The 68335-nt window shown below is 49.9% G+C and overlaps 4 protein-coding genes across 10 annotated transcripts; all 4 read left to right on the forward strand.

Moving 5' to 3' along the window:
* The first annotated feature begins 5247 nt into the window (after positions 1 to 5247).
* Positions 5248 to 14309, forward strand: EIF2B5 (eukaryotic translation initiation factor 2B subunit epsilon). The gene is made up of 16 exons (XM_065876407.1): positions 5248 to 5491; positions 6602 to 6726; positions 7564 to 7749; positions 7841 to 8018; positions 8482 to 8562; positions 8838 to 8915; positions 9439 to 9751; positions 10632 to 10777; positions 11005 to 11146; positions 11272 to 11373; positions 11555 to 11662; positions 11799 to 11889; positions 12194 to 12317; positions 13040 to 13165; positions 13598 to 13708; positions 13884 to 14309. Exons 1-16 carry the CDS (start codon positions 5276 to 5278, stop codon positions 13941 to 13943), a joined length of 2187 nt encoding a protein of 728 aa, XP_065732479.1. The 5' UTR covers positions 5248 to 5275; the 3' UTR covers positions 13944 to 14309.
* A 6168-nt stretch (positions 14310 to 20477) lies between these two features.
* DVL3 (dishevelled segment polarity protein 3) lies at positions 20478 to 34474 on the forward strand. 2 transcript variants are annotated; one of them, XM_065875787.1, is made up of 16 exons: positions 20478 to 20638; positions 26042 to 26111; positions 26636 to 26757; positions 26878 to 27012; positions 27237 to 27326; positions 27484 to 27577; positions 27793 to 27862; positions 28498 to 28637; positions 28805 to 28881; positions 28990 to 29057; positions 29213 to 29330; positions 29951 to 30093; positions 30288 to 30455; positions 31424 to 31432; positions 33723 to 33938; positions 34038 to 34474. In XM_065875787.1, exons 1-16 carry the CDS (start codon positions 20478 to 20480, stop codon positions 34472 to 34474), a joined length of 2118 nt encoding a protein of 705 aa, XP_065731859.1. The 2 variants fall into 2 exon arrangements, with proteins under 2 accessions (XP_065731859.1, XP_065731858.1); XM_065875786.1 differs by lacking the exon at positions 31424 to 31432 and having other exon boundaries at positions 26878 to 26987; positions 27191 to 27326; positions 29213 to 29362; positions 29962 to 30093.
* A 3660-nt stretch (positions 34475 to 38134) lies between these two features.
* Positions 38135 to 47173, forward strand: AP2M1 (adaptor related protein complex 2 subunit mu 1). Of its 4 annotated transcripts, none has more exons than XM_065876895.1 (12): positions 38135 to 38302; positions 40216 to 40332; positions 42189 to 42454; positions 43166 to 43248; positions 43646 to 43651; positions 43843 to 43978; positions 44069 to 44210; positions 44719 to 44838; positions 44944 to 45079; positions 45183 to 45280; positions 45794 to 45905; positions 46565 to 47173. In XM_065876895.1, exons 2-12 carry the CDS (start codon positions 40259 to 40261, stop codon positions 46697 to 46699), a joined length of 1308 nt encoding a protein of 435 aa, XP_065732967.1. In that variant the 5' UTR covers positions 38135 to 38302; positions 40216 to 40258; the 3' UTR covers positions 46700 to 47173. The 4 variants fall into 4 exon arrangements, with proteins under 4 accessions (XP_065732967.1, XP_065732968.1, XP_065732969.1 ...); XM_065876894.1 differs by lacking the exon at positions 38135 to 38302 and adding an exon at positions 40797 to 40856 and having other exon boundaries at positions 40259 to 40332; positions 46565 to 46699; XM_065876896.1 differs by lacking the exon at positions 43646 to 43651 and having other exon boundaries at positions 38198 to 38302.
* A 1727-nt stretch (positions 47174 to 48900) lies between these two features.
* On the forward strand, positions 48901 to 57110 carry ABCF3 (ATP binding cassette subfamily F member 3). Of its 3 annotated transcripts, none has more exons than XM_065875959.1 (21): positions 48901 to 49016; positions 49245 to 49392; positions 49533 to 49612; positions 50119 to 50165; positions 50332 to 50429; positions 50531 to 50653; positions 50819 to 51085; positions 51398 to 51478; positions 51567 to 51626; positions 51728 to 51784; positions 51897 to 51919; positions 52030 to 52085; positions 52206 to 52406; positions 52507 to 52583; positions 54845 to 54889; positions 54970 to 55102; positions 55726 to 55814; positions 55919 to 56010; positions 56198 to 56330; positions 56469 to 56556; positions 56646 to 57110. In XM_065875959.1, the coding sequence occupies exons 1-21, from the start codon at positions 48944 to 48946 to the stop codon at positions 56802 to 56804; spliced, it is 2130 nt and encodes a 709-aa protein (XP_065732031.1). In that variant the 5' UTR covers positions 48901 to 48943; the 3' UTR covers positions 56805 to 57110. The 3 variants fall into 3 exon arrangements, with proteins under 3 accessions (XP_065732031.1, XP_065732032.1, XP_065732033.1); XM_065875960.1 differs by having other exon boundaries at positions 48944 to 49016; positions 49245 to 49374; XM_065875961.1 differs by having other exon boundaries at positions 48944 to 49009; positions 49340 to 49392.
* The last annotated feature ends 11225 nt before the right edge of the window (positions 57111 to 68335 follow it).

A 68335-nucleotide genomic window follows, 5' to 3' on the forward strand; every position in this document is an offset into this window, starting at 1 on the left:
TGTCTGCGTCGGGTCTTAGTTGCAGCACATGGGATCTTTGTTGCCGCATGCAGGATGTTTAGTTGCAGCATGCAAACTCTTAGTTGCGGCATGTAGGATCTAGTTCCCTGACCAGGGATCAAACCCAGGCCCCCTGCATTGGGAGTACAGAGTCTTAGCCACGGGATCACCAGGGAAGTCCCAACAAAACTGATTTTAAAAAGGGCAAAGGACTTGAATAGACATTTCTCAAAAGAAAATAGACAAATGGTCAATAAGTGCATGCAAAGATGATCAACATCACTAGTCATTAGAGAAATGCAAATCAAAACCGCAGTGAGATACCACTTCACACCGGTTAGGATGGACATTATAAAATAAAAGTTTTTTCAAAGAAAATAACAAGCATTGGTGAGGATATGGAGAAATTTGAACCCTTGTGCACTGTAAGCCAGAATGTAAAATGGTACAGGTGCTGGAAAACAGTATGGTGGTTTAAGATTAAACTATACAATCCAGCAATTCTACTTCTGGATATATACCCCCAAAGAAGTGAAAGCAGGGACTCAAACAGATATTTATACACTCATGTTCAGAGCAGAATTATTCACAATAGCTAAAACATGGAAGCAACCCAAGTGTCCATTAACAGATGAATGGATGAGTAAAATGTGGTGTATACATACAGTGGAATATGACTCAGCCTTTAAAAGGAAGGAAATTCTGATGTATGCTACAATGTGGATAAAACTTGAGGACATTTCATGCTAAGCATTATTTCACTTAGCATTCTTCCATGCTAAGTGAAGTAAACTAGTCACAAAAGAACAAATATTGTTTGATTCTACTTATATGAGGTACTTAGAGTAGTCAAAATCATGTAGACAGATAGTAGGATGGTGGTTGCCAGGGTTGAGGGGAGAAGAGAATGGGAAATTATTGTTGGATGTATACAGAGCTTCAGTTGTGCAACATGAAAAGTGTTCTGTGGATGGATGGTGGTGATGGTAGCACAACAATGTGAATGTACTTGATAGCACTGAACTGTACACCTAAAAATGGTTAAGATGGTAACTTTTATGTTATGTGTACTTTACCACAATTAAAAAAACAAAACGGGGCTTCCCTGGTGGCGCCAGTGGTTGAGAGTCCACCTGCTGATGCAGGGGACACGGGTTCGTGCCCCGGTCCGGGAAGATCCCACATGCCGCGGAGCATCTGGGCCCATGAACCATGGATGCTGAGCCTGCGCGTCCGGAGCCTGGGCTCTGCAACGGGAGAGGCCACAACAGTGAGAGGCCCGCGTACCGCAAAAAAAAAAAACCATAAGCTTCAGCTTGGAGGAGCCTGAAATTACTTCTACTTATTTGTCTAAAGTTGATGAGATTCTCACTTACTGAGTGGCAACAACCACTCATTCATTCAGCAAATATTTATTGAGCATGTGCCATGTGCCAGGTACTCTTCTAGACCTGGGATACAGTAGTGACTAAAACAGATAGAAAGCCCCAATTTTCACAGAGCTTGCATTCTAGACTGGGTGATATTCAAGATTCATTTTGAAACCTTAATGGCAATATATTAATTTACAAAAAGAACCAGAACTGACGGTTGACCAAATGGTCTTTTAACATATGAAAACATGTTCAACCTCACTCAAACTAAGAGAAATACAGGGCTTCCCTGGTGGTGCAGTGGTTAAGAATCCACCTGCCAATGCAGGAGACATGGGTTCGAGCCCTGGTCCAGGAAGATCCCACATGCCATGGAGCAACTAAGCCCATGTGCCACAACTACTGAGCCTATGCTCTACAGCCGGCGAACCACAACCACTGAAGCCCGCATGCCTGGAGCCCGTGCTCTGCAACAAGAGAAGCCAACGCAATGAGAGAAGCAATTGCAACAAAGAGTGGCCCCTGCTCTCTACAACTAGAGAAAGCCCGCGTGCAACAACAAAGTCCCAGCGCAGCCAAAAATAAATTAATTAATTAATCTTTTTAAAAAAAGAGAAAAGAATCAAAATAAAATAAAATTATTTTTTTTTAAAAAGGGAAATACAAATTAAAACTACACTTCGTTCCTCTATAGATTGACAGAAAGTCCAAACTGTTGACAACACACTCTGTTTGTGAAGCTGTAGGGGAACAGGCCCTCTCATACACTGCCAGTGTCAGGGCAAAATGGCACATTTTCCATGGATAGCCATTAAGTAATATAACACCATGAGCAATTAAGTCTCAGCAGGTTTCCCAGTGAGTTCAACAGCATATCCCCTGCCATGGGAATTGAATTCAATTTGAACCAGTCACTCTCCTTTAAGAACAAATTCTAAGAAATAAATGCAAATGTATAAAGATATCAATAGGAAGATGCTAGTTGCAGCATTATTTGTAATAGCAAAAACTGCAAAAAAATCTGAATGCTTACCAGTTGAGAAACGGTTGGATAAATAATGGTATATGCATAGTACAGAATGTTATGGAATCATTGAAAATAGCTAGGTTTGTCTACATTCCACCATATATTAAATAAAAATTAAGTTGCAGACAAAAATGCATCATCATAATATTAGCTAATACTTAAGTTGTACTGACAATGTGTCAACAGTGTTCTAAGGGCTTTTCAACCTTATGACGTAAGTACTGTTATTATCCCATTTCAAACATGAAGAAGTCCAGGCATAGAGCGATTGTGTAAACTGCCCAAGAATAAACAGCTAGTAAATGACTAGAAGCTGGAATGGAACCCAGCTCTGAGGATTATATGCTAGGGTACCACAGTTTGCTTACCTATTCATACACTTGGGTTGCTTCCATGTTTTAACTATCATGAATAATGTTGCTATGAGCACAGATGTATAAATATCTGTTTGAGTCCCCGCTTTCACTTTTTGGGGGTATATATCTAGATGTAGAATTGCTGGATCACATAGTAATTCTGTGTTTCATTTTTCAAAGAACCACCATACCGTTTCCCACAGTGCCTGTACCATTTTACATTCCCACCAACAGTGCACAAGGATTCCAATTTCTCCACATCCTCACTAATGCCTCTTACTTTCTGGTTTTTGGTTTGGGGTTTGGTTTGTTTGTTTTGATAACAGTCATCCTAATGAGCATGAGATGATATTTCACTGCAGTCTTGATTTGCACTTACCTAATCATTAGTCATGTTAAGCACCTTTCATGTGCTTGTTGGCCATCTGTATACCTTCTTTCAAGAAATGTCCATTCAAGTCCTTTGCCCATTTTTGTTTCGTTGTCGTTACGTTTTGAAGCAAAAAATAAAAAAAATAACAACAGGTCGAGAAAGAGTCTCCTTAAGACCCATCCATTAAAACCTTATGCATCCAGCTACCTGTCTACAGAATTACAAGGCCTGGATTTACCACTCACATTTTCAGAGGTGTCAGGAGTCATTTAAAATGTTCTACAATTGGACCTATTTCCCATACCCTCAACCCACCCCCACGCAACCCCCTCGTGTGTGTACTCGCACAAATTACTAGTCCTGTTTGTTTACTCACCCATCTTTTCTCTTTCTTCCTGTGAATTTGTAGGACAGTGGAACACCTTCTTCTACAATGTACACTCATTTTAATTGAAAACTTTTACTGAGTTGCCTGCTGCCTTTCCTTCTCCAGGCTAAATTGTCCAAAATTCTGAAGAAACAGTTTTCGCTCAGCACTCTCATTAACTGGTAGAGGGAAGAAATGACAGACTCCTCGGACCCACGAGGAGGGCACCTGAGTAACGCGGGCCAAGCCACAGCCGCCAGACGGAAACAAACCTCAGCCCTTGGAACTCCGAATCCAGACATGCAACGCGGCCGTGGGTGGTAACGACGCTTGCAGAAACTTTGAGGAATCGATGGTGGAACTCCGACAGTTCTCGTGCTGGAAGAGCACGGTGCCTTGCTGGCAAGTTCCTTGTCCACCTAAGGACACCCAAGCTGCCTCACCTCGCTTCCACCACGTCCCCAAGGTCCCGCACTTCCGTAGGCCTGGCTTACCCGCAGCAGCCCACTGTCTCTTTCCCCATCTGGTGCCGCGCCTCTCAAGACCCGGGCCTTGCGGCTTACATCCTCCAGGCCTACTCAACTTTAGAGTGTTCGTGGTTCCACCTTTATTTCCAATTTGATTAAGGCACAGAGTAGAGCTTCAATAAATCCTGACAGGCTGAATTAATGAATAAATGAAGACATCATAAAATAATAAATTTTTATCCACACATGGCAGAAAGATTGTGGAGCTATGACATCATATGGATCGGGTTCCAACACCAGTTCTTCCACTTACTAGCTGGGTGAACTTCACCCCACTGAGACTTGAAGAAATGTTTGTTGGGGCTTCCCTGGTGGCACAGTCGTTAAGAATCCGCCTGCCAATGCAGGGGACACAGGTTCGAGCCCTGGCCCCGGAAGATCCGACATGCCGCGGAACAGCTGGGCCTGTGCGCCACAACTACTGAGCCTGCGCTCTAGGCCCCACCAGCCACAACTACTGAGCTCACGTGCCACAACTACTGGAGCCCGTGTGCCTAGAGCCCGTGCTCCGCAACAAAAGAAGCCCCCGCTCTCCACAACTACAGAAAGCCGGCGCGCAGTAACGAAGACCCACAGCAGCCAAAAATACATAAATAAAATAAATTTTTTTAAAAAAAGAAATGTTTGTTGAACGAATGGATAAAATGTTCTCTCAGAGACGTGTGACGAACTAAGTGCGATAATGCTTGTATCATTCCCCGCCACGATCAGCGCTTAATAGAGTTACCACTCTCCCTTCTATTCCACGTTCTGTATTTATGTAGACTGTGAGTGCCCTGAGGGGAGGAATGTCTGACTCGGTTCTGAGCTCCCCAGGGTGCCGGGTCACATTAGGTGATGAGAATGAAGACGGAGGACCACAATTTTTAACATGCTTGGAGCGGAGAAGATTACACATCCAGAAAGGATCTGGCCGCTTCGCAGAGACCACGTGTCTCATTATCCACCAAGAATCTCAGCTTGCTCACGAACAAATGACAGCCGATAATACTTGCAGATGGAGTCTGCAGTCCACAGGACCCCAACCCCGGGCGCCTCAACATGCGGCCACCAGCGCCGCAGGGCCCCAGGCCGTGCTTCTTGCTGCTCAGCCTTCAGGCAGGGCTAGGGGAGACGCGTGCGCATTCCTTTCTCCTCAGCTCCTCCCGGCCTCCCTTCGCTAGTGCTTCGCATTTCGAGTGCTGGATCTTTTTGTCCCCTACTGCGTGCCGTGTCAGTTTCCGAGCGGAAGTGGTGACTGTGAGAGAAGAAGATGGCGGCCTCTGTGGTGGCGCCGCCTGGTGTGGTGGTCGGTCGGCCCAACAAGCGCAGCGGCAGCGGGCCGGCAGGCGGTGGCAGCGGCGGCGGCGGTAGCGGCGGTGGAGCAGCCAGAGGGGCGGAGGAGGAACAGCCGCCGCCCCTACAAGCAGTTCTGGTGGCCGACAGCTTCAACCGCCGCTTCTTCCCCATCTCCAAGGACCAGCCTCGGGTGAGCGCCGCGCGCGAAAGCTGCCAGAGGGTCCGGAGGTGGCGGAGCTAGACCAAGTTATCTTTTCGGCTGCCTAGTGAGGCGCGCTCTGGAAGGACTTGTGTCCACTGTCTTTCCCAGAAATCGGGTTTATCTGGTTAGGAGGAAGGCGGAGAGACCGTCTAAAGCCCTGACGACTGCCTGACCAAGTGAGTGGCAGGCAGATTTGGGCACTCGTAATGCTGTCCACCTCAGGTTTGGGAGGCCTGCAGGGGCTAATGAAGAAGCAGTGCTTGTGAGAAGCCTTCACACGGGGATTCAGTGCCTCAAGAGGAGGCTGCGCCGCACTTACGTAGAGGAAAGAAAAATCCTTAGGTGAAAGGGACTGTCACCTCCTTTTGCCTCCAAAAGGGGGGTCGTGTGCCTAAAAAAAGAGCAGGCTGGTCTGATTCCATAGTAACAGCTGTTTTGGATCTCTTATAGTGTGCTTTTTTTCTTTTCAGGTTTTAGTGACAGCTAGTGCTATCTGTCAAAAGGAGAACAGAACAGGTTCAGTGGCTGGTTGCCCGCGTCCCCAGTATTGTCTAGACACTGGGGAACTGGACTGAGCTAGTCCTAGGGATTGCTGGGTCATTCAGCAGTCCCCAGTTCAAAGAAAAGGACTTGCATTCAGTTCAGGAAAAACCTCTTTGACTCACCACTCCCTCTAAATAGTCTAATGGCTGTTTATTTTGTACAGTTGATTTGGATGGCTAGCCCCTGACTCTTAGAAAGGGATCAAGGAAGGAAATTTTATGGGGAAAAAAGCATTAGTGGTACTTAAGCTTCTGGAGATGTAATTGATTTCTATATTATCCTTTGTCAGGGATAGTTTGCTGTTCTATACTCTGCGTCTGATGCTAAGCAAGTAGATTCCATGCCTACTATATCCCAATTGCAACCCATTAGACTCTGATGTTTAGAGTATGCCATGAACATCAAAGGCAGCAGCCTGATTAGTTTTAAATAGGAAAGATAAAGTAAAAACTAGTGTTTGAAAATACTGATAGAGGAGTGAAAATTGTGGTTGAAATGGGGAAAAGAATGATACTCAGAGGACCCTCATGACTTTTTTTCATCTCCTATCCTCAGGTCCTCTTGCCCCTGGCCAATGTGGCGCTAATTGACTACACTCTGGAATTTCTGACTGCCACAGGTGTACAGGAAACCTTTGTCTTTTGTTGCTGGAAGGCTGCCCAAATCAAGGAACATTTATTGTAAGGCTCTGCAACTTTTCTTTCCATGTTTCACCATTTTTTCCCAGTTTCCTTAGGATGGATATAACTAAATAAGAGGAGATTATGAGGGAGAAAAATTTGTCTGTTTGGATCCCATCATAAGGTCTAAGGGCATTCTCTTCACTTAGGAGGTGAGCAGCTGAAGCCATGACAAAGATTAAAGAATAGCATTTGGATTTTTTCTGAATCTCACAAAGTTTGTACCCAATGGGTTTTGCTTTTTATTTAGTGGCTCCAATATGCAAGTTACAAGAGTAATATCTTTGTTTTTCCACTGAGCTTCTAAATATTGAGCTCTTCCTCATTTTTGTATTCCTGGTGCCTAGCTTAGTACCACGCACATAGTAAACACTTAACAAATGTTTAGCGAAGTGTTTTTGAAAAAGAGTGAATCTCAGGATTTATGGAAGCTTAGGAAATAAAGACTAGGATGTTAGCATGGTCTCCATCAAACAGCTCCTAAATTTGGTATGAGGTTTAGAAGGAGAAAAGTGGCATGAAATGTGTGTTCCCAGGATACTTTGTATAACCTAAGTCTCAGCGGGATTTTTAGTTCAAATCCATGTTTAGGGACAGGGGTCAGGGTATGGAGAGGAAATAGCCATGTTTCTCTAACCCTTAAAACAAGACTAGTGACAGACTATGCTGAAACCATTAATTATAGTTCATAAACCTCTTTGAATTCAAGGATGCTGACAGGAACCCAGAAAAAGCCATAGCAAAGGAGTGTGAATGTTGAGTGGGGAGAAAAAATAGGGAAGCTCTGCATGATGTTTATGCTTGGTTTACTCATCCCCCTCACCTCCCTTCCTTTAGGAAATCCAAGTGGTGCCGCCCTACATCCCTCAACGTGGTTCGAATAATTACATCAGAGCTATATAGATCACTGGGGGATATTCTCCGTGATGTTGATGCTAAGGCCTTGGTGCGCTCTGACTTCCTTCTAGTGTATGGGGATGTCATCTCAAACATCAATATTACCAGAGCCCTGGAAGAACACAGGTCAGGATGGGAAAACGGTAGAGATGAGGTTTGGGACCAGCAGAGCCCTAAGACTGCTTTTTTGCAACTCTCTCCCTCCTATCGTTTACAGGTTAAGGCGGAAGCTGGAAAAAAATGTGTCTGTGATGACGATGATCTTCAAGGAGTCATCCCCCAGCCACCCAACTCGTTGCCATGAGGACAATGTGGTAGTGGCTGTGGATAGTGCCACAAACCGGGTGCTCCATTTCCAGAAGACCCAAGGCCTCCAACGTTTTTCTTTTCCTCTGGTGTGTGGGTATCTGGGGTCCTTGAGGTGGGAAAGTGACAGGCTTCAGCAGGAGAGATGAGTTAAAGTCCTTGTAGGGACTTCCCTGGTGGCACAGTGGTTAAGAATCCACCTGCCAATGCAGGGGACACGGGTTTGAGCGCTGGTCCAGGAAGATCCCACATGTCATGGAGCAACTAAGCCCATGCACCACAACTACTGAGCCTGCACTCTAGAGCCCGTGAGCCACAACTACTGAGCCCACCCGCTGCAACTACTGAAGCCCGCACGCCTAGAGCCCGTGCTCCACAACAAGAGAAGCCACCACAATGAGAAGCCCGCGCACCGCAACAAAGAGTAGCCCCTGCTTGCCACAAGAGAAAGCCCGCACGCAGCAATGAAGACCCAACTCAGCCAAAAAGAAAATAGATAAATTTATTTAAAAAAAATAATAATAATAAAGTCCTTGTAACTTCTTCCCACAGAGCTTGTTCCAGGGCAGTGGAGATGGAGTGGAGATTCGCTATGATTTACTTGATTGTCATATCAGCATCTGCTCTCCTCAGGTGAGCTCCTCAGGGCCAAGGCTGCACATCTAAAGAGTAGAACTCTGAGGGTTTAGTATCACTCCCTTAAAAGGCCAGGGTATATTTCTTCTCCTTCGTTCTCTTATCTACAGCAAATAGGTGCTATCATCTTGACCCCAGTATCTTATTGGCAGACTTTTTTGGGATTCTGGCCCATATCCTGCTGTCATAGTGTCTGATAGGTCTCTGGGGGGCTTGTGTTTGCTTCCAGAGAATAGTGCTTAACCTTGGCCCCCTCTGACTTCCCCACACAGGTGGCTCAACTCTTTACAGACAACTTCGACTACCAAACTCGAGATGACTTTGTGCGAGGCCTGTTAGTAAATGAGGAGGTAAGAAAAGGCTCCCAATGCCTCGTTAGAAGAAGGCTATGATTTTATCTCAATGCTGATAAATTTGGTCCCCCTTTTTTTTCTCTCTCCATTTGCTTTTTTATTCTGCCCATTTTTAGGGCACAGTAGACCCTACTGACACACAAAAGCAAAAGATTCATTTGTGGTTTTTGGCAGATCCCCAATACCATCTGACCACCAGTGACATGCTAAAAACATCTCAAGATCAACAGATTAATTGCTAAAAACATGAACATCCACCATTACACATAATGTGAAAGTTTGTTTTCCCTTGGGCAGGGTTGGGGGGGTTTTGGTCCCCTTCTATGTTTTATTAAACCTTAGGAGAAAGGAAAAGAGCTGGAGAGGAGAGGGAAGCAGTATACAGAGAAAAGTCTCAGGCCACTTGGCTGTGACATTGAGAGGCAGTAGGAAACTTAAGAAAGTTAGAATAGAATTATACCTGGGATGTTCTTTCTCTCTTGCTTGCTTGGGTGACCTCTCTTTTTTTCTCCTCATTCAGATCTTAGGAAACCAGATCCACATGCATGTAACAACTAAGGAATATGGTGCCCGGGTCTCCAACCTACACATGTATGCTGCTATCTGCGCTGATGTCATCCGCCGATGGGTCTACCCTCTCACCCCAGAGGCGAACTTCACTGACAGCACAACCCAAAGCTGCACTCACTCCCGACACAACATCTACCGAGGGCCTGAGGTCAGCCTGGGTCATGGCAGCATACTGGAGGAAAATGTGCTCCTGGGCTCTGGCACTGTCATTGGCAGCAATTGCTCCATCACCAACAGTGTCATTGGCCCCGGCTGTCACATTGGTGAGTACAGGTGGGGAGGTCAAGCTGGCCATCCTAGGAGCAGGAACCTGGGGGAACCCACGTCTCCAGAAAACGATACAGAGGGATAGTCCCAGAGAATAAGGAACTAGAGTGGCTGCCTTAATAAAGGAAGAAATAGGGATGTAAAAACAGTGATACTTTAATTTGTGGCCTGTGAGCCTGTTATTGGGTGACTCTTCACATTTCAGGGTACCCTATATTCACATTCAGGACCAACTGGATAATTAACATGCAATAATAACATCTGTTTAGTGCATTGCAGTTTACAAAGGGCTTCTGCATACATTATTAAAAACCTTGTGAGTTAGGTATTATTTATAGATAAGTTTATAGATAAACAAAAAAGCTGTAAGGTTGTCTCACCCAAGGTCATAGCTAATAAGAGGCAGTGCTGGGACTTGAATCTGAGTGTTCTGATTTTAAGTCCAGTGTCCTTTCTACTCTTAGTAACTTGCTTTGGTTATAAGAAAGTGATGCTTGTAATGGAACCACCCCTTTAAAAGAACAACAATAAGATTCTAATTCTAAAATGTACAAGAAGAGGTGGAATAATTTGGTTCTACTTTTAGGCATGGATTTAATTCTAATAAGGTTCTTGAGCTCAAGGAGTCCCCAGAAATCTTAAGGGTTCTCAGGTTCTTAAGTCCAGTATATAGTCTGTAATTGTTGTAAACCTCGTGGAGGGTAGTCAGGCGTCTCTGGCCCAAGCTTAGGGAGAGGGTATTCCTGGTGAATTGGGGATGGAGTAGCAGAGCTGGGTGGGAGCTGTGCTGATGTCAGTCAGCCCCATTCTCCACACACGGCCCTGGTCTGGAATTAGGGCCCTGGGTGACCAGGAATCCTTCCTGTCCTGAGCCAGGTGATAACGTGGTGCTGGACGAGGCCTTCCTATGGCAGGGCGTCCGAGTGGCTGCTGGAGCACAGATCCGTCAGTCTGTGCTCTGTGACAGTGCTGAGGTCAAGGAAAAAGTTATCCTGAAGCCACGCTGTGTCCTCACTTCCCAGGTAAGACCTGTTCCACACTGCACATAGGCCCCAAGTTGAGTGGTGGTTATGCTGAGCCAGAAAGGGGCCTAAGTCCACCCAGTCCACCCTGAATTGAGAGTCCCAATCCAGTGGTTTCATTTACCTTCTACTTGGCTTGGTAAATAAAAGTCACTCTGATTTTCAGGATGTACTTTTCCCCAACACACTAATCAGTCTGTGCCACCCACTCCTTTTTTCTCCTCCAGGTGGTGGTAGGCCCAGATATCACGCTGCCTGAGGGCTCGGTGATCTCTTTGCATCCTCCCGATGCCGAAGATGATGAGGATGATGGTCAGTTCAGTGATGATTCTGGGGCTGACAAAGAAAAGGAGAAGGTGAAGCTGAAAGGTGTGAGGCTCAGCAGGTGTGGGGCATCTATCTGTGTGTCTCTCTGCCCCATAGAAAAACCAAGGTTCCCCCTAAGGGGTTGGTGCTTCTACTGGGCCTTTGCTAAAGATCCGTGCCTTTTCCAGGTTACAATCCAGCAGAAGTCGGAGTTGCAGGCCAGGGCTACCTCTGGAAAACAGCAGACATGAACATGGAGGAAGAGGAGGAACTACGGCAGAATCTGTGGGGTGAGCTAAGCCTTATTCCTGCCACCCACCCTCTAAATCAGATTATTTTGAGGGAAATTGAACTCTTCAGAATCAGACTACTTGTTCATTACTTTATTTATGCAGACTGAGCAGATATATTGCTCTCTGTCAATGGCTCTTTCAGTATTTTTCTCTTTTCTCACCCTTTATGGATTCTCAGGACTCAAAATCAACATGGAAGAAGAGAGCGAAACTGAAAGTGAGCGAAGTATGGATTCTGAAGAGCTAGATAGCCGGGCAGGCTCCCCACAGATGGATGACATCAAAGGTAAGTGGCCAGGGGAGCAGTGTCTGGGACAAAAGAGGAAAGCCTCCAGTTTGTTTGGGCATAAAGTCAGAACTGGATGACTTAAAGCATCCTGGAGTGATATTGGCCCATGAACTTACTCTTGCTTTGATTTTAGTGTTCCAGAATGAAGTCCTGGGAACTCTACAGCGGGGCAAGGAGGAGAACATTTCTTGTGACAATCTAGTCCTAGAGATCAACTCTCTGAAGTAAGAGCAGCTCCTCCTTATTCTCATCTCCTCGGGGTAATCCCAGGCAGGTGTAGGTTCTCTCCTACTTCTTCTCCAAATAGGAACCTGTTCCCTCGACATCCCAACTGGACAAGGCCGGTAGCATTTGGAGCAAGGAGAACATTATATTTTTGCCTCAGCATAGACTTCCTCCTTCCAAAACCCTCTCTTTCCATGTTGTTCCATCTGACTTTCTCTCCCCCAGTGTCCTGCCAAAGTCATAGTCCTACAGTATGCTGAAAGGGCCAGTGAAGGCCCTGGTGTCACCCCAGTCTCCCCACAGGTACGCCTACAACATAAGCCTGAAGGAGGTGATGCAGGTGCTGAGCCACGTGGTCCTGGAGTTCCCCCTGCAACACGCGGATTCCCCACTCGACCCAAACCGCTACTGTGCCCTGCTGATTCCCGTAAGCAAAGATTGGGGCTGGGTACAAGGGGTTGGGTGGAGACAGCTATACATCCTTACTGGGCTTGACTTTAAAGGAAGTCAGGAGTAGAGGGTCTTGTGAGATATATGTTACTTGTGGTTCCTTTCTCCTTGCCTCTGGACACAGATTAGGTTCTAGAGCAGGTTTGGCTGGTGCAGGGGAGTCAAGTTAGGTTCAATACTGAGTGGCCTTTGAGATTGCAGTATTCAGACAGTACTAGACCCCAAAGGTATACCCAGAATAGACCTGGACTGTCATATTGTCTGACTGAAAATGATTTGACCCAGAATGAGGTGAACCTTTAGGCTGGAAACAGGTATTCTGAGGGAGCCTGCATCATCTGACCCCCTTCACCTTCCCTAGGAAATTTCTTTTTCCCCAGTCCTGACTGCCAGCACTCCCAAGTCCCTCTGACATAATTCCACAGGACCTGTATCATCTCCCTCTTGTCTTTTTTTTTTTTTTTTTTTTTTTTAATTTTTAAATTTTTGACCTTGCCATGTGACTTGCAGGATCTCAGTTCCCCAGCCAGGGATTGAACCTGGGCCATGGCAGTGAAAGTGCCGAAATCTAACCACTAGACTACCAGGGAACTCCCCATCTTGTCTTGAAAGACCCATGTTATCAATATTGATTTTCTTTGCTGTCCAGGTGTACGTGCATGCTCAGGAATATATTGCAACTTCTCCTTTCTTCCACAGTTGCTCAAGACCTGGAGCCCTGTTTTTAGGAACTACATGAAGCGTGCAGCTGATCATTTGGAAGCACTGGCAGCCATTGAGGACTTCTTCCTGGAGCATGAAGCCCTTAGTACTTCCATGGCCAAGGTGAATACCACGTCAAGCCCCACAGTCCTGCTTTTACTTTGAAACAGGCCTTGGTGACCTCCGTGGAGACACAAAATAGACTGACATGAATCCGTATGGAGTTTGGTTAACAGCTTCATCCACCCCTAGTGTTGTGCTTATTGCTGGGATAGTACAGCTTGGAGCCAAACTAGTAAGGCAACCATTTGCAGGTTACCCTGGGAATGTGCAAAGCACTACCCAGCAATAGTTCCAGAAGTCAAACCTGTCCCAGTATCAGAGTGAAGAGCTCATTCTTACCTGTTTTGGAGGAGGCTGCTCCGTGTGTAGAAGGAGGCTGAGGGCCTGGTAGAGAGGCACTAGATCTTGCCTCCTCTTCCTCTGTTATCCATTATGTCTCGCTGAACCCTGCAAGGCCCTTGAGATCTCATCTCCTCTGCTGGCCTTCTGCAGGTACTGATGGCTTTCTACCAGCTGGAGATCCTGGCTGAGGAAACAATCCTGAGCTGGTTCAGCCAAAGGGATACAACTGACAAGGGCCGGCAGTTGCGCAAGAACCAGCAGGTAAGTCAGGCTGCCTTCCTGTCACTGCAGTGGTTGCCTGGCTCCCTGGCTCCTGGCCTTAGACTCCAGGTGGTTGGTCCCTGGGACTCTGGTTGTTAGAGCTGTTTATCTGCTAAGGAGAAAAGGAGGGTTATGTGCCCCTCCCTCAGTAGCTCTCCGCTCTGCTTCCTTACAGCTGCAGAGGTTCATCCAGTGGCTAAAAGAGGCAGAAGAGGAGTCATCTGAAGATGACTGAAGTCGCACTACCTGCTCCTGTGGGTGTGGTTGATTGCCCTCCTGGTTTCTGGGCCAGGGCAAGTGAGAGGCTAGTTGCAGAAGGATGAGTGACCACCATCTGAGCTGAGACTTAAAGGAGCAGAGGCTGGAGCTACAGTATTCTTCCCACCGCCAGCAGCCATGTGCCTCCCATCCTGACTGGGGAGTTGAGATGAGGGAAGTTGGGCTGGATAACAACTCTGCCTAAGGAGGAGCTAGGCAGGCCCTGCAGTTAGAGGAAGGCCAGAAGAACAGCTTTGTGCTCTGGTTTCCCCTCAGGGAACAGCAGAGAGCAGTTGGCCCTCTCTGTTGCTTGTATTTGTTAATATTAAAAAACAGAGAGAGGGGTATATTTGGTTTCTCTCCAACTCTGACTGATCAGCAGTTGAAGTAGGTCAACAAAGAGTTCTCAACCTCTGATGTGGTAGCCTTTCTTAACACCTGGTGGAGAGGGAGAAGAGGGGTGTTATGGCCACTAGGTGGGACTGTGGTGCCTCGCTAGTTGACCATTGCCATGGCCGTGGTGGTAGAGGGTCTAGATTCTTTTCCAGACTTTGTGGGCCAATTTGTGGTCCTGGAGTGGTGTGCCTGAACCTAGTTCTGTAGAGAGTCCTAGTCCGAACACTTTTCTGTCAGAGGGTGATGATGCCAAGCATATGTGAAGTCCATTAACCACTGCCAGTCTGTCACATGCTCGGTCCATTTGATCCAGTACTACTGTCAGAGAAGCTGGGCTACTTTTCATCTTATAGATAAGGGAATTTGCTCAAGGTCTCATGACTCTTGAGGGGTAAAGCTAAGGACTTGAGCCTCATAATCCAGAATTCTTTTTCCTTCAGCATATTCAATGTCTCAGTGAAGGGAAATTGCCCCCAGAGGCAAATACAACCCCAAGCCAGCAATGGATATCCTAAGAACAGAGGAAGAACCTGTGAAATGGGCTGTCCCCTAATATTGAGAGAGTATCTACTGCATGACAGACATTTGTTTTTTATATACATTTATTTATTTATTTATTTTTGGCTGCATCGGGTCTTAGTTGCGGCATGCAGGATCTTTCATTGCGGCGTGCGGGCTTCTCTCTAGTTGTGGCATGTGGGTTTCTTCTCTTTCTAGTTGTGGTGCGGGCTCCACAGCACGTGGGCTCTCTACTTGAGGAACACGGGCTCAGTAGTTATGGCACACAGGCTTAGTTGCCCCGAGGCATGTGGGATCTTAGTTCCCTGACCAGGGATCAAACCTGCATCCCCTGCATCGGAAGGCAGATTCTTTACCACTGGACCACCAGGGAAAGTCTCCAGTCATTTTGCTAAATACTTCTCATGTGTTATTTTAGTTAACCTTCACATCAGCCCTATGAAGTAGGTCTTATCCCCATTTTCAGATGAAGAGGCTGAAGTTCATAGAGGTCCTGTAACTAGTAATTGATAGAGCAAGGATTTGTTATTGGACTCTAGAGCTGGAATTTGTCACCTGTATTGTCTCCTTTAACCTCAAACATGAGACAGGCCCTTCTATCTCACCTTTTTGAGCTCTTTGTTGCTTTCCTATAAACCTTACTCTGTTAACACTTAAACTGTAGCAGATGTCTTTGGTAACAAGTGGCCCTCCTGGACATCACAGGTAAAATGGTTGCCTTTTCTTCATTTCAGTTGGGTGGAGAGGAGTAAGATGAGGAAGGGGATACTGAACTGTACTAAGGGGTATTAAGGGGCATTACTCAGTATTTCTAAAGAGGGAAAAACAGGCTGGCCAGGGTTTGACTTAATTTACTTTTCTTATTCAGTAAATTTCAGTTTCTTCTTTGTCAAATACAGGACCTAGTGACTAGAGAGCATATGAAGGTTATGGCATGGACCTAATAGGGGCAGTTAAATACAAGCAACTGTAGGGTACCTCTGATTTATACCTGATGGGTGGCAGAGATCAGAAGTGGCCTATAGAACTTTTTAGGAGGTATTTATTTATTTATTTATTCCTTCTAGTTGCAGTGATTAGGGAAGGCTTACAGGATTGTGACACTTGAGTGGCCTAAAAAATAGAAAGGATAGAGGGAACATTATGAGCAAAGCAAAGGGTTTCAATTTAAATATGGCAGATTAAACACATGGGCTTTGGGGACTTCTCTGGCGGTCCAGTGGTTAAGACACCGTGCTTCCACTGCAGGGGGCATGAGTTTGATCCCTGGTCCTGGTCGGGGAACTAAGATCCCTTGTGCTGTGGAGCGGCCAAAAAAAAAAAAAGAAAAAACTCATGAGCTTTTTACTCCAAAACCACTTTCAAATGGTAACAAAGGAATTCTTCAAAAAAGGCACGTGACTCAATGATAAGGAAAACAGAAGGTGACAACAATGAATGAGAGACATCAACATTTTGGGGAAAAAAATAAATGGAAGGGTGAAAGTTGACCTAGCAGAGCAGAATGAGATGGGCTCTACCTGCTGAGGTGGTTATTAACAAGAAGCAAACCAGTGTGCCCTTCTGAACCCAGAGAAGACTCAGCAGAGGGGTTAAGGATTGGGTCCTGAGAACTGGGGGTGGACTGGAGAAGAATCAGACAAAGATCTGTATGAGAAAAAGCTCCCCCAGGTCCCCACTTTATCTGATCCAACCAAGTGATTACCCCTACTTCTCCTCTGCAGGAAATGGGAGATTTAGTCTGGAGAAATGGTGGGGAGGAATTTTCAGAGAAATGTCTGTGAAGGTTTCCTAAACCCAAAGGTCATGAGTTTCTACACTGACAAGAGCCCATGAGTGCCCAGCATAATGAACAAAGTAACACCACGAAATTTCAGAACCTCAAGGAAAATAAATCTTTAGAACCTCTGGATTCGGTAGGAGAGGTGGTGGGGATGGGATTGAGGGGCTAGATTGAAAATGAGGGATTAAATGAAAGTATATGAGTGGTAGGGCTCTGAATGTCAGCACACACTGGCTTATACCTCCAGGCCAAAACTAACTAAACAATTGCAGACCAAAGGCCTACAAATACTTAGAATTTTGTTTCAAAACAAAAAAAAGCCATCTTCTTCTGCTCACCGTACACTGAACACTGAAGCCTGTTAGCCTGCATACATGGACAGAACTTCCAAACAGATTTTTAGTATCTCACTCTTACATATGAATAGACTGTTAAAGGCCACCAAACATTTGAAGAAACTTCCAACCTATGAAAGGCGGAGACCAAAACAACCAGAAAATTGAAACCAAGGAAACTGACAAAGTAGGGAGCTTTTCGAAAACTTTAGGGGAGGAAATGGCTATAATTCTCAAAACTCAGGGAAAATATTGTGTCTATGAATAAAGTGCTATGAAAAGAATTGGAGAACAAAAGAGCTCTTAGAAATTAAAAAACTATATGAATTTTCTTTTCCTACTGAGAACTGGAGGACTACAGAACCAAATAGGGAAATTATATGTCCATCCTTATATACTTATTGAATTTTTAATTGTGAATATTTTACCTATACAGTTGGATAGGGGAAAGTTTGGAAGTAATGTTAAAATCTTACAAAAAGGTGAAATCATTTGAAAATAAAATGAAATGGATGATGAAGGAGAAAAAGATAAAAGGATCAATCCAGAAGGTACAACATCTAACAGGAGTTGCAGAAAAAGGAAAAATGGTAGTGATGTTATTATATAATTCAAGAAAATATTGTTGAATTTCTAGATGGGTAGGGCTCGCCCAATACCTTAGCACAGTGAATGAGCACCAAGGCCACATCAAGAAATTTGAGAACCTCAGGGATAAATAGAACTTCCTAAAGACTTACAAAGAGTTAAAAACAAGTGCCTAGGAAAGAGATCAAACTGATCACTAAATAGCAACACTGGAAGCTAGAAGACAATGGAGTGATGCTTTCAGAATTCTGAAGGAGAATTACTTTCAACTCAGAATCATACTTTCATCTTTTCAAGTTTCTCCCCAAATTTAAAAATTTTTTTCAAAACAAAACTTTTTATTGAAGTATAGTGGATTTACAATGCTGTGTTAGTTTCAGGTGTACAGCAAAGTGATTCAGTTTTATATCAATATATACTTTTTTCAGATTCTTTTCCATTATAGTTACCCCCCACCACAAGTTTTTATTTCCCATGCTTTCAAGGGGAACTACCAAAGGATGTGCTTTACTAAACAAAGGAGTAAAGTATCCAAGAAACTGGGATCCAACACAGATGAGAGGTAAAGGGAGTTCTGAGAATGATGCAGAGAAGTCCCAGGATGACAGCTGTTCACAGGCTGAGACAGCCAGCAGTGCAGACCAGAGCAATGGAATGGAAGCCCCCAGAAAAGAAAACGGATTATCTAATACATTGGGCTGAATGAATAAAATATGAATTGAGAACCTATTAGAGTATGTGGAAAGATTTAATGATAGGTACACTATAGAAAAAAAAAATGAAAAAGCAAGGCAGTGATTAATGCTGGGACTTCCTGGTGGCGCAGTTGTTAAGAATCCACCTGCCAGTGCAGGGACACGGGTTTGAGCCCTGGTCCAGGAAGATCCCACATGCCGCAGAGCAACTAAGCGTGTGCGCCGCAACTACTGAGCCTGCGCTCTAGAGCCCACGAGTCACAACTACTGAAGCCCACGCGCCTAGAGCCCGTGCTCTGCAAGGAGAAGCCACCGCAGTGAGAAGCCCACACACTGCAACGAAGAGTAGCCCCAACTCGCAGCAACTAGGGAAAGACCGCACGCGGCAACGAAGACCCAATGGAGCCAAAAATTAATTTTTTTAAAAAATGATTATGCCAGGAGGAAAAGTTGTAAAGGAAGCATTTATTCATAGTTAAATGTCAATACTATATTATAAGTAATATAAGTACTGTATTATCTTAACCAAAAAATGTGATCTTATCATTTTAAGAGGTTAGGGGGAGGTGGAAGAAAGGTAAATCCATCAATCAAAATTGGAAATCAATAAGTAATGTCTAGAATGCATATATCAAGAAATAATATGAGCTAAAAAAAGGTACACTGGGGTGGGGGTGGGGAGGGAAATGAGACAGGACTGCTGTAAGGTTTCTTAATATTTGTCTATGCACACATATTACTTTGATGAAATTTTAAAGTAGAGGGAAAGGTATGAAATAAAAATATACAAGGTGTGTGCAGGGGCTGGCAAGTAGGTTGAATTGCTTAAGTCAAAACTAGTCAGGATATAATGAAAAAAAGGCTGTAAAGGTAGGTAGAGGTTAGATTATGGAGAGCTTTGAATATCATGCTAAGGATATTTGGAAGGCATTGCGGAATGTGGAGAGGTTTCTGAGTTGAAGAGGTGTCTGAAAGAGGTCCTTCATCTTGAAATGCTAATTTGGCAACAGTATACAAAATGGAGTGGGAGAAGCCCGTATTTGTTACTGTGGCCTAAAAGGACCTATGTGGTCTGGTCCCAGTCTACCTTTACAGCCTCATCTACCACTATCATTGTAGTCACAATGGCCTTCTTTTTGTTCCTCAAATTTGGCAAGTTTATTCTTGCCTTGGGCCTTTATACTTCGCTGTGCCCTCTGCCTAGAATGCTCTTCCCCCAGACCAGACCTTCTTATAGCTGCTTCCTCATTAGTTCTAGGTCTTAACTCAAATGGAAGAGGCCTTCTCTGACCACCCATATTACTCTTTCCCCTGTTATAGTTCTGGCTTGAGACTTCATGTCCCAGTCTCACACGCATCTTCATTCCTGTACTCATTCTGCATTCAACCCATTTATTAAACCACTGCTTTACACCTCGGTACTGAAGTTATAAGAAGGAATCAACTTGATCTTGTTCTGACCTTAAGGAGTTGTTTGGTAGACTCAGTGATAGCAGCTGTGCTTCTCAACAGACCCTAAAAGGCCATGTCGAGGTCCCTTTTCTCCAGCGATACATGGTCAAAACCGCGCCCCCTGTCCCTTCTCAGAAAGCAAAGCGACCCCTACATTACATCCCTCCCCAGCTGTAGAGAAGCAGCCGATCCCCCTTGGGTCCAGAGCCAGGGCCTTGAAGAGTCCGGGAACGTGGGCTGGAGAGATCTGCCCTTCCATCCTTGGGAGCGTAGGCGACCGCCGCCACGCTCCCCTCTGGGCCTGGGACCAGCGCGCAGGAGCTGAGCACCGCAGGGTGGCTGGGCGGGGTGTCTGCGGGGTACGGCCGAGGGCCAGGCCATCTGCCGCGCGGCCAGCGCGGCTCGGCTGCAGCCGGGGGTGGGCCCGCGCCGGGGCGGAGCCGCGCCTGGGTCGGGGGCGGGGAGTGGACCGGGCTGCAGCCAAGAGCCGGGAGGGCCGCGGCCACCGGAAGAGTCGCCGTCGCCAGCAGAGCCGGGAGAGTGGGGAGCGGAAGCGGTGGCCGCGACGGCGGCAGGCGGCGCTGGGACCCGGGAGCGGCCGGAGAACAAGGGAGCTGGCGCCGCGGCCGGCCGCGGAGCTGGGCTGAGCCGCTGGGCCGCGCCGACCGCCGCCGCCGCCGGAGAGGCCCGGCCCCGCCGCCCGAGCAGGCAGCGCGCGGGCCGCCGGGCCCGAGGCCGGAGCCATGGGCGAGACCAAGATCATCTACCACCTGGACGGGCAGGAGACGCCGTACCTGGTGAAGCTGCCCCTGCCCGCCGAGCGCGTCACCTTGGCGGACTTTAAGGGCGTTCTGCAGCGACCCAGCTATAAGTTCTTCTTCAAGTCTATGGACGACGATTTCGGGTGAGGATGGCCCCGCCTCGCCTCCGGGGGACCCCGGCCCCTCCGGCTTCTAGGGGCCCACTCGGCCAGTTCGGACTCCCCTTGCTACACTGGCTTCTACCCCTACTCTGGATTCTAGGGGCGACTCGGCCATTTGGTCCCCACTGGCTTTTTCAGAGGCTGGAGTTCCAGCCCCTCTAGGGACTCTCCTTTCCCCTCTTGTGGGGAACCTTGGTCCCCTCGTTTAAGGGGACGTCCAACTCCCTAAGAGCAGTCAGTTCCAGCGCAGTCAAGCCCCCTCACCTCCTCAGAGACCAGCGGCCCACACAGACACACCTTCCCCCCCTCCACCCGTTCCAGAGCACAGTTCCCAACCCTCCTCCTGCCAACAGAGCCACCTTTCTAGCAGAGACTTCGGGTGTTCGGCACTCGGCCTTCGCCTTCTCCATCTTTTCAGCTCCACAACTCAGAGCCATATTTGGAATATGGAGCATCTAAGGGCTCTGCTGTGGGACTTTGCACTGGCTGGGGGGTGCTCAGGCTGTAAGCTAAGGCCTGCAGCTCTGATGTTTACTTAGCTGTCTCCCCTGTCCCTTGTGGGCTGTTGGGGATGTTGTCAGGGAGCAGAGCACCTCACCCCTGAGGAGGATTCCCCACTAGCCCAGGTGCAGAGTCCCTCACAGAACTGGGGCCTCTTAATGGGAGGGCCAGGAAGGGTCTCTTGGTGTTCCTCCTCCCTTCCCTGGAGGGGTCTTATCCACCCAGCTGCAGGGCTTTGGACGGGCGGAGTTTTGGAAGCAGTGACTTCCCCTTTAAGAGGGGATGGAATGTTGGAGCCGGAAGGTTCTGTAGCAGCTGGCCTGGGAGGGGGAGCCTGGTGGATCCCCTCACCGCCCCCCCCCAACTCCCAGGGGACTGGGGGAGGGGGAGGCCCCCCACACTAGCCTGCCCCTCACTAACTGGGCACTGGGCCTGGAGGCCTGCGGGGAAGGCCTTCCCGGGCCCTCCCGGCCTAAAGGCCGCCTCTCCAGCCTAGCCTGAGGCCTACGCTGCTCTTTAGAGCAGAGGCCCAGAGCTGAGTGAGGGGAGAAATTCTTCTCCCCCGTGTTCATCAGCCTGGCTTCTCTCCAAGGACCCCGGCGCTCCTGGCTCTGGGACGCTAGCAGCTTTTCTGTCTTCTGCATGTTTTGCTGTCACATTTCCCCTTGGAACTCAGGGTTTGTTGAGCCCAAGAGCTCATATGTGTGAAAGTGCTTTGTACAGTGGGAAGTGCTATGCGGCTTCTATTCTTGTTTCTGTTGTTGTTCCTGCCTTGGGGTTGGGTACTCCTAGTGTAGTAATGATTGTCTGGCTTCAGTCCAGAGACAGAGACCCCTGATTGGAAGATGCTGAAGAGGGATCCATCTGCAAGGGGTGGGAGTGAGGTGGGCAGATGCCTTGGTCTGATAAAGGAAGAATGGAGTTAGAAGAGACCAAGATACTGCCTCAGCGTATGGGATAGGGGAAAATCAGCTGCATTTCAGTACGCTGGGGCCACCCTGGGGTCAGGTGCCTTGAGGGACTGGGTTAGACCTGTGTCTCCACCGCCCACTCATCCCAGAGTCTACTGGGCCTAGCCCCCACCTCCTAAACCTAGATCTCTGTGGGCTGCCTCCCACTCTCCCCAGGCTGCTGTCAAGCCAGGCCTAACCCCCATTATATCCGCTCACTGTTGACTTAATATTGTTCTTTAAATCCACTGTCAGCCCACTCACGCTTTCTTAGTTTGACCTAGTCAATAATATGAAACCACAGGTCTGACATTCTATTTATATTTCTTTCTAAAATATGTTAAAAATAAATGTTTAACTCTCGAATTAAACATTCATTCAGATACACCTGAAGCCATCTTGCATTCATCAGTGGTACTGGAACTTGAACCATCTTTTGCAAAATATTAGAGTAGGCCATTTTAGCGGGGTTGCGAACTATGGTAAAAATGAAGTGGAGGAGATTGATTTTGTTTTTATTTCTAGAAGGATTAACGATCAGGATACCTGGTAGGGCTGTCTTGTCACAGAGGACGAACAACTGAGGAATATATATTTATATATGTATTTCATTTATTTATCAAACTCTTTTTATGGTGCTTACAGTGTGCAGACACTGATCTAAATGACTTTCAAATCTTTAGTCATTCAATGCTCTTTACAGTCCTGTGGAATAGGTAGTAATATCTCCAGTTTATAGATGAGGAAACTAGAGCACAGAAAACTTAAGTAACTTACTTAGCCAAGGTCACACAGCTAATAAGTGGCAGAGCTTATTAGGAACCTGGTTCCAAAGTCTAAGGCATTAATCACACAATTGTAGGTATTATCATCATCATTTAACAGGTGCATCCTCTCTGAGGGAGATGCTGAGCCTTGGCAAACTGTATAGGTGATAGGGCTGCCCCTTATCCCAGCCCCATGAGACGGAGGTCTGGCAGGGGCCAGCAACCTCTGCTGACAGATGGGAAAGTGGGTCAGAGGAGGAAGGCTGCCATCTCCTCCAGCTTTCCAGGCTCTCCCTCTGGGGTTCTGGTGTGTAAGACTTGAGGATTCCCAACTCCCATCTGGTCTCCAGAAGTATTTGTCAAGCTCAGGGTAGGTCCAGCCCTCTTAAATTATTTGGGATATAGAAGAAGAATTAAACATTTTCAGCACTGAGGGGATAGTGGGTGGAAGAACAAGGTACCACCATTTGAGGGGCCTTGAGCCATGGGAGGAATAACATGGGAAGTCAGGCCACTAACTGTTTTGCTCCCCGCTCCATGTCACACACTAGCCTGTCTCTGGGCCTTCTACCTGGAGTACTTCTTTTCCCTTGTCTTCTCCAGGTCCAAATTCTCCTTTCCTCTGGGTTGCACTTTTAAAGCTATGGCACTTATTTCTATTTATCCTTATACCTACCCAGCTCCTAGCCAGGACCTAACACTAAATAATACTCAGTAGATGTCTGTCCAGTGAACACATCTGCTGCTCTTACAGCTCTGATCACTTCCCACTTGCAATATACTCATGTGAACTATGCATTGGACAGTAACCTCCAAGGACAAGACAGGCTCCAGGTCTAATGCTTCTTGAGATCCATGCAATGGCAAGCACAAAACTTAAAGCCCACTGGGCTCTTGGCAAAGGCTTTTTAATTGAATGAACAAGGAGTGATAAGCAGATTTATTTGGCCCCTGCCCTTCGAAACTTACACCTAGTTAGAAAGAGGGTATGGATCCCGCAAAACATTGACAAAGTTAGTAACTAGTTTTTAGTGTATGCCTGGACCATGCCAGGCACTTACAAATCTCACTTACCAGGATGAGACAAAGGCTTGGAAAAGTCAAGAAATCTCTCTAAGATAGGAGGGCTGATAAGTAGCAGAATTGGAATTTGAACCCAGATTTGTCCGACTCCACTTGGGGTGTGTGTGTGTATGTGAGTGCATAAATGCTGCAGAACCCTGAGCCATTCAGCTCCACAGAGGGAAGGGGAGGCCTGTCTGAGGTCCCCCAAGGCTCCCGAAGGTCAGCTGATCATTGTGAGTCAGCAGAGCCTTGGTGACCTGTCGGTGACCCCCAGAAAGAGAGGAAACATCTGTAGTGCTGAGCTGTGTGGTGGGGCCTCAGCAGCAGTTTCCCACCACAGGGCTGCTGAGACCCTCTCCAAAGCAGATCACAGTCCCTGCCACGTGACCCACATACCTCCTTTTAATTTGACCCCCAGTTCCCATGGGGGCTGCGAGCTTGGGGTGCCCTGTGGTCAGACTGGCTGGTGGGTCTGAGCTATCTCTGTGTCCCTGTTTTCTAGCTTGTTCTGTCTCCAGGCTTTCTGCCATGGTGGGCCTGAGCAGGATGATTTGAGCTGCTTTCCTGGGGTTGCTGTGGGGTTGGAAACAGTGGAGGAGCCAAAGCTGAAGGGGAGGGAGGAGGGCAGACTCAGCCTTCGAACTTGGCTGTGAGTCCAAGAATGTGAGCATCACAAGAAGCCAAGCACGTCCCAAGCTCTGGGCAGGAGCTGCTTTAAGAAAAAGGGAGGACTGGGCTTCCCAGCCTCCTTCCTTGCTGTCTTCCCTCTCTGCTCATAACTCCAGGCATGTGTCTTCCTCTTGCCCCTGATCACAGCTTTCTAGCTCTGTGCTCCTGGGGTATTTGATCAGTCTGGGGGTGCAGGCCTCAAGCTTTTCTATCTCCTTTCCTGGCCCCATATTGTAGTTGTGGTCTGACTTCTTGCCTCACTGCATGCCCCAGGCCAAACTACATGCCTGAGACTACATCCTACCCTTCCCCCATCCGCCACCCCATGTCCCACATCACTGTCTCCCACACCGTCACCCTCCACACAGACCCACATCACCTCTCTCACTGTACGGGAAAGAATGTGAAATACCATGGAAAGAATATGGGGTTTGGAGTCAGACGAGCTTGGGGTGGAATTCCAGCTCTGATATCTAGCTCTGTGACCTTGAACAAGTTACTGATTGTTTCTCAGTTTCCTTATTCATAAAATCAGGATCATATGGTCTATACAATGAGGCTGATGTGAAGATTATACATTCTAACTATAGGGAGATAAGATGGTATAATAGGTAAGAATAAAGGCTTTGGAATCAGGCTGACCAGGATTCAAATTCCATCTCTTCACTTATTAATCGTGTGACTGTAGGTAAATTTCTGAACCTACTGAGCCTTGGTTTCCCCATCTGTATCTATTTTATAACATTACTATGAATGTTAAACGAAGTGATACAAGTAAAGTACTTAGCTTTGTGCTTGGCCTATAATATTGGGTTGGCCAAAAAGTTCCTTGGGGTTTTTCCATAAGATGTTACAGAAAAATCCGAACGCACTTTTTGGCCAACCCAATACATGCTCAATATATGAGAGCAGTTGTTACTAATGTCATAGTGGCAGTAGAGGATGTTTGGTAAATGCCTTCTCCCCTTCTCTTTCCTAATTTCCTTAAATTCCTCATCCACATCTCCCAGAAGAATATTAGGATTCCCAAATGAGAAGGGAAGAACAGTGATACGGGTGTGCTTTTTCCTAGTTTAGGGTCAGAGGGAAAGATAAAGTCCAGCCCAGGAGAGCCATTGTTAGGATGGGTACAGCTCTCGAGATTCTAGGGGGCGACTGCACTCACTGGGGACAGTGATTTGTCGTGTAATTTGCAATCACCTGATGACCAAGAGGATGCCCCAGGAAGGCAGATGGCCTGGGCATGGCTGGTGTCTTCCTGGTGGTGACAAAGAGCTGTCCCTGGTCAGCCCATCCCTGCTCCCATTTGAACAGGCTTATGCTGGTGGTTTGATTCCCAGTTTAGGGTAGAGGAGCCCCTGAGAGTTGGGGTTGTGAGGATGCCTCCGATTCCACCTCAGAAAGCTCGCTCTGACACCCACCTTTCCCTGCAGAGTGGTGAAGGAGGAGATCTCGGACGACAATGCCAAGCTGCCCTGCTTCAATGGCCGGGTGGTGTCCTGGGTAAGGAGCCCCCCTCAGCCCTCTCCACCTGCATTCCTGCAGTGGGCTGGATGGAGGAAAGGCATTGCTGAGACTGTGGTTTTATGCTTCAGTATCTGAATATTCCTTGAGTTTTCTAACTGAACTGACTCTCACCCCAGATTCTATAGCTTTGGTGAAAAGTGAGGGAGTGGTGAGAAGGGGGAAAAGAGAGACAGAAATACACGTTGGAGACAAAAACGTCTCCTATGTCCTCTGAGGTACTTTGCCTCAGGTTCCCTTCTGTCACTTGCTGACCTCTACCTTGGACCTCTGACTCTTGTTCTCTGCCCCCATCCCACTTCACCAACCCATGCCTCCCAGCCTCCTCATCAACCCAGCAGTGGGTCCATTCCTCATCTCAGCTGACCTAACACAGTCCTGTTTCTTCTCCCTGCATGTCCCTTGCTTCATTCTCCCCAAGTCTCATGCCCTGCCAGAAGCCAACTATCCCCTTTTCCCTGGGGCCCCTGCGCCCTACTATCCATGCATTTTCTCCCCATCAGCTGGTGTCGGCTGAGGGCTCACACCCAGAGCCAGCTCCCTTCTGTGCTGACAACCCATCGGAACTGCCACCGCCCATGGAGCGCACAGGAGGCATTGGGGACTCCCGGCCCCCATCCTTCCAGTGAGTGTGACCTGAGGGTGGGGAGGGCCCATGGGGGAGGTCTGCGTCAACTCAGCTCAGGGCTGGGGGAGGGAGCCCCCAGCCTGCCCCCTCCCCCACCAAGTCCTCTCTTCCCTGCAGCCCTCATGCTGGTGGGGGCAGCCAGGAGAACCTGGACAATGACACAGAGACTGACTCCTTGGTGTCTGCCCAGCGAGAGCGGCCACGACGGAGGGATGGCCCAGAGCACAGTGCGTCTTCCCTGAACAGACACCTTCCCCACCCCCCCCCGCCCCCCACCCCCACCCCCGCCCCGCAGCTTCCACTCAGCTACCCACCTCTCTGCCCTACTTCCTGAGTTCTGGGTACGCCTGGCCCCAGTGCAGCCCCTGCTCCTTCCTCGCTCCTCTTTCTCTCCTGCATCTGTGAATCCAGCTGCCTCCATCTCCTGCAGCAACCCGGCTAAATGGAACTGCAAAGGGGGAGCGGCGGCGAGAGCCAGGGGGGTATGACAGCTCATCCACCCTTATGAGCAGCGAGTTGGAAACCACCAGCTTCTTTGATTCAGATGAGGATGACTCCACCAGCAGGTGGGGCTTTGGTTTCATGGGTACTGTGGGACAGGTGACCCCGGAGGAGCCCTGAACCCTGAGGATGCTGGGCCCCTGGGCGGGACCTGGGCCCTGCGGTGCCTCTTATGGGGCAGGGCTGGGCCAGCTCGGTGGGGAATGACTGTGGGCCCCACAGGTTCAGCAGCTCCACAGAGCAGAGCAGCGCTTCACGCCTGATGAGAAGACACAAGCGGCGGCGGCGGAAGCAGAAGGTTTCGCGGATTGAGAGGGTATGGAGCTGAGATGTTAGGGTGGGTGGGAGCAGACCAAGCCCTCCTGCCCAGGCAGGGCCAGAGTCTGTGCTTCCTCAGACCCCTCCCCTTGGGTCAGGGTTTAGAACCTGAGAGGGGAGGTGGTGCTGAGGGCTCACCTTGAGGCGGAGCCAGGTGGGAGCAGTGAGTTCCTGCCAGCATTGCCTGCTACTCAGGGCCTCTGTCTGTTCCAGTCCTCATCCTTCAGCAGCATCACGGACTCCACCATGTCACTCAACATCATCACGGTCACTCTCAACATGGGTGAGTCTGGTGAAACAACTCTCGTGAGCACCTGCTACATGCCAGACGCTGGGCAGACTCGAGGAGTTCAGAGAGGCACAGGCTACGTTCCCTGCCCTCAAGAAGTTCTCTTTCATAAGCATAAATTGGTACATACACTGATCACTTCAGTAGCTCATGATCAGGGCTATGACAGAGATAAGCACAGAGAGCTATGGACGCAGAGAATGGCATCCGGGAAGACTTCCTAGAGGAAGTGATTTCTGATTCCTCCCCGCTTCCCATTTTTCAGGCACTGCATTCTTGCTCTCTGATTTCTACCCTAGGTGCTCTTCTTTAGGAGATAGCTGGATGTAGGGAAAAGAGCCCCAACTTTGGAATTTAAATCTGAGTTTGAATCCTGACTCTGCCACTTCATGGCTTAGAAAAGTCACTTAAATTCTCTGAACCTCAGTTGTCTGCTCTGTAAAACAGGACTGAGTCCCTACCTCATAGCCAACGAGGATCAAGTGAAAGCATGCTTGAGCATGTGGAATACAGTGCCTGACTCAGGTCCAATAAGTTAGTTCTTGTCCCTTTCTACCCTTTTCTAATATGGGGCTTGGAAGTTGGGTAGGAACTTGGTTCCTCTCTCAAGGTCTTGTTACTCCCTGTAGAAAAGTATAACTTCTTGGGTATCTCCATTGTGGGCCAAAGCAACGAGCGTGGTGACGGAGGCATCTACATTGGCTCTATCATGAAGGGGGGGGCCGTGGCTGCTGATGGACGCATCGAGCCAGGAGATATGCTGTTACAGGTACCATTGCCCACCGTGGGTGGTGGTATGGATAGGGATGGGGAGATGTCCATGCCGTCTGTACCCTGCTTCTTGGTAAGGGGAAGACCCCCTGGCCCACCAAACTCAGCTTCCCTACCCACCTCCCCAGCACAGCTGCTTATCCCACTCCTGGTCCTCTTTCCCAGGTAAACGAGATCAACTTTGAGAACATGAGTAATGACGACGCGGTCCGGGTACTGCGGGAGATCGTGCACAAACCAGGGTATGGATGGCACTGGGGAGGAGGGGGCAGGTATTTCTGGCTATCAGGCAAGGGGCTTGGTTTGGCCTCCGCACATCCTGCCCTTACTAGGGACACCCTTGCTTTCAGGCCCATCACCTTGACTGTAGCCAAGTGCTGGGACCCAAGTCCACGTGGGTGCTTCACACTGCCCAGGAGTAAGTGGATGGGGCAGTTGGCCCTAAAGCTGGTGCTTGACCTATGTGAGCCCTATCTCTCCTTCCTTCCGTGTTACCCTGAACCCTCATACCTACCCTGTTGGGCCAAGCAGTAGGCAGGGCAGGCAGCCCCTGACTCCTCATCCTCCCCGCAGGCGAGCCCATCCGGCCCATTGACCCCGCGGCCTGGGTCTCCCACACTGCAGCCATGACCGGCACCTTCCCTGCCTACGGCATGAGCCCCTCCCTGAGCACCATCACCTCCACCAGCTCCTCCATCACCAGCTCCATCCCTGACACAGAGCGTGAGTGTCCAACCCTGACCCCTGGGCCCAGCAGACAGGGCCAGCTGGGAGGGACTGCCGAAGGCCCACCTGGATCCTCTTGCTTGAGCGTCAGAGGGGGCTGGAGAGGAGGAGACTCGGTTCATTCCAGCTACCTTACTCTGCAGTTTTCCTCAGTGGATGCTGACCCTCACCAAACAGAGTTTGCTTCTGAACCTGTACTGAGCACTCAGTAAGCCTCAGTTTCCTCTCGTGAAATGGGACTAATGATATGCACTTTACCAGGTTCCTGGGGGTTTAATGAGAGGATACAAGTAAAGCATCAGTCACAGTGTGGCATAAAGTAAGCACTCAGTAACTGACTGCCTTTTTATTATCATAGCACGCATTATACACTGGGCTAAGCCCCTTCATTTACACTATTTAATTCTCTCTTTAAATATCCTGTGAAATAGATACTAAAGTCCCTATTTTTATGGAAGAGGAAACTGAGTGTCCAACAAATCGGTGATTTGCTCGACATTGGTCCATGCTATTAGGTGGTAGAGCTGGAATGCAAACTTCTGTGTACCTAGCTCCATAGCCCCTTTCTGCCTCACCATTCTGCCTCCTACCCCCAGGCCTAGACGACTTCCACCTGTCCATCCACAGTGACATGGCCGCCATCGTAAAAGCCATGGCCTCCCCTGAATCCGGGCTGGAGGTCCGTGACAGGATGTGGCTCAAGATTACCATCCCCAATGCTTTCATCGGTGAGAGGGCCCCATGGTGGGATGAAGGACAGGGTGGAGAGCAGTGGGGCAGGGCAGGCCGGGGGGCGGGGCGGCCAAGAACTCCCTTGGGCCACTCCTTTGAGCTGGAATCAGCACTAGCCTCATGGCTTCTGCGAGGCCAGAAGAGCCCAGGTCAGGTGGGCCTCCCAGTCAAGTGGCAGCCTTGCCCTCAGGCTCGGATGTGGTGGACTGGCTGTACCACAACGTGGAAGGCTTCACTGACCGGCGAGAGGCCCGCAAATACGCCAGCAACCTGCTGAAGGCCGGCTTCATCCGCCACACTGTCAACAAGATCACCTTCTCTGAGCAGTGCTACTACATCTTCGGCGACCTCTGTGGCAGTACGTGCCTCCCCCACCTCCTTGCCCTGTCTCCTGCTTGGAAGTGGAGAGTTGCCCGGGGATGTGGCAGCAGACTCTAGGGAACCCAGATGAGGGGGTAGCAGAGCTGGGGGAATCTCGAGACCGGACAGTTCTGTCGTAGAGGCAGAGCCCAGTCCAGCCTCTTTACCTGCCCTACATCCCCCTCTGGGGGCTGGCATTTTCTAAGTGCCTGCTCTGTGCCCGGCACCGTGCTGATTGTTTCTAAAGCATCATCTCACTCTCCCTTCAAGCCTCACAACCTCCCCACAACCCTTGGGGAGACGGATTACTATCCCTGTTTTCAGATGAGGAAACTGAGACTTACAGAAGTTAAGCAGTCCCTCCCACGTTTCACAGCTAGAAGCAGAGGAGCTAGGCCTTGGATCTAGGTCTTTCTGGCTCCAGATCCTTTGTTCTTCCCACCATCAGGGTTGTCCTAGGTGTGTGGTGCTGCAGAAACATTGTCCCAGCAAAAGACCAAACAGAGTTCCTAGCCTTGGCCCCTGCTCACCCTCACAGCACCAAGCAGCTTCCACTAAGGCAGGACGTCCTGGAGCTGGCCTGAGGCCTCAAGTCCACAGCCTCCTCAGACCTCTCAGGGTGGGGCTGTGCCTCTCAGTGAAGCTGGAAAAGCTGTCAGGGCCAGGCTGTAGAGGACTCTGTAAGCTGTACCAAGGAATTTGGACTTGATCCTGAGAAAGTACAAAGCCAATGAGGGTTATTAAGCAGGAGAAGTATGTAGGGAACCCCCATTCTCCGGAGCCTGTGGACAGCTCTCAGGAAGAGGAGTCCTCAAAACAGGGCAGCAGAGCTCAGGATTGGGAGCTGAAGCACGGCCCCAGCAGCCACCCCTGTCTGAGGGAGGCTTCTCTCAGCCCAGTGGTGCTGGCTGGAGTCCAAAAGCTAGCCCTTAAAATGCTTCAGATTAGGTTCTAGGGGCTAGAAAGGTTGTTCTTGTGGAGCATAAGTCCCTGGTGTAGGCTGGGTGGGGTCCCTGTCCCTCAGCAGCTCTGGCATGGCCCCATGGAGTAGTAATAGATGCATAAGGTTTTGGAGTTAGTTTTTGTTTTTGTTTTTTTTTGCGGTACGCGGGCCTCTCACTGTTGTGGCCTCTCCCGTTGCGGAGCACAGGCTCCGGACGCGCAGGCTCAGCGGCCATGGCTCACGGGCCCAGCTGCTCCGCAGCCTGTGGGATCTTCCCGGACCGGGGCACGAACCTGTGTCCCCTGCATCGGCAAGCGGACTCTCAACCACTGCACCACCAGGGAAGCCCTGGAGTTAGTTTTGAGTTCAGATTTTAGCTCCACCCTCACTGTGTGAACATGAGTAAGTGACACAGCCTCTCAGTGCCTTGATTTCTTGATCTGTAAGATGGAGATAACAGTAAAACTTATAGGTCTGTTTTGAGAATGATATAAGATAATGTATGTAATGCTTTTAGCACTATGCTTGGCCCACAGTAATTGCTCTAAAAAAGTTGTCCATTTATCATATATTTAATTCTAAGATGAACATTTTTTTCACATTTCAGTATCTCTGAAATTGGGGTGCATCTTATAATCAATGGCTTCTTAGACTCAGTCAAATACGGCTATTATTATCATCATTAGTAGAAGTGAGCCCTGGCCCCAAACCTTCATGGGTACATAAAGCTTCTCAGGATAGCTGTGGCTTTTGCTCAGAGAGACATTGTTCCATCCCAGGGGCATTCTGGGTCTCCTACCCATGGACCAAGTCCAGCAGAAGCCGAGCTCAGGGAGATGCTGACAGGACAGGTCTTTTCCTTCTCACTGGTGAGGTCTCCTCAGTTGGGAGTACAGCAGGTTCAAAGGGAATAGCTGGGGACCTGGGTAACCCCCGGAGCACACAGTCACTCCCCATGGGATGACAGCCTGGCAGCTGAAGTGGTCACCGAGGCACGCCCCTGCTTCCCACCGCCACCACCTCTCATGCTAGCTGCCGGCCTTGACTGATGGTTTGGCTGGTAGATTCCATAGGCTGCCTCAGCCCCCTCTCCTGACCTCTTCTCCCCTGTAAGGTTGGCTCAGCTCCCTTAAGGGCTTGCAACAAAGGGCTCAGTCTGTATCCAGCAGCTGGCTCCTGGGCAATTGCAGCTCTCTCAGAGCTCTGGGACCTGGTACGGGTGGTCCCAGAGAACCAGGGACCTGTTCACCCCAGGGACCTGTGAACAAGGGGTGTCCCAGGCAGGCAGGTCTAGTGGCCCCTTATACTCCCTTCCAGATGGTTCCAGCATTGGTGGGAGCAGCCTTGCCTGTGCACAGTTTACTGGGGAGTCAGAGTCATGAAAGAAGTGATGTTAGTGCAGTGACTCAAGTGCTGTGAAGAACTAGGCCTGGCTGGGAATGGGGTGGAGAGCACAGAGGAGGCATCTAAGTTGTTCTGTTTCTGGACCCTTCCACCCCACTCCCACCCTTCCCAGAAGCACCAGAAAATTGATCTGGGCCAAGGGCCTTCTGTGTGGGGAGGCTCTGAAAGGCCCTGTGTTCATTCTGGCTTTTAATGGGTGTTTTTTTAGTCCTAAGTGAGTAAGGAGGGCAAAATTTCACCTAAATTTCCCCAAACTGCCCCCTCCTCCTTACTAATACCCTCATCTGGAAAGGTAAAGAGAAAGTAAGCACCTCTTAGCTTCTGCTCTGGCTGCAGTTTGGGTTGACCTCAGGCTGGTCATTTAACCTCTCTGGACTTCACTTTCCTCATCTGGAAAAAGTGTGACTTAATACCTTCCTCATGGGGTGGTAACGTTTGCGTGAGATGAAGTGCTTGCACTGTACCTGAGGAAGTGCAGGTATGCAGTAGCTGGCGGCTGTCTGGTATTTCGGCCTCCCATATTCCCCACCCTACCCTTCCCGTAAGGGAACAGAGTGGGGAGGGCGATTGCCAAGCAAGAGTTTTGCCCCTTCCTCCAGCCCACGGAGGAAGGAGGAGAAACTGGGATTTGGCACTGAGCACCTGAAGTGGTGACTCAGGGCCTTCCTGGGGACGGTTTTCTCGGGGGCTGGCTCTGCAGGATCTCCCTCCCCACCACCTCTGGAGAGTGACAGAGGGGGTCTGAAGGAGTGAGAGATCTCTGGCCTGTCCCTCCTCCCGTTCTGGTGGGACACTGCCACTGCTGTCACTGTCTTCCCAAACGCACCCACCGGGCCGAGGCTGGGCATCTCTCTGCTGACTGCGGGTGCGAAGGCATGGGATAGACCCAGCTCAGATGCCCTCCCCTCCCCTCCACAGACATGGCCAACCTCTCCCTCCACGATCATGATGGCTCCAGCGGCGCCTCCGACCAGGACACGCTGGCCCCTCTGCCGCACCCAGGGGCTGCCCCTTGGCCCATGGCTTTCCCTTACCAGTACCCGCCGCCCCCACACCCCTACAACCCGCACCCAGGCTTCCCCGAGCTGGGGTACAGCTATGGCGGGGGCAGCGCCAGCAGTCAGCACAGTGAAGGTAAGGCGGCGGGGGTCGTGGAGGGAGCCCCAGGCGAGCCCCAGGCTTCCTCTGCAAGTTCTGAGTGTCCCCCACCCCGTCCCTGCCTGTCCCCTGCAGGCAGCCGGAGCAGTGGCTCCAACCGTAGCGGCAGCGACCGGCGGAAGGAGAAGGACCCGAAGACCGGGGACTCGAAGTCGGGCGGCAGCGGCAGCGAATCGGACCACACGACCCGCAGCAGCCTGCGGGGGGCGCGGGAGCGGGCGCCCAGTGAGCGCTCGGGTCCTGCCGCTAGCGAGCACAGCCACCGCAGCCACCACTCGCTGGCCAGCAGCCTGCGCAGCCATCACACGCACCCGAGCTACGGCCCCCCCGGGGTGCCCCCTCTCTACGGCCCCCCCATGCTGATGATGCCCCCACCGCCTGCGGCCATGGGGCCCCCGGGAGCCCCTCCGGGCCGCGACCTGGCCTCCGTGCCCCCTGAACTGACCGCCAGCAGACAGTCCTTCCGCATGGCCATGGGAAACCCCAGTGAGTTCTTTGTGGATGTGATGTGAGCAGGGCCCCTTCCCCACTTCCATCCCACCCCGCCCCGGGCAGGCCGCGTCCCTTTCTCCGTCCGTCCGTCATTTTTACTTTGGTACCTGAAAGGGAAATAAATGGAACTAAATCCAGGCCCGCTAACCGCTCGCTGGGTGCAGCGAGGGCAGGGTGCACCTGATGGCCACTGCAGCCCCTAACCTGCCACCAGCCCCGGCTTGTTCCTCTGCCCACTAACCGCTGCACAGGACTTCCCGGGATCCTTCGTGTCCCTGGGACCCGAACTGCTGGTGCTGCTCCTTACCACCCGCCATCACCACCACACAGACTTCAGGAGCTGACCCAGCGGTGCCCTTGAGGGCCTGCATACCCCTCATCCCCACTTTCCCTCCCTCAGTTCTTTTTCACCATTCATTCAGCTGCATCATCCCTCTATTAACCCATCCCCTCAAGCATGCGTGCCGATTTCTTGGTTTTTCCCCTTAATACTGATACAAAAAAAAAAAAAAGACTTGCTTCCTCTGCCCCTCCTCCTAACTGCCCTTGCTACTGCCTCAGCCCCGCACCCTAGAGCTGTAGTCACCTCCAGTAACCATCCACACTAACTCCACCTGCGCTCAACCTTAGCAGAAGCCCAGCGGGCCCCCTCAGTTGCCTGAGCTGCTAGTGGATTCCAAGGAGCATCTGTGCTCTATACCCAGCCCCACTGCTGCCCCATGCCTGCCCGGTGTGCTAGTTCCTTCAGACCCTAACCCTACTAACCAGCAGGCTCATCTCACCTCGGGGCCTGAAACATTTCTTTTCTTTCTTTTTTCCTCCCCCAATTTTTCCTGGGCCTGGAGCAGCCAAGAATTTCGGGCTGTTTGACTTTCTGTGAGCCCCCAGCGAGGGGAGGCCCAGCCTCCGAGGAGACCAGGAGCCCTGCTTCAGCAGCCCCTCAGGGCTTCCCAAGGATATTTCAGCCCCAGTACCCACACTTTAACCTGTTGAGTCACTAGGCTTCTGAGGAGCACCCAGCCTCTCGCCCATGTGTGAGAGACTCTCTTTCTTTCCCTCTCTCCCTCTTTCTCACACACACCTCCCCCACCCCCTGCCCCAACACACACGTGCCTATGCAAGTTCACTTAAGCCTCAGGGCTGGTCCCTGACCAGAGGGCTGGACCCTCTCTCCCAGTCCACTCCTAGGTCATGGGGCTGGTCCCCTGATTTCTCTCTCCCTTTCTTCATAGCCCTCAAACCTCCCACACATGTCCCCATAATATTTCTATCTGGTTAAAGCCCATAATCTGGGTCTCTGATTGGGCTCAGCGCAGGACCCCCCCAGGCAACTGACAGGCTGTTCTCACCCTGCCCCGCGCCCCACACACCCTCCTGTGTTTTTACCATCACCATGATAACCCAGAGCAAGGTTAGGCAGGGTGACTTCTGGGACTTCCAGACAGAGTGCCAAGCTTTAGTTTTTACCTTATTCTCCCATTTAAGCAAATCACAACTTTCTCTGTGAGCCTCTTCTATAAATTCTGGCTCACCTAGGCTTCCATATTTTTAGGTCTGGCATGTCAAGCATAAGATGAAGTCCTAAGCTCCAGGTCTTGGAGCAACCCAGGGTAGGGGTATTTTGGCATTCATTCATTTAACAAATATTCCCTGGGATTTGGGGTGCATGAGGGCTGTGTTAGAAGTGTGACTCAGTCTTGCGTTTCTTCTGGGAGCTCTAGGTTTGCTCCCAACCCAGAACATGGTTTCCTCTAGCCACCACTATAGGGCTGCCTCCTGTACTTCTCTTCCTCCTCTGATTCTTCCGTCTCTGACTCTCTTGAGGATTCCTCCACTATTGCTCATGCCTTCAGGGTCCCTGTATTTTATCTCTGTTCCACTTCTCTTTCCTCTGTATTTACTCCCGAAACGGTATCATCATCCTGACATCCTCAACTGCCATTAATATGCTGGTGATTCCCAAATATGTATCTCCAGCCCTAACTTCCCTTTATCTTTAGATCTGTATTTTTATCACCCGCTGGACCTCTCCATGGACGTGTCCACGTGGACTCAACTCATTTCCTTCCCCCCCCCTCCGAAGTGTGTTCCTTCTGAATTCCAATCATGGTTACCTTCATCACACTCTTCATAGGCTCACCAGCTAGAAACATTTATGGGCTTAAATTCCTTCTCATATTTTACTAGTCAGTATATCATATCCATTCCACTCCAACAACAATCTTTCTTGAATTTGGCCCTTCCTCTCCCCTCTGCCTCTACTCTAGTTCACAGGAGCATGGGATTTGGAGTCAGGTTATTCTGGGTTTGAATCCCAGCTCTACTACTTTTTGGTTGCGTGATAAGAGAGTTATTCAGTCTCTCTGAGCCTCAGTTTCCTCATATGTAAAATGATGATAATAATACCTACCTCACAGGGTTGTTGTGAGGATTTAAGTTAGATATTGTACGAAAAGTGCCTAGCACAGTGCCTGGCACACAGTAGAATAGGTGCTCAATAAATGTTAGCTATTGTTATTATTATTATTATTTATTCTAAATTGGTAGGGGTTTAGGATATGTACTGAGGACGAAGCTTTTGGAAAGGTAGAAGTAAACCTTGAGTGCTGATTCAAGAATTAGAAGTGCCTGTATTCAGTCATTTAATGGCTTAAAGCTGTGACCCCGATTTTCAGGAAGTCAGATCATCCTGCCATATTCTGGCTTCTAGCAGGAGGATGCTAGGAACAGTAAGGTTTGCGACTAGGTTTACCGTTTGGTGCCCTTCGTTCCTCTCATGATGGGCTCAGCCCTGCCTAGGGAAGGCAGCAGGGTATCTTTTCCTACAGAAAGAGAAGAGCCAACAGATGTTCTTCAGGTCCTGCAAGAGCCAGGAAGGCCTTTCATGTGCCAGGATTGGCTCTGTCTCTTCTCAGCTTGGATGTGAAGATTAACTGTCCATCAGAGAACGGGTTTCAAATCCCATGTCAAATTAAATTCAACTTGCCAACGGTTTTTTAAGCAATATATATATGCCTGTCACTAGAAGGCGCACAGGTCCTCCTGGCCTTGAGGAGCTCACAGTCACATAGGTGTAGCTGAGGTAGAACAGACATATTTTTGAAAAGCTTTAGCTAGTTAATTCCAAATATTTGCCGCCTCACACCCTGCCCCCTACCTTGGGTCTTGATCCCTGGGAAAAGGCTCATGTCTAGAACAAATATATCATGCAAAAAAGCTTGGGAAAATCAGAGGTGGTGTTATAAAGCAGTAAACTCAGTACAAACTCTTCTACTGCCAAGTCGTGTGTGTGTGTGCGCGCGCGGCGCGTGTGTGTAAAGTGAGGACAACCAGTCCTCGGACTCTGGAGACTGAAAAGGCCTACAGCAATTCAAGGCTTAACAGCCGGGCCTCAACAACCAGCACTAATCCTCTGAGGCTCTCGGAAACACAGAAATCGGAACAGGAGGGATTGCAGAGACTACAATTCCCAGAATGCTCAATGGGGAAAATGAAGTGAGGAGTGTAGCAGCGTATTCTGGATTGTGTATTTCGGGTAGGGCTGAATAAGGCCACTCCTACCCCTCCCCCAAGGCACGCCTACCCCATCCTTCGAAGGTTCTCAAAGGCCGCGGTAGTTGTAGTTTTGCCAAACTTAAGGGGCTTATAATTGTAAGCGAGAAGGCCGAGAGGCCTGACGGGATTTGTAGTCTGCGGCCTCGGCGGATGCGCACGCGCAGCAGAGGCCGGGGCGGTGCCGCGGCACTGCAGTGAAAGCCGAGGCAGCGGGCAGGCGAGCAGGGGGCGGGCGGACATCTTGGGATCCGGAGAGTGGCCAGGCTGGCTGAGCAGGGGCCTGCGGACACCAGGTGAGTTAGGGATCTGGCCGTACGGGGTGAAGGAAGACGCCTGCCTGGCTGCCCAGCTTTGCTCTTCCCTGCACTGCGCTACGCGGAAAGCAGTCCACACCCGGGAGTGGCCTCAGTCTTCAGATCCGGGAGGGAGCTGACGGCGGGGCGGGGGCGCCCCGGGCGCGGTTGCAGGACGGGCGCTGAGCGGCGCCCTCCACCTGACCCGCCCGGAGCTTCCCGTGAGAAGGGGACCCTACTGGAATCCTCCCAGAGCAGGGATGCCCCGCGACGGCCCCCTCCCTAGGATCGTGACAACCCCCTACCCCGCGGCGCCTCCTCCTCTCGGCGCAAGGACAAGCTTCCCACCCTGCGGCACCCCTCCTCGCAGTTGAGTGACAGCCCCCGCACTCCCTGGAACCATCTTTACCCGCGACGTCCTCCTCCCCAGGGCGAAAAGCCCACCACCCCCGCCTGCTTCTACACCTGCACGCCACAGCCACAGCAAGCTACGTCTACCCAGCTTTCCCTTATTCACCACTACTAGTCTCTCCCTGCCGTTTTTTCCTCTTTAAAGCCTTGACTTTTGACATACTGGAAACTCTCTTCTCCAGGTGCCCCCACCATACCTGTTGCCGCTGTGGGCTCACCTGAGTATACTTCCTGGCTGTTGCTGCCAGTCTGTCCCCTAACTAAATATGCCATTCCTTTCCTGGGCCCCACCTCTGCTTCTCTGATGCCCTGAGCTCCCTACCATTTGATACCTGTGAACTTGGTTCTTTGCCCAGGACTCTACCTCCATTTTGCGCTTCCTCTCCCAGTCTCCTTGGGACTGAGGAATGGGATGTGTCCACCACCTTGAGAGACTTCTCACGCAGTCTGGGAGACCTTGACTGCCACAGTAATAGGCTTTATTTTCCAGTTTAGAAAAGTCTGCTAAACTGCCCCCTGTGAAATTAACACCAGGGCTAATCCAGGAAATCTAGAACTAAATTAACCCTTTTTCTCACTGCAGTCTAAATTAGTTTGACCCAAATAATTTGGATAATTCAGGGATTCTGTCCCTCGTTTATAGGCACTCGGGTCAGAAGCGAATTATGCTGTGGGTCTGGAATCACAGAATTTCAACTGGAAGGATCTCTTGATTTTTATGAACCTGCACCCACCCCATTCCCCCACACCCCTGTATTTTCATTGCACTTGGGAGCTGAGAGGGAGCGTCTCTTTTTAAAAGAGAGGTGGTCAAAAATAACTAATAAGCAGCTTGGGTCACTGAAGTGTAGTCTGTCAGAGCTGGGGCCTTTTCTACTCTGCTCTTTTGCCTGTTTATCTGACTGCCTGGGTCCATGTCAGGGCCTAAGACCTTCCTTCTCTCTTCCTCCCCACACCCTGCACACCCTTTCCTGGAATGTTTAGACTTCTGTGAATTAGAGAGCTGGAGGTTCGGGCCCTGGTGCCTTCTCAGAAGGGTAGTGGAGCCTGAGGGACTGGGTGCTCCTAAAGCTTTGCCTGGGGGCCCCAGGCCTGAACCAACTGGAGTAATTCCTACCACCATTCCTGCAGCCACAGGCAGGCCTTCACCGTGACTCACCAGCTAGAGCCTGAGTGAGAGTCTGCACAGGAAGGGGCCTTGCTGAGCTCAGCACTGTGAGATGGGGGAGGGGCTACTCTGGGCTTAGCCCCAGAAAAGGGGCGGGGGGTCAAAATGGCCTTAGAATCCTGGGCCTCAGTCCCTCTCCCTTTTCTCCCTTCCAGTATGGGATAAACAGGAACTGGAGCCTGGCTAAGGGGAGGGGCATGCCTGGGAGGGCTGCAGGGTCACTTGCTGGAGGATCAAGTCAGAAAAAAAGCCCAGCCAGTGACCTATACAGCCCCACAGGGGACATTGGCAGGGGTTCTGAGACCTTCCCTTACCCTGACCCCCCCCTTCCTAGGTCTGTTCTCAGAGCGATGGGCCGCAGAGACTGAGCTGCCGCCATGATTGGAGGCTTATTCATCTATAATCACAAGGGGGAGGTGCTCATCTCCCGAGTCTACCGAGATGATATCGGGTGAGTCCCCTGGCTGAGCCAGCTGTGCCCCCACCCCCACCCACCTCCCCAGCATGCAGGACCAGGTCTCTTTCTCTCAGAGGCTTGATTGGGACCGCCCCCACCCCTTGCTTCATCCTGGAAGCTCAGCTAATACAGCCTGGTTCCCATTAGGTCTGGTGGTGTTGGCCAGGCAGCCAGTTGTTGGCTGCTTGGTGGGACCTGTGAAAAGGCAGGCCCCCCACAGTCTTAGGAACCCCTGCCCTTCCTGCCTCCTGTTTGCTGCAGTGACAGACCTGGTTGCTGGAGCTGAGTGCTTTTGGCCGGGCAGATTGATCCCTCCTTTGAGGAGAAGGGAGATCTGTCTCCAGCGGGTGGAGTCAGTGGTCAGGCTGGTGGTACTAATCCACCTAAGTCTTGCTCTCACAAGCCCTTCTCATGGTGAGAGTCGTCACTGGACTCTTGAAAGCCTTTCCCTTTCTCAGGAGTCAGGCTGCTGACTCAGCTGTTTTCAGTTCCTCTGGGCCATTCCTGGAGGAGAGGTGGTGAGCAAGCCTGAGACACTCTCCGGGTCACTGAGGGATGAGCAGGGAGGCTGTGCTGCCTTTCTGGCCTATCAGAGTAGCCTGGGAACAGCTCCTTGTCCTGTGTGCCTCAGACCTCTATAAGGAGGCACAGCCTCGCTTCTCATTCTGCCCCACCCTGAATGCCACTGCTGTTCCCTGACAGAGGGGACTTACCCCAGCCTCAGCGGCTCTAACGAGATTAGGCTCCTTTGGTTCATGCTGCCCTGTTTTTCTTCCTGGAATTGCTTAGAATAGACAGTCAGAGATGGGCCTGCTGCAGTGGCTCCCGGTTTCTTGGCTAATGGGCTAGCCTGGTCTTTGTGGCTGTTTGTCCGTTGGCTGGTGGTGGGGCATGGGCTAGGGTTGTGGCAGTGCCTGGCTTGCATATACCCACCCACACCCCACTCGCACCCTGGATGGGCCTGGTTAAGCCAAGGCCAGGGCATACACCATCTTGCATGCCTTGCTGTGCTCTCCACCCCTTGCCTGTTGCCCGTCTGCTTCCACCTCACGGTGTGTGCTGCCCATCCCAGTGTGTTGGTGTCTAATCCTCTCTCTCGTTGCTGTCACTCCCCTCTTCTTGCTGGCATCATTTCTCTCATCCCATCTCATTGGCTGCCATAGCAATAGGTAAGCGGCCTGTTAAGCTGCTGCCCAGGCACAGGTGGGTGGGGGATCCTGCCCCCCCCCCACCCCGGTCCCCACATCGTTGTTTTGTTCATCTTTTTTCATCCCTGAACTTGCCCTGGAATTGGATCCTGGACAAGAATGGGGTGGCCCAGCTCCATGGCCCCTCGGCTTTTCCCTCAGTAGATTAGAGCCTTCCCTGAAGTCACGCTGGCTTTGTCTAACTTCTGGAGGAGCCAGCCTTCCCCACTGGTGGGATCACTAGTGGAAAGACTGGAGAAGCAGCAGCGTCTCTATCTCATCTGGGCCTGGAGCTTACTGAGAAGCTGTAGAGGTGGCAGCAGGAAAACTGGGGCCAGGCCTGGAAGTCAGGAACGTACTTCTCTAAACCTGATGGACCTCACTTTATTGTGGTTATATCTGCCGTCCTGTCATTGCCACTTGACTTCCCTGCCTCTCGTGGCCTTCAGATATCAGCCTAGCACTGGCCCTCCCCGCTGCCCCCCCCACCCGTGCCCTAACTGGGAGGAGCCCTAGGGAACCACCCCAACGGTTTAGGCATTGGCTTTAGAGTGCGTGTCAGACTTCAGCAGAGAGCGGGGTGGCTGTTTGTTAGCTGTGGTTGATCCCTGCAGAGTGAGGTTTGCCCATGTACTGAGCAGCCTCTGCACCCTTTTCTCTCAGGAGGAACGCAGTGGACGCCTTTCGGGTCAATGTTATCCATGCCCGGCAGCAGGTGCGCAGCCCCGTCACCAACATTGCTCGCACCAGTTTCTTCCATGTTAAGCGGTCCAACATCTGGCTGGCAGCTGTCACCAAGCAGAATGTCAATGCTGCCATGGTCTTCGAATTCCTCTATAAGATGTGTGACGTAATGGCTGCCTACTTTGGCAAGATCAGCGAAGAGAACATCAAGAACAATTTTGTGCTCATATATGAGCTGCTGGATGGTGAGGCTGGCAGGGCAGTGGGTCTAGGGTGGGGATGCACCTGCTGGGGCCTGGCCTGGAGGTGGGAGCAGGTCTGAGGCTCCAGTGCCCTCTGAACTTCCTTTCCTGACTATCTGGTATTTTGAGCTCTGAGGAGGACAGTCCAAATCCAGAACTAAAGGCTGATCTGAAGTGAATACAAAAATAGGCTAGCGAATGGAGGTAGGGGAAGACCAAAAGGTCTTTTGGTGGCTGGTCCTCCTGCAGTTCAGTTAAGCACATTTCATCCTCTTATCTTTGTGGTTTGGGCCTTACCACACTGACTCTCCTCCCAGCTTTCCATCGCAACAGCTGCCTCAGAGCCTAGACAAGGGTGAGATGATATAGGCCCCTCCGGGCACGTCGTTACCTCTCTTCCTCTGTAGGGTATGATTTAAGTGAACAGAGTCCTTTCATCTTCCCAACATCTCTGTCTTTTCAGGGCTAAGGGCTTCTTGACCTCTCACTCACTGGCCATGCAGCTCTTCTGCTGATTTTTTCTATTTGAAAAAAAAGTGATGTTTTCATTGTTATAAAGCACAAATCCTAGAGTAAATGCTAAAACTTTGCTGCAGATGGTGCCTAAATGTCTTCTGGAGCCACGCTGGCCAGATATATCCAGGCCAAGGGAGGGACTGGATCAAAGGAGCCTTCCGCTTTTTCTAGGAGCTGATGGCTCCCTTCCTTTTGCAGAGATCCTAGATTTTGGCTACCCACAGAACTCAGAGACAGGCGCGCTGAAAACCTTCATCACCCAGCAGGGCATCAAGAGCCAGGTATTCAAATTGTATAGGCTGTAGTCAGGGTGGAGCCCAACCTCCCTTCATCCCCGCTGGCCCCCAAGCGTTGTCTGAGCTCACTCATGAGCCTGCCCCAGACAGGAAGTGCTGGCCTGAGCCTCCTGCCATGACCACAGGCCTCTTTTGCTCTGTGTAGCCCTCTCCCACCCCTGGAGCTTGCCAACTCAGCATCTGCTCAAGCAGTTTCCTTCTACACTGCGGGAAGGGTGGGTGTGGACTGCTCTGGAGGCTTGGTATTCCTCAGGAGGAGAGAGCTTGGGCCCTCTTCTAGGATCCAGGCCTCATAGCCTTCTCCTTCTTTTCTGCCTGCCTCTTCCCATCTGCGCTCCTCTGCTGCTTCCTGTGGGCACCATGTTGGCCCTGTGTTCTCCAGCATCAGGTAAGCTGTTCCCTCAGCTTCCACCCTTGCAGCTTTGCTCAGTTTTCTCCAGGCGCTGCCCCATGGGGGAAGATGGGTCACAGGGTGGGGACTAGAAGGGAGAGGGGATGAGGGTGGAGTGGGGATGGAGACAAGTGGATTGAAGGGGGAGAGGAGTGAGGCCTTGCTGTTTGTCTCTATTCCCCATGTAGACAAAAGAAGAGCAGTCTCAGATCACCAGCCAGGTGACCGGGCAGATTGGCTGGCGGCGGGAGGGCATCAAGTATCGCCGGAACGAGCTCTTCCTGGATGTGCTGGAGAGTGTGAACCTCCTCATGTCCCCACAGGGTGAGGGCCCTCTGGTGATGAAGCGGGATGGGGGCCAGGGCAGGATATTGGTCCTGACTCAGCTGCTCCTGTTTATCTGTCCATCACCAGGGCAGGTGCTGAGCGCCCATGTGTCAGGCCGGGTGGTGATGAAGAGCTACCTGAGTGGCATGCCCGAGTGCAAGTTTGGGATGAATGACAAGATTGTCATTGAGAAGCAGGGCAAAGGCACAGCTGATGAAACAAGCAAGAGGTGCCTGAGGCAGGGGAGCTGGTGGGAGAGGGTGGACCTTGGAGGGCTGAGCAGAGCCTGGTGAATCACAGGTTCCTTCTGGATTTCATTTTTGCAGTAATGCAAACTCCCTTTTCCTAAGGGTGTGCTTGGCTTGGTTGCTCTTGGTATCTGTGTTAAGAGAGATGAGGGGATTGTCCTCATCCTACTCAGAGTAAGCCCTTTTGTTTGATCCCAAGGACCAAGATTCTTCTGTACATACTGATAGCCCCTGCCCAGTGTGCCTGAAACTTTTGGGTTCCAAGCAGCAGAGCTCTCAAAAGATGATGAGTTTGCAAAGCTCCCACTCATCCATAACTCTGGGACAGGGACCCGCAAGTCAGAAAGCTGCATTCTGATAGCTTTCCATAGATTATAGTGCACGCCTATCCAGGCTCTGGCAGCCTTTGGGGGTGGGCTGATCTCCCAGCCCGACTCTCTCGTGCTAGTCTCTTGTACCAATGAGGAGACCTTCTGTCCCTGCTTGCAGCGGGAAGCAATCAATTGCCATTGACGACTGTACCTTCCACCAGTGTGTGCGACTCAGCAAGTTTGACTCGGAGCGCAGCATCAGCTTCATCCCACCAGACGGAGAATTTGAGCTCATGAGGTGCCATTGGGGTGTGAGGAGCAGGGGTTGCTGTTGGCAGAGATGGGGGGAGAGGGAGGAGAACAGGCTCTGCTGTGCCAGCCTGAAGGTCTCACACCCCTAAAGGTATCGCACCACCAAGGACATCATCCTTCCTTTCCGAGTGATCCCGCTAGTTCGGGAAGTGGGACGCACCAAGCTGGAGGTCAAGGTGGTCATTAAGTCCAACTTCAAGCCCTCACTACTGGCTCAGAAGATTGAGGTGAGGATAAGGGACTTGGGGAGGAGGAAGCACTTGTCTCCAGGAATAAAGGGAGCCGATGTCAGGGGTTGACAGAGCTCCCTGACAGGTGTGTCACTTCTAGGTGAGGATCCCAACCCCACTGAACACCAGTGGGGTGCAGGTGATCTGCATGAAGGGGAAGGCCAAGTACAAGGCCAGCGAGAACGCCATCGTGTGGAAGTGAGTCTTTCCTTCATGAGGCCACAGCAGGGCTCAAGATGCCTTGGTGTACCCTCTTGTTAAGTTTCACCTTTCGTCCTGTGAGTGAGTGAGTGAGTGAGTGTGTGGGGGGGAACGGGGGTGACTGCTTCTCTAGGAGCCTTTGCTTGTGTTCTCACCCCTTATACCTCTGTGTAAGTGTGCACATGCCTGCACTGGGGTGCATGCATGCATGCATGCATTTATCAAGATTCTTCAACATTTCCCTATTTGCCCTTGCAATACCTCTGTGAAGTAGAGAGCAAGGGATAGCATGGCCGTGTATCTAAGTAGGAACTGCGTGCAGCCCACAGTGCTAAAGGAATAACAGACCCAAGGTTTCATAGCAAGAGGTTATCAGAGTCCTCACCACATTTCCTTGCCCGAGCACCTCCCACAAGCTCCTGGGTTCTCTTCCCTGCCACCCCGCAACCTCCCCAAAGGGGCAACCCCCCTTGAAGCTCCTCCAGGCTACCAGGGCCCCTGTGTTCCCAGGATCAAGCGCATGGCAGGCATGAAGGAATCGCAGATCAGCGCTGAGATTGAGCTTCTGCCCACCAACGACAAGAAGAAATGGGCTCGACCCCCCATTTCAATGAACTTTGAGGTATGGCAGAGAAGGGGCCTAGAGCCACGGCAGGGTGTGCTTTAGAGATCATTCAGATCAACCTCTGCGCCTACCACCTTGCAGACGAGGAAACAGGCCCAGAGAGAAGTGATTTCCATTCACAGACCCATTCCTTCCCGCCTTAGGCCTCCTACTAGAAATTGCTGTTCACACCGACAAAAATCCTTGACTTCCTTTGGCTTGTCATAAAACAGTTCTTAGGGAAAACTGAAATAGCTTGCATGTCAGGTAAGACACAAAGTTTACAGACAGGAAAATGGGCTGACTGCTCTGTGCACATTAGACGTGTAATTTTTCCACCTCATTGTTTAAGTCCCTAGTATTAAGCAGGATAGTATGTTCTAAGGCAGGTCTTTGGTTGCTGCTACCTGCTCATTAAAGGAATTGATTCAGGTCATCACAGGCAGGGCCTGACTTCAAACCCAAGTGATTGCTAGTTACTCCTGGATATGCTTTCTTCCTTAGTAACCTCTTAGAGGACCCCTCACCACCCCAGCTTCCTTCAGCTTCTTTCAGGGTCCCAATCATTCAGACACCTGTAGTAGAGAGATGAGGTAGGGCAAGGCTATGGAACTTCCCGGAGGAGAGCGGCAGTGAAAGGAAGGTCACATTCCTAACTGGAGCTGTTCCTTGCCCAGGTGCCATTCGCGCCTTCTGGTCTCAAGGTGCGCTACTTGAAGGTGTTTGAACCGAAGCTGAACTACAGCGACCACGACGTCATCAAATGGGTGCGCTACATTGGCCGCAGCGGCATTTATGAGACCCGCTGCTAGCTACCTAGTGGCAGCTAGCCCGCCTCCCCACCCACCCTCTTCCACGAGTCTGGGTGCCCTTGGTCACCACACGTCAGTGTCTCCCTCCTGCTTTGCTGCCTTCCCTTTGCACCAGCCCCTTCGTCTAGGTCTGGACCAACCACGTTGTGAGCGGGACTGTTGGAGCAGTCCCTGGGCTCCCTGGGGCAGGGTGGTTTCTGAGGTTCCTGCTCCTCCATCCATCTGCCTGCCCCAGCCCCGTGCCAGGCTCTGAGTTCTGCGACCAAAGCCAGGTGGGCCCCATCTCCTCCCCTGCCCTGTGGCCACATCTCTCTGGAGTGGGAGGGTCGGCTGCCCCTCACCTCGGAGTTCCCCCAAAGGCCAGTAACAGATCCCCAGCCCTCGATTCCTACTCTGCTTTGGGATAGTGTGAGCTTCATTTTGTACAACGTGTAACTTTGTCCAGTTATAAACCTAATAAACTCTGTAGAATGGTGTTGCTGGCTAAATGTTGAAGTGGAAGGTACATGGGGAGGGGGTCTGGTGGGACTGTCCTCCCCTGTCTTACTTGGCCTGCCAGGAGTAGAATTTTCTATTCCAAACTCTCTTTTGTCTCAATTGTTACGTCCCTCAGGGCCATCTAAGCCCCTGACAGGTGTTAGCCCCAGGTCTCCCATCTCCTCTGAGAAAATAGCCTCAAGGACAAGCAGCCCCACCTGGCCCCGGTTCCCTGAGGGTAGAGATTCTTTCCTTAAAATCATTCTCAGCTTTAGGCAGGTATTTTTCTAATTAGCAGAGATTAAGCAAGGTTTACATTTGGTCTTTCCAGCCCTCCTTAGAAACTGACCTCTTAATTCCATCCTCCTGGCAGTTACTCAGGCTTCACAGGCCTCAGTGGGTGGGTTGTAAAAAGGAAAAATGACTCTTCCCAGGCTTCTTAGAAAATTCTTCCCTCTGTGCCTCCCCCTCTCCATAGAATTGTGTGGTGAGTGAGTCCGTGAGGGGAGTGCTTCATCTGCTGATGTGTTGGAGCAGATAAAGATTTGCCATCACTGGTTTTCCCTCGCTTGGTCTCAACCTTTTTAAACCTAAAACATCTATTAAGAGAAAATATATAATGAACCCTCATGTCGCATCATGGTGGTTTAACTTGTCATCTCCCTAATATCACATCCAATCTGTTCGTGCTTAATCCAAGTGTCCTACAAAAATTTTCACAATTTACATCTGGATCCAAACAAGGTCCATTGTGATTGGTGAATGCTTCTTAAATCTTAAAAATCACAGGTTCTCCCTTAGCTCTTGCAATGTTGAAGAAACCAAATAGTTCTGTAGTTTCCCCGTCAGAATTACTTTCCCTGTGTTTCATATAAAATGGAAATAACAGGATCGATTCCTCACAATGCCAAAAGGATGGATAACGTTGTGACTTTAGGTGACAATTTTAGAGCCCAGTTGGAAGAATATTCACATTAAATGTGAAGCAGTAGCAGCATCAGGGTACGAAGAAGTCTCTTTGCTTTGGGTGTAGGTAGGGAATAAATAGTGCATTTACACAGACCTTGTCGATCTGGTTTTCTTGCCCCGTGGCGGTCAGTGAGGCAGTGCCCCGGGGGTGGTGGGAGGACGTAATTCGCTGAAGTCAGCTGAGCTGTCAAGTGTGAGAGGACTGAGTGCAGGTCGCGGGCGGGCTGGCTACCTGACCAAGACAAGCAGCCCGTAGGGCCAGAGAACCGGAACAAAACGCGCGGCTGCACAGAACGGCGCCAGGGGCTTCTAAAAGCTCAGGGACCAGCGTTGAGTCAGCAAAGCTCTCAGCGAGCTCCAAAATGGACCCGGACAGGTGCGCAGCGGCTGACGCGCCTCAAGTGAGCGTACAGAATCTAGCACGGCCGAAGTGCTTTATCAACCGCCCTCCTTGGGAGGTTCCCAGATAAACCGCGAGCTTCTCTGCACCCCGCCCCCGCCGCCGGCAGGATCTCCACCTCCCAGAAGGCAGCGAGAACCGCACGTGTGGTTAATTTTTTAGTGGAAAGGGTTACGCAAGCGCAGAAAGTGTGGCTCAGCGTAGACTCTGAGCGGCGCTTGCGCACCGTTCCTCCAGCTCCGTTCACCCCGCCCACCGGGTTCTGCGCACTCTGCGCATTTCTTACGTTACCGTTTCGCATGCGCTTTGGAAGGAAGGGCGAGATTTCGGGGACGGGCAGGGGGCGGGCCTTGGCCGAGGTCTCACGGCGACTGCGCGGACGGGATCCCAACTGGAACATGGCGACTTGCGCTGAAATCCTACGGAGCGAGTTCCCCGAAATTGACGGACAGGTCTTCGACTACGTGACGGGTGAGCCGAACCGAATCAACGCGCTGGGGATGCCGAAGTGGTAGTCAGGGGGGGAGTACTAAGGGAGGGCAGTGCTGGGGACCGCTGCTAGGCCTCTCCTCTGCGTGACCTCTTGTCCCGAGGGCCAGTTGGTTCTGGAGCCCGGACTGGGGCCGCGGTACGGGGATTAAAACTGCTTGTATGTCCACCCTACCTGGTATTTTCCTCGTCTTGCCACGCCCGCCCTAGGCGTCTTGCACAGCGGCAGTGCGGACTTCGAGTCTGTGGATGACCTGGTGGAAGCTGTGGGGGAACTGTTGCAAGAGGTGTCCGGGGACAGCAAGGATGACGCGGGCATCAGGGCCGTGTGCCAGCGCATGTACAACACTCTGCGCCTGTACGTGCCAGGGCAGGGATATTCGTGGGGGAGATGGGAGGGCGGACGGTCAGGAGAGGAGACGTGAGGGAGGAAGGTCTGACGGCCACAGAGCTTTCTCCTCCACTTCTAACTCTTTGCTTTCTATCCCTATCCTCAAGGACTGAGCCACAGACCCAGGGAAACAGCCAGGTGCTACTAGACGCCCCCATCCAGTTGTCAAAGATAACAGAGAGCTACGGTGAGAGTGAGGGAAGATTGAACTAGCTGCCCTGTGTCCTTTTCTTGGCCTCCACCCCCTAGCCACCTGCCCCCTGGAGCTCAGGACTCTTGTGGTACCTCTGTTCCACAGAACAAGGTTGTAGGAACTAGTTGATGTCTTTACAGAGGGCAGATGAGCCCATTAATAAAGGGATTAGGATTGGAGAGTTCTCTAAGCTCTTGGATGTGGTAGGAAGCATATGGGCCTTGCAGCTGGACAGTCTTGGGTTCACTCCCCAATTTTGCGACTTACTAACCAACTGCATGATCTTGTAAGAGTTGCCTGTCTGCTCCCAGTCTCTGTATCCTTAATCTGCGACTTGAGTTTTTGTTTTGTTTTTAAGTGTTGGGAGGATGATACCTATCTCCAGAATTTGTAAGGCTTTCCTTTAAATGTATGTGTCTGTGTTTAGTTTGTGTTAGTTACTCAAAATGTTAGTTTCCCTTCCCTTAGGGAGAAGGTGACAGCTTTTCTTATGCTTACAGACTGTGGCACCAAACTTCCAGGCCTGCTAAAGAGGGAACAGTCCTCGGTGAGGAGGGGGAGGAGGAAGAAAAGGAGAGGGCTGTATCTATGGGGGGGAGTGGGAGTTGATTATCTCTAAATATTGGAGTATCTTTCTGGGGGATTTCTGATTGTTTTTTCCTGAGTCTCCAAGCCTACACCCTAGGATGAAATGGTTGTGTTTGGACCCTTAGACAGTGAATGCAAAGAAGCTAGAGAAAGCTGAGGCTCGACTGAAGGCAAAGCAGGAGAAGCGCTCAGAGAAGGACACACTCAAGACCAGCAGCCCTCTGTGAGTTTAGTGAGAAGGGCTGAGAAGAGAGCAGAGCAGTCTCTTTTGGGATGGAAGGGTGCTTGGGAGTGCTAAAAGCCATCCGTTTCTCCCTTTAAAAGAGTTTTGGAAGAGGCATCAGCCAGCCAGGCAGGCAGCAGAAAGGAGAGTCGGTTGGAATCATCTGGCAAGAACAAATCCTACGATGTGCGAATTGAGAACTTTGATGTGTCTTTTGGCGATAGGTGAGGGAGTGGCAGTGGGGGAGTGGGGGTGATATTTTTCTTTTTCCAGTTAAAGGAGAATTAGGAGAGGTGAAATGGGGCTAAAAATAGTTAGGTTTCTGTTGTTAAACTTGCTGTGCAACTACCTCTAGAGTACCCTTTGTCTCCTTCCTACCACCTCTGCAGGGTACTGCTGGCTGGAGCAGATGTGAACCTGGCATGGGGCCGCCGCTATGGGCTGGTGGGTCGGAATGGACTAGGGAAGACGACGCTGCTGAAGATGCTGGCCACCCGGAGCCTGCGGGTTCCAGCCCACATTTCCCTGCTGCACGTGGAACAGGAGGTTGCTGGAGACGACACCCCTGCCCTGCAGAGTGTGCTGGAGAGTGATACGGTGCGAGAAGATCTCCTGCGTCGGGAGCGGGAGCTCAGCGCCCAGATTGCTGCTGGCAGGTGAGGGCTCCTGGCGAGGGATTGACCAGCAGCAGCTGTGCTTCACAGAGTACCTGCCGTGCTGGCACAATCCACAATTCGTGTGCCCGTCCTAGTAGGCAGCAGATCTTAGAACTTGGCGCTGTGGGGCTGTAAATCCCTTGTTCCTGGCACAGTGCCCATTGCCCTCACCGCCATGAGCAAGTCCTTCCTGTGCTCTGTTCCTGTCCAGGCAACAAGGCAGCCAGTGGCCTGCTTTGCAACTGTCCTGGGGTGCAGGATACACTAGTAGACTGCGCCTACTCAGGCTGATTGCCATTCCCCGATTCCTAGGGCCGAGGGCTCAGAAGCTGCACAGCTGGCAGAAATCTATGCCAAGTTGGAGGAGATTGAGGCTGACAAAGCACCTGCCAGGTATTTAAAATTCCCTTCCTTTCTTCAGATTTCATCTTTCCCTTCTGTTACCTGTTCCAACCAGGTTCTTTAATTTCTTCACTCCTAGAGCATCAGTCATTCTTGCTGGGCTTGGCTTTACCCCCAAAATGCAGCAGCAGCCCACGCGGTGAGTGGCCCTTACCATTCTCGGCTCTGAACACTGTTGGCTCTGCCTCTGCCTGTTCTCGTGAACACTCGCCCTTGTGATGCAGCTCTGTCTCTCTTTAGGGAGTTCTCAGGTGGCTGGAGGATGAGACTGGCCCTCGCCCGGGCTCTGTTTGCTAGGTGAGTCTCCTGGGCCTGTGTATGGATACTGTGGAGAATGGGCTTGGCTCTTGGGGGGTGGCAACAAGTCGCTGGCCTAAAACCTCAAGCCTTGTGTTCTTCTTTTCCACAGGCCAGATCTGCTGCTGTTAGATGGTGAGTTTGAAATGGGGCACCCTGACTTTGGGGTGCAAAAGCATGCCATCATCCAAGTTCCCAGTTCTCTAGCCCTTCTATCCCAAACGTGTCCTTCTCCACTTTTCCAGAACCCACAAACATGCTGGATGTAAGGGCCATCCTGTGGCTGGAGAATTACCTGCAGGTGAGTGCCTACAGGTGCCAGAGTAAGTCTGGGAAAGGTCTGCCTCCAAGACCATTGGGGTCTGGGAGCTGACTGCCTTCCCAAACTGGGCCTGCCATCCTGTGACCCCCCCCCCCTCAGACGTGGCCCTCCACAATCCTGGTCGTCTCCCACGACCGCAACTTCCTGAATGCCATAGCCACAGACATCATCCACCTGCACAGCCAGCGGCTGGATGGTTACCGGGGAGACTTTGAGACCTTCATCAAGAGCAAGCAGGAGCGGCTGCTCAGTCAGCAGCGTGAATATGAGGCCCAGCAGCAGTATCGCCAGCATATCCAGGTGTGGGAGCAGGCGGCGCTGGGGACCTGCCCCATCCCGTGGGTATTGGAGTTGTGGGGAGTGAGGGAGCGGAACAGTACCTGAACTCATCCACCTGCAGGTTTTCATTGACCGCTTTCGCTACAACGCCAACAGAGCCTCTCAAGTGCAGAGCAAACTCAAGATGCTGGAGAAGCTGTGAGTACGGTGTCTCTGACCAGGCTTTGACTCATGTCTCTTTATTTTTTCCCTCATTTTGTAGGCCACCCCTTGCCCTCCCATTTTAGATCTCCCCTTTTCTACAAACCAACTTTAATTTCCTCCCCTGCAGGAAGGCAGGATATTCTGTTACTGCTCTTGGAGAGTTAATCTTACCCCCAGGCCTAGGCAACTATCAGTCTACTTTCTGTCTGTATATATTTGCTAATTCTGGACATTTCGTATAAATGGAATTGTACACGTAATCTTTTGTGTCTGGCTTTTTTCGCTTAACATAATGTTTTCGAGGTTCACTGTGTCGGAGCATGGATTAGTGCTTCACTCCTCTTTATGACCAGATAATATTCTGTTGTATGGATAGTCCACATTTTGTTTGTTGACTCATCAGGTGGTAGACATTTGGATTATTTCCCCTTTTTGGTTCTTATGAATAATGCTGCTATGGACATTTGTGTACAAGTTTTTGTGTAGACATGTTTTCTGTTCTCTTGGGTACATACCTAGGAATGGAATTGCTGGGTTACATGGTAATTCTATGTTTAAATTTTTGAGGAACTGCCAAACTGTTTTTATTTTATTTTATTTATTTATTTATTTTTGGCTCTGTTGGGCCTTCGTTGCTGCATGTGGGCTTTCTCTAGTTGTGGCGAGTGGGGGCTACTCTTTGTTGCGGTGCGCAGGCTTCTTATTGCGGTGGCTTCTCGTTGCAGAGCATGGGCTCTAGGTGCACAGGCTGCAGTAGTTGTGGCACGTGGGCTCAGTAGTTGTGACTTGCGGGCTCTAGAGCGCAGGCTCAGTAGTTGGCGCATGGGCTTAGTTGCTCCACAGCATATGGGATCTTCCTGGACCAGGGCTCAAACCTGTGTCGCCTGCATTGGCAGGCAGATTCTTAACCACTGTGCCACCAGGGAAGCCCTCCAAACTGTTTTTAAAAGCAGCTGCACCATTTTACATTCCTACCAGCAATGTATGAGGGTTCCAATTTCTCTGCCTTCTCGCCAACACTTATTATCTGTCTTTCGAATTTTAGCCATCCTAGTGGGTGTGAAGTGATATCTCATTGTGATCTTGATTTGTATTTCCTTAATGACTAATGGTGTTGAGCATTGGAGGGTTTTTTTGTTTGTTTTTAAATTTTATTTATTTAATTTATTTTTGGCTGTGTTGGGTCTTCGTTTCTGTGCGAGGGCTTTCCCTAGTTGGGGCAAGCAGGGGCCACTCTTCATCGCGGTGCACGGGCCTCTCACTATCGTGGCCTCTCTTGTTGCGGAGCACAGGCTCCAGACACGCAGGCTCAGTAGTTGTGGCACATGGGCTCACTTGCTCTGCGGCATGTGGGATCCTCCCAGACCAGGGCTCGAACCCGTGTCCCCTGCGTTGGCAGGCAGATTCTCAACCACTGCACCACTAGGGAAGCCGCGGAGGTTTTTTTAATTGAGGTACAGTTGATATGCAGTATTATATAAGTTTCACTTGTACAGCATAGTGATTCACAATATTTAAAGGTTACATTTCATTTATAGTTATTGTAAAATATCGGCGGTATTCCCTGTGTTGTGTAATATATTCTTGTAACTTATTTATTTTATACATAGTAGTTTGTATCTTTTAATCCTCTACCCCAATCTTGCCTCTCCACCCCTTTCCTCTCCCCACTGGTAACCACTAGTTTGTTCTCTGTATCTGTGAGTCTGTTTCTTTTTTGTTATATTCACTAGCTTTATTTTTTAGATTCCACCTATAAGTGATATCATACAGTATTTTTCTTCTCTGTCTTATTTCACTTAGCATAATATTCTTCAAGTCCATCCATGTTGTTACAGATGGCAAAATTTTATTCTTTTTTTGTGGCTGAGTCGTTTTCCATTGTGTGTGTGTGTGTGTGTGTGTATTCATTCATCTGTGGATGTGCAGACACTTAGGTTGCTTATGTATCTTGGCAGTTGTAAACAATACTGCTGTGAACATTGGGGTGCATGTATCTTTTCGAATTAGTGTTTTCATTTTTTTCGGATACATACCCAGGAGAGCATTGGAGGTTTAATCTTGAAGCAATATTTCTGGATGTGCTGGTGGTAGGGGTTTTGTGACCTTGAAACATACGTCACAGTATATTAACAGGGAGGACAAAAGAACTACCAAAAAAAGAATCCTATTTTTCCGGCATGTATATTACTTGTGTGATAAAAACAGATTTATTTTTTAAAGTTGTAAACCTAGTCTGTCTCCTCTCTCCTCAGACCGGAGCTGAAACCCGTGGACAAGGAGTTGGAGGTAGTGATGAAGTGAGTGCTGGGCCAGAGGGGCAGGTGGGGAAGCTCTTGTTTCTGGCTGCCCTCGTGCTCCTCACCCCCACTCCTTGCAGGTTCCCCGACGGGTTTGAGAAATTCTCACCACCAATTCTGCAGCTAGATGAGGTGGATTTCTACTACGACCCAAAGCATGTCATCTTCAGCTGTCTCTCCGTCTCTGCTGATCTTGAATCCCGCATCTGTGTGGTATGGTTGCTGTTGCGTGAGCTGGGACTGGACTCTCCCACCCCTGTATGTGGTGTGGATTGGCCACATGGGGGAGAAGGTCCCCAGGAGTAGGAGTCAGCGCCTGGGCTGAGGACTTTGCTATACTTGGCCCCTCCTCCCGGGGGAGGACTTTGCTATACTTGTACTGGCCCCTCCTCCAGCCTCACAGGGCCGCTCTGCAGCATAGATGGAGAGCCTGGCATGTGGTATTTTATAAATACTTAGAGCAGTACTTTGTCTTACTGGTCTCAGCTCTGAGTTTCCTCAAACTGTGGAACATAGAGGAGAGAGCATGGGCTTCAGGGTCAGACTTCGATTCCTAACTCTGCCATTTCCTAGCTTGGTTACTAAGCAGTCTCCTCATCCTTAAAATGGAGATAATGTCTAACCCACTTGGTTATTGGGAGAATTAATTCCCTTGCACTTAGTGGGTACTTAGGTATTGGTCCCTTTTACATCTTCCTTCATTTTTTTCTATAGTTCCTTAAGAATATTTTTTTAGTTGTTGGAGTCCCTGGGACTAGCTGAGACCCATTCTCATCTCCTCCACTTCTGTATCCCGCACAAGGATGCTCTTTACATTCTCTTGTTACTTCTTACAGGTTGGGGAGAATGGGGCTGGGAAGTCTACCATGTTGAAGCTCCTTATGGGGGATCTGGCACCTGTTCGGGGCATCAGACATGCTCACAGGTAGGGCCCACATCGCCGCTCTCCAAACCCTCCTGTGCTGTAGCTGCACTCTTTTATGGCCATTGCCCTCCATGCCCTCTCTCCACCTTTCCGTCTGCCTGCAGGAATCTGAAGATTGGCTATTTCAGCCAGCACCACGTGGAGCAGCTGGACCTGAATGTCAGTGCTGTGGAACTGCTGGCACGCAAGTTCCCCGGTGCGTCAGGGATTTGAGTTGGGGAAGGAGGGCCGGGCCTGACGCCTACAGCTAGGCCTACCTGGGGTTGCTGAGCAGCCCCCCGACGCTGGGTGTGAGGACATATGCATTGGGGGTGGAGCTGGGGGGAATGTGAAGGGAGGGAGTTGGGCCGAGAACCCACACGGTGGGGTGGGGCCTGTTCCAGGACGGCCTGAGGAGGAATACCGTCACCAGCTGGGCCGGTATGGCATCTCTGGAGAACTGGCCGTGCGCCCTGTTGCCAGCTTGTCTGGGGGCCAGAAGAGCCGGGTGGCCTTTGCTCAGATGACCATGCCCTGGTGAGGCGTCCTTTTCAAGAGCTTTGCTCTCCCCTTTCCCACTCTTTCCTAATGGAAAATGATTGTCTTGCCTTCGTATCAGAGTTCCTTTTCTCCCAGCCCCCGTAACTTCCCACCTTCCTGGGTTCTGCCTTCCAGCCCCAACTTCTACATTCTGGATGAACCCACAAACCACCTGGATATGGAGACCATTGAGGCTCTGGGCCGCGCTCTCAACAATTTCAGGGTGAGTGTACCTTCACACTGCCCACTCCTTCCCAGGCCTCAGCACCCCTTAGGGGCCCCCTGAGTGCTCCCTGGTCTCCTGTCTTTCAGGGTGGTGTGATTCTGGTGTCCCACGATGAACGCTTCATCCGGCTGGTGTGCCAAGAGCTGTGGGTGTGTGAAGGAGGCGGCGTCACCCGGGTCGAGGGGGGATTTGACCAGTACCGAGCTCTTCTCCAGGAACAGTTCCGCCGTGAGGGCTTCCTCTAGGGCCACCAAGCTGAGGACTGTGCCCAGGACATGGACTGGTCTCTCAGACCCCTGGGCCACCACGTAGGCAACCATCTCCGGCCATGGACTTACCCCAACTTTGGGGACAGCCTTATTCCTAAATCTCTCCTTTTGATTGGAGCGTCCTCTTGCGCAACCCAGGGAGCCCCACCTAAGGGTCTTTAAGGACTGGTCTTCCAAGAGGAAGGGAATGGGGTTGCCCTCTGGGATTTTAGGTTCTCCCCCACTGCCCCAGCTGCGACTGGGCTCTGAGTGGCCACATGTAAATTAAATCTCCCTGCATCTTCCTCGCCTCGCCTCTGCTGCTCCCTGGCGCGGGGCTACACTGTTTGCCCACGGTTGAGGAGTGTAGGCTCTCTGATATGGCATTTTCCTGTGGCATTTGTGTCGGTCATGTGGAGGAGGCCATGGCAGTATCAGTGTTGCCCCTGGGCAGAGATGTCATTGAAGCCGCTGGGCGTCGGCCTTGCAGTGGACCAAGCTAGTGATGAAGGGAGGCATATTACATCACTGCGGTGCTGTTCCCTCTGGCCTGGGCTCAGCCTCAGCTGAAGGGGTCTGGGTTCTGCCGTCTCAGCCCCACTGCTTAAGAGAGTAAACTGATTCTGTAACCTGGCCTCAAGCATGGTTTGCCAACTGCTTTCTCCAGTGGTCTCTGGCCCAGGCTCACCCTTCTTCTCTGATCTGGACCTCTGATCTGAGAGCCTTCTCACAGGCCCCATCACTCTCTTCCAACCTCAGATTTGCAGATGGGCCAGTTGGGGCTAGCTGGTGTAGGGTCTGTGCCTGCCTGTTTGCCAGACTCTCAGCACTTTCACCCCTTACCAGCTTGTGGTCCCTGTCTGAGTTCTCCCAATTCTTTTAGAGTCCCTGGAAGTGCTGCTGAAGGTTCTGTGGCAGAATCTGCTTCTTTGGAGGTGGCTTTGTGTATGAAGAGCACTGGAGTTGAATCTATGATCAAATCCCAACTCTATTACTGGTAGTAGAAGGGGTCACCTATGTTAGCAGGGTAGCCACAGCAAGTTGGCCTTTTTGAACACCTTCTCCTTGGCCCCTACAGAAGCACTCAAATGGATTCCTGTGACCAGTCTATGATTTGGAGGACCATCCTATGAAAAAGTAGTGAATTTTTTCTGAATGACTCCAGAGGTAGGCAAGTTTGGGCTCAAAAGAAGGAAAAACTTTCTTAATAGTTCAGGCTGCCTTCTGATAGTTCCTGGCCTCTGGGACTGTTCAGCCCCACCGCTCTCTAGAGAAGGGCTCTTATGGCCTCTAAGCTGGCTCCCAATTTTATGATTGCATTATGTAAGAGCCTGTATATATGACAACACAGGCCTACTGCAGGCCTTAGAAAGTTGGGGTGAATGAATTGCAGCAGTTGAGAAAGACCCTACAGTAAGTGTGTAAGGTGAAGTTTGGGGGATTAGAGGTGGGGAGTTGGGAGAAGTTGGTTGTCCTGATGGGTAGAAAATGAAGGCAGTGTCAGCCATGTCCACTCCAGAAAACACAGGGCAGAGAGAAGGGAGGAATCTGGCACACAGTGGGTGAAGCTACCCTTTCCACACTATGGAGAGCCTGTCCAACCCCAGCCATTGGGAAGCTGTTTCTTCTACTGGAGGCTTAAAGCCAGTCAGGAGCTGGCCCGGTTAAAAGACCTGTCTGCAGGGTCTTCATTGAAATCCTGTTGTCCCTGCTTCTGCGGGCCTTACCACACTCACCAGCACCTTCTCAGGCAACCTGACTGGTCCCCTGTGGGAGGCAGAGTGCAGGGGTGCAGAAGGGTCATGGGTTCCTCCATACAAGTCTACAAGGCACTTGAAGGTGCCTGTCAGAGAACTGTTTATTTCAATGTGGAATTGCCATCTTGAGATTCGTCGGATGTAGACAACATTTAGGTAAGTTCTCACTGGTTTCCAGGCAAATTTTAGCCGAGTAGAGAAAGGGCTATTTACCCTCACTGGTCATGCCCCAGTCTAGTTCGTCATTTAGAACATAACATTCTACTAAGAGCCACTCCCCAGGCCTGGGCCTGGCTCACCCACAGATGCAAACCAAACAATGTCAACATCAGCGCACCACTGCTCGGCACCAGCCTGGGTGTGCAGCCTGGATGTCAGAGTCTGGGAAATCCCACAGGGTCCACCTGGAGTGATGGACTCCCCTCAACCCCGCCCCCCTCCAGGTGGGCTTCAGTGCACTTTGTGTGTCCCTCACTATAAGCTGCTTGCCATTATTAGGGTTGTAGTTCCCACTTTGCCTTGATATCCTTGAAGGCCAGACCATGGCTTGCTCATCTTTTCATCTTCTGTCCCTGTCGCAGGTTGGGTTTCCTGGGAAGCAGCTTGAAGAGGAGATTGGTATGTTTACTGGGAGGAGGTGCTCCAGATTGAGCAGAGGGAGAAGTTGGGTATTGACGCAAGCCCAGTGAAGGCCTCAATCAACCCCACATTCTGGAGCTGGCAGGGATCTTCTGAGTTGAGGCAGTGGGTCCGGCCTTATTCCACTGAGTTGAACAGTCTCTGGATGCTGGCTGCCACCAGAAGGAGCTGTGAGGACATTGGGAGAGGAAGTTTCCTTCAGCTGAGGCAGTTTCCCCTAAGTGGTGACAGCTGAGGACTTGCTGCCATCAGTCAGTGCTCAGCAGCTAGTGCGGCAAGTCCTTCATTCCCGAAAGCTCATGGCAGCGACCACTATAGCAACCACTACTGTGCCTAGCACATGAAGACGTGCTCAATCAGAATGCTTGAGAAGTGAATATTTGGGGGAAATTACTTGAGAAAAAGTAGGGAATGACATTGGAGAAGGAAAGCACAGAGGCCAGGAGACAAGCAGGCTATGACCGAAACCCAGCCCTAAGGATATGGGGTCAGAGCAGCGGAGGTGGAGGTGCAAAGCTTTGGGACATAAGAGACAGATTAAAGGGGCCAGGTTCTTTTGTTTTTTTTTTGTTTTTTCAAACGTCTCCTTGTTTTCTTTTATGACAATGTTAAGGAAATAATGACAGTTAATAGTTATTGCGCTCTTGTTACGTAGTAGGCACCGTAGTAAGTGCTTTACCTGCACTAAGTCAACCCTCACAACCCTATGAACTGGCACAGTTGTTATCCCCATTTTATAGATGAGGAAATGGAGTTGACATAGTGGGAGGGGTTCAGGACAGTCTGGCTCTAGAGCACAGCTCTGAGTAGCCACACTGCCCTATCACTCAGTTCCTAGCACCATGTGCTAAATAGTGAGAGTTTGTTAATTCAGTCACTTAAAACTCATCAATTGCATGGGGTGGGGGATGGGAGGTGGGGGACTGCGGCGAGCCGCTTCTGACCAGCAGAATGACGAATCACCACACGCTAGATTCTTCTCGCATCACACTTTATTGGAGTACAGCTTGGTTTCGGGCGGATGGAAGGAAGACCCCGTACGCTCGAGCCCATCTGCTTATATAAGGGCTTAAGGACTCGTGTAAGTCCCTGATTCGTCCGTATGGTTATCGCATTTCGCAAGCCGGACTTTGGATAGGCCACTGCTTCAAAACCTGATTAGCATATTAGGTGCATACGCCCTAACGGCATACTTAGTGCATGCGCAATGGCTATCCAGCCGCGCCCTACATCTCCCCCTTTTTTCTTTTCGACCATTGCAGCGGACATTGACCTGTACCAGTGCTCATACCGGGGTATGTACACGGTGTACCGGTAGTTTCCGCTTGCATTCGCAGACACCCTCCTGCGTGCAATGCTCGCAATCGAACTGCAGGGTGCAAGGGCTGTCTTCACGTGGCATGGGCTCCTCATGGAGGTGCAATGGTAACGAGACCTCTCCGTGCAGAGGCAGCCCCTAGGGCCGATCCCCTATAGAGGTGCAATGGCGGCAAGGCCCCTCTGTGCAAGGGCGATCATATGTTTTTTAGGGTGGAGAGCCAGGCTGCGGGGGACTCGCCTTCACTGATGGCCACAAGCGCCTGAGTGAGCATTATCCTATCTCACCGGGTTCGAATGCGAATACGACAGACCAACCAGAGACACAACACTATCCCAAACAAACAGCAGGCTGCAAACAGTCCCACACCCACCCATTCCTTAAAAAAGGAAAATGCTCTAGCTAGCCATGCGGTAAATTCTCCAAGAGTCACTGGATCCACTCTGGTTGCATTCAGCTGCAGGATATTCAACTTCTGCTTAAATATCATCTTCTCCGCCTCGCGGGACCAATTTCCCTTTAGGAATTCTCCAATCTGCTTGCTCTTATTCAGAGCATCCAATCTGTGCTTAGTGGCCTAGCACAAGCCGTATTCATCTCACAGCTAGTGGAATACAATACTGGGAGAATGGTACTTTGAGAATGAACGGGGATGGGGACTGGCCAGGTTCGGCTAATTCCCCAAAACGTCTTGATCTCCGCCTTGAGCAGGGGGAAGCTCATCAACAGTATCCAGCCCAGTGTCACTCCTTGAGCGCTCCACATTGTTCTTGGGATTATCTTCCACGACTCTTGTTAACCTTGTCGGGACCCAAATCGGATCTTGATCCTGAGACCAGACTTCTCTGGGTATGAATGTACACTTTGGCGGTTCCCGAACCGCAGCGCCGGGGGGGGCGCTAGCAATAAAAGCGGAAGTCTGAGCACATGTTAAAGCTTTTGATTTAGCAGAAGCACAAAATGGTGGACGAGCACCCGCAGAGGCACAAAATGGCGGACGAGCACATGGGGAACTGCCATATCGTCCTCTTTCATATTCGGCAGCTGCTTCTTCCAGATCCGCCTCCTCCTTGGGATTCAACTCATCCTGAGACAAATAAAGCGCTTTAAATTCATCTAAAAGTGGATACAATCCTGGCGTTGTATCCGATTTTTCTATTTGTTTTTCTCTCTTTTTCCTAGGATTCTTAGGCCTATCTACCGTAGTCCCTATATTTTCACTTTCTGACGCACTATCTTGATGTATGCTAAGAGCTTTACGGCCCATCTGTACAATATCTTCGCATTTCCCTTCTCTTAAGCACGAATGTATCATTCTCCATAACGGAAACGTGCCTCGAGAGAGCTCCCCCATTTTGTGACGATCAGCCAAGTCCTTCCCCAGTTTTTCCCAAGATGGAACAGTCAGGCTTCCAGACACCGCAAACCATGGGGCGGCACCATCAATATCCTGCAACAGTTTACTAATAGTTTTATGTGAAATCTTAAGTCCTCGATCGTTCAGAAGGGCTTGGATGGGCTCATGGAATCCAACGGTTGGTTCCGCAGATGAACTATTCCCCATAGTTCACTCTCATATATGAGCAACTTGCTAAAGCAGGAAGATCTCTGACCTATCTAATGGCCAGGGGAGACACACTCAGTCGGGCTGATGGCACCGTAGCCACACGCAGACAAAAAGTGCGACAGCTACGAAGAGAACGAAAGCGAAAATAAAAATCTCGGGCTCTATTGCAGCAAAAAACATACCTAACGGCGGTTCACTCCGTGTGTCGAGTTCTGAATCGGTCCTCCATGCGGGGCGCGCAGATTCCCGGGTTTCGGCACCACTCGCGGCGAGCCGCTTCTGACCAGCAGAATGACGAATCACCACACGCTAGATTCTTCTCGCATCACACTTTATTGGAGTACAGCTTGGTTTCGGGCGGATGGAAGGAAGACCCCGTACGCTCGAGCCCGTCTGCTTATATAAGGGCTTAAGGACTCGTGTAAGTCCCTGATTCGTCCGTATGGTTATCGCATTTCGCAAGCCGGACTTTGGATAGGCCACTGCTTCAAAACCTGATTAGCATATTAGGTGCATACGCCCTAGCGGCATACTTAGTGCATGCGCAATGGCTATCCAGCCGCGCCCTACAGGGGACTTGAAGAAGTTTCTCTCGGGAGAACAAGCTGATGAGTAGGTCCTGGCACAGTGGCTGACACACGCTAGGTGCTCCGTGAATAGTTCATTAAATGATTCGATACCTGTGGTATAGTGGAAAAGTCATGCACTGGGATTAGCCAGCTCTACCACTGATGGCATCTTAGGCAAATCAATCTCTCCTGAATAAATTACCATCCATAAAATGGGCATAACGCAGTTTGTGTTGCCCGCTTCTTGGGTAGGAGGAAGGATTAAATAAGACAAGGTCCTGTGTAAACCGAATAAAATTTTTTGTACACTGTAAAGTGCTGTGGATCCAAAGGGTGTCATTTCATGGGAGGAATGATAGGGAGCAGCCTGGAGTCTCCTGTGGAGACACGCAGACTCGCACAAACACACACAAGCACTCCAGGCCACCATCAAGATGATGGCCCCAGGAGGGCCACCCCATAGCCCTCATCTGCTAACCCAAGCATCAGAATGCAGGAATGCAGCGTGAGACTCTGCCTGGCACCCGCTGAGTTAGAAATCACTGCAATTAAAGCCCATTCTAATAACATGTATAGGCCATGCCCTGTTGGTAATTCTAGGTTTCTCTTTATGTTAAATAACTGCATGGTTTGGAAGGGATTTCTGCTGTACTGTATATAGAGAGACCTTTGAAATCCTAAATTAGAATAAATATTTATCAACCCATGCTATAGCATTTTTTTTTTGCTATAGCATTTTTAACATTGAGAAATGCTTCCACAAATGTTCTCTTTCAGTCTTGTCTCCTCAATAATCTCGTGTTACGTGGCCCCTGCTGAGTTATCCTCATTTTATAGAACAGAAGCTTGAAGCAGAAAGATGTTAAGTGTCTTCTGTAAAACTTTTAGAGGAAAACATAGGAAGAACACTCCGACAAATCACAGCAAGATCTTTTTTGACCCACCTCCTAGAGTAATGGAAATAAAAACAAAAATAAATGGCACCTAATGAAACTTAAAAGCTTTTGCACAGCAAAGGAAACTATAAACAAGACGAAAAGACAACCCACAGAATGGGAGAAAATATTTGCAAATGAATCAACAGACAAGGGATTAACCTCCAAATTATATAAACAGCTCAGGCAGCTCAATATTAAAAAAACAAACAACCCAATCAAAACATGGGCAGAAGACCTAAATAGACATTTCTCCAAAGAAGACATACAGATGGCCAAGAGACACATGAAAACCTCAATATCAGTAATTATTAGAGAAATACAAATCAAAACTACAACAACAACAAAAAAAAAACTACAACGAGGTATCACCTCACACTGGTTAGAATGGGCATTGTCAGAAAATCTACGAACAACAAATGCTGGAGAGGGTGTGGAGAAAAGGGAACCCTCTTGCACTGTTGGTGGGAATGTAAATTGATACAACCACTATGGAGAACAGTATGGAGGTTCCTTAAAAAACTAAAACTAGAATTACCATATGACCCAGCAATCCCACTACTGGGCATATACCCAGAGAAAACCATAATTCAAAAAGACACATGCACCCCAATGTTCATTGCAGCACTATTTAGAATAACCAGGTCATGAAAGCAACCTAAATGCCCATCAACAGACGAATAGGTAAAGAAGATGTGGTACATATATATAATGGAATATTAGCCATAAAAAGGAACAAAATTGGGTCATATGTAGAGACGTGGACGGACCTAGAGACTGTTGTACGGAGTGAAGCAAGTCAGAAGGAGAAAAATATCGTATATTAACACATACCTAGAAAACTGGTACAGATGAACTGGTTTGCAAGGCCAAAATAGAGACACAGGACTTCCCTGGTGGTGCAGTGGTTAAGAGTCCGCCTGCCGATGCAGGGGACACAGGTTGCTGCCGATGCGGAGCAACATAAGCCCGTGCACCACATCTACTGAGCCCACGTGCCACAAGTACTGAAGCCCACATGCCTAGAGCCCATGCTCCGCAACAAGAGAAGCCACCGCAGTGAGAAGACTGTGCACTGCAACGAAGAGTAGCCCCCCGCTCCTCACAGCTAGAGAAAGCCCGCGTGCAGCAACAGAGACCCGATGCTGCCAAAAATAAATAAATAAATATTTTTAAAAAAAAAAAAGTAGAGACACGGATGTAGAGAACAAACGTATGGACATCAAGGGGGAAGGGGTGGTGGTGGTGGGATGAATTGGGAGATTCGGATTGACATATATACACTAATATGTATAAAATAGATAACTAATAAGAACCTGCTGTATAGGGCTTCCCTGGTGGCACAGTGGTTAAGAATCCGCCTGTCAATGCAGGGGATGTGGGTTTGAGCCCTGGCCCGGGAAGATCCCACATGCCGCAGAGCAACTAAGCCTGTGTGCCACAACGACTGAGCCTGAGCTCTAGAGCCCACAAGCCACAACTACTGAGCCCGTGTACCACAAGTACAGAAGCATGCGCACCTAGAGCCCATGCTCTGCAACGAGAAGCTGCAACAATGAGAAGCCCGCGCACTGCAACAAAGAGTGGCCCCCGCTCTCTGCAACTAGAGAAAGCCCACGCACAGCAACGAAAACCCAACACAGCCAAAAATAAATAAATAGATTTATGGGAAAAAAATAACCTGCTGTATAAAAAATAAATTAAAAAAAGAATGGAATTTTTAAAAAAGATGTTAAGTGTCTTGCTTAGGTTCAGATACCTCTGTGCATGCAGAGATGGGACAATAACCAAAGTATCTGCGTCCCCAGCCTTCTCACATCTTTCTGGATCGGCTATTCTGAACTTTGTTCCACAGCTATTCATACAATGGGTGACATTCTCATATCACACATGCCAGTGAGTATGCCCAGGGTCATGTGCCCTTCTATCCTTGTAGGGAACTATTTTGAACCCAGAATGAGGGGGACTATGAACCTATTTTAATTTGTTTTAAACTTGTAAATTAGAGAGCCATCTCTGGAATCAGAATTGCATTTGATTCTGGATTCTGTTATCTAATAACGTGTGACCTCAGCAAATTAGCTTCTCAGTGCCTCAGTTTCCTTATCTATAAAATGGGAAGAATAATGGTCCTTACACTGTAGGGTTATGGTGAATATTAAATCAGATAATATAAGCAAAACTCTCATGTGGTTCCTGTAGTTCCATAATTGGTAGCCATTATGACGATGATTAGTATTTGTTGTGACCTTTATTGATTTTTAGTGAGATATCGCTTACAATGCCCTGTGGCTGAAATCCACTGTGTTTAGTCATGGTGCCTCAAGCAACAAGACATGTACCCACACCTTCTATTTTGTGTCCTTGGGCCTAGAAGGACCCTTTCTTGGATTCTTCTCCCACTGCAGAGACCTTTTCTTTTGATTTTTCTACACACACACACACACACACACACATGCCCCTCTAGTTCTTTCTGAATGTTCTATACTCAGTTTGTTCCATCACTCAATACTTTGTTCTAGGTTGGTGACTCTCCATCATTGTAGAAATCTAGGTTTTTCTTTACTGCTAGAGACCTTTAAGCATAGTCATTCTGAACCTTCTCACCACCAAAAGTTTCTTACTGTACCTCCTGCATGAACTCTACAGTCAGAACACACCCAGGTATGGCACACCCAGAAGTTGGGAGCAGAGTTATCTTAGAGTAAAACTAGTAAGAATCAACAAACAATGGTTGAGGGCTTCCCTGGTGGCGCAGTGGTTGAGATTCCGCCTGCCAATGTGGGGGACTCGGGTTCGTGCCCCGGTCCGGGAAGATCCCACATGCCGCGGAGCGGCTGGGCCCGTGAGCCATGGCTGCTGGGCTTGCGTGTCTGGAGCCTGTGCTCCGCAATGGGAGAGGCCACAACAGTGAGAGGCCCGTGTACCGAAGAAAAAAAAAAAAAACAATGGTTGAAATGTAGAAGTCATTCAAGAGTTTGTAAATTGTAGTTTGCTGGTGTATGTGTGTTTCAGGGTCGGGAGGGGACATTTAACAACCATCAGGTTGATGAGTGTATATTATTTAGCCAAAGAAGAACACAAGTGATGTGAAGAGCACATGAAATGTGATCCAAATCGAGAATGCCAGAATCGTGCAATGGACGGACCAAGAATTGGTCAGTGGGTCCCCAGACCTGCTTGAGAGGAAGCAGACTCTATTTTGTGGCTTGTCCCTTTAGCAGGTCTTGCCCTTCAGAAGCACTGGATGCCTTCGTCCGTCAGAGCTTGACACCACAGGCCCCTGAGCTTCATCCACTAACTCCCCCACTCCATTCCACCCTCATCTGATTTCTTTGGCTTGTGACTTGGTTTGTGTGACCTTTCTCATCTAGAGTGGATGTACTAACCAGTAAAAGTGGATTTTTAGGCCCCCTGTTGGCTGTGTTTCTAATGATAATAAACTGACATCTGGTTTATACATCAGTCTCTTCTAAGTTTCAATAGTGGGAGACAAAAACACTTGGCTTGATCCAGCAATGATAATAATTTACTGGGCACTATGTTCCAAGCATTATTCTAATCATTTTATATGAGTTAACTTGTTTCATCCTCACAACAAAATAATGTGGTATGGATTATATACAATGGAATATTACTCAGCCATAAAAAGGAATGAAATTGGATCATTTGTAGAGGTGTGTGTGGATCTAGAGACTGTCATACAGAGTGAAGTAAGTCAGAAAGAGAAAAACGAATATCGTATGTTAACGCATATATGTGGAACCCAGAAAAACGGTACAGATGAACCGGTTTGCAGGGCAGAAATAGAGACACAGATGTAGAGAACAAATGTATGGACACCAAGGGGAGAAAGCGGCGGGAGTGGTGGTGGTAGGATGAATTCGGAGATTGGGATTGACATATATACACTAATATGTATAGAATGGATAACTAATAAGAACCTGCTGTATAAAAAAATAAATAAAATTCAAAAAAAAAAAGCAGATGGACTGTACCAACCATGATGACCACACATTCATCTAACATCCCTTGTGTGTGGGGCAGGTAGGGATATACTGGAAGATTGAGATTGACCTATACACACTACTATATATAATACAAATAACTAATAAGGACCTACTGTATAGCACAGAGAACTCTACTCAATACTCTGTAATGGCCTATGTGGGAAAAGAATCTAAAAAAGAGTGGATATATGTGTATGTATAACTGAATCACTTTGCTGTACACCTGAAACTAACACAACATTGTAAATCAACTATACTCCAATATATATTTTTTTAAATCGGCACTTTATGAGTAAATGGAAACTCAGAAATGTTTTAAAAAACTAAACTAAACTGATCTTGCCTAGGTCTACCCAACTCATGAGTCTCTGCGCTGGGGTTTGCCCTGAGGTCAGGATGGGCCCAAAGCTTCAGCTTGCCCAGCCTAGCACAGCAAGACACCCGACCAAGCTGACGTTTGGGATCTAAGCTGATGAGGAGCACCTCTGTGCTGGGGTGACCTCAGTGGGTACTGGGGCCCAGGGGGTCCGTGTCTGAGCAGCCTACCAGCCCACCTGGAGCATACCATTGTGTTTTGAAAGATTTTATCTACGAAACAAACCTAATTTATTAAATAATTATTTTCCCATTAAAATATAATCAAAGACATAATACGGGGGCTTCCCTGGTGGCGCAATGGTTAAGAATCGCCCGCCAATGCAGGGGACACGGGTTCGAGCCCTGGTCCGGGAAG

The sequence above is a fragment of the Phocoena phocoena genome, chromosome 4 (genome assembly GCF_963924675.1).
Source record: "Phocoena phocoena chromosome 4, mPhoPho1.1, whole genome shotgun sequence".
In the NCBI taxonomy this organism is placed as follows: Eukaryota; Metazoa; Chordata; class Mammalia; order Artiodactyla; family Phocoenidae; genus Phocoena; species Phocoena phocoena.

Bases quoted from the DNA above. Each gene is read 5' to 3' on its own strand.
- DVL3 (XM_065875786.1), top strand. From the start codon at position 20,478: ATGGGCGAGACCAAGATCATCTACCACCTGGACGGGCAGGAGACGCCG. The intron at 27,863-28,497 runs GTGAGTCTGGTG...TACTCCCTGTAG, and splicing joins CACGGTCACTCTCAACATGG to AAAAGTATAACTTCTTGGGT. The intron at 30,094-30,287 runs GTGAGAGGGCCC...CCTTGCCCTCAG, and splicing joins CATCCCCAATGCTTTCATCG to GCTCGGATGTGGTGGACTGG.
- AP2M1 (XM_065876894.1), top strand. From the start codon at position 40,259: ATGATTGGAGGCTTATTCATCTATAATCACAAGGGGGAGGTGCTCATC. The intron at 40,857-42,188 runs GTGAGCAAGCCT...CTTTTCTCTCAG, and splicing joins CCATTCCTGGAGGAGAGGTG to GAGGAACGCAGTGGACGCCT. The intron at 42,455-43,165 runs GTGAGGCTGGCA...TTCCTTTTGCAG, and splicing joins CATATATGAGCTGCTGGATG to AGATCCTAGATTTTGGCTAC.
- ABCF3 (XM_065875959.1), top strand. From the start codon at position 48,944: ATGGCGACTTGCGCTGAAATCCTACGGAGCGAGTTCCCCGAAATTGAC. The intron at 49,613-50,118 runs GTGAGAGTGAGG...TTATGCTTACAG, and splicing joins AAAGATAACAGAGAGCTACG to ACTGTGGCACCAAACTTCCA. The intron at 52,086-52,205 runs GTGAGTGCCTAC...CCCCCCCCTCAG, and splicing joins GGCTGGAGAATTACCTGCAG to ACGTGGCCCTCCACAATCCT.
- EIF2B5 (XM_065876407.1), top strand. From the start codon at position 5,276: ATGGCGGCCTCTGTGGTGGCGCCGCCTGGTGTGGTGGTCGGTCGGCCC. The intron at 6,727-7,563 runs GTAAGGCTCTGC...CCCTTCCTTTAG, and splicing joins CAAATCAAGGAACATTTATT to GAAATCCAAGTGGTGCCGCC. The intron at 13,709-13,883 runs GTAAGTCAGGCT...GCTTCCTTACAG, and splicing joins AGTTGCGCAAGAACCAGCAG to CTGCAGAGGTTCATCCAGTG.